The 60,948-nt window shown below is 32.6% G+C and overlaps 1 protein-coding gene and 1 long non-coding RNA gene across 2 annotated transcripts; one reads left to right on the forward strand and one right to left on the reverse strand.

Annotated features, from left to right (window-relative positions):
- Positions 1 to 42,428: 42,428 nt before the first annotated feature.
- On the reverse strand, positions 42,429 to 48,086 carry LOC143052591 (uncharacterized). The gene is made up of 3 exons (XR_012971162.1): positions 47,598 to 48,086; positions 46,672 to 47,283; positions 42,429 to 43,762 (listed from the first exon to the last, which is right to left on the reverse strand). It is a non-coding gene; the product is annotated as an uncharacterized LOC143052591 (long non-coding RNA).
- A 1,059-nt stretch (positions 48,087 to 49,145) lies between these two features.
- LOC143052592 (plancitoxin-1-like) lies at positions 49,146 to 59,417 on the forward strand. The gene is made up of 7 exons (XM_076225651.1): positions 49,146 to 49,341; positions 49,935 to 50,109; positions 51,519 to 51,597; positions 55,944 to 56,105; positions 56,458 to 56,789; positions 57,576 to 57,704; positions 59,174 to 59,417. The coding sequence occupies exons 1-7, from the start codon at positions 49,256 to 49,258 to the stop codon at positions 59,270 to 59,272; spliced, it is 1,062 nt and encodes a 353-aa protein (XP_076081766.1). The 5' UTR covers positions 49,146 to 49,255; the 3' UTR covers positions 59,273 to 59,417.
- Positions 59,418 to 60,948: the final 1,531 nt, after the last annotated feature.

The raw sequence follows: 60,948 nt of genomic DNA on the forward strand, positions 1-60,948 counted from the left end.
TTAAAATAAGGGGTTGGAAGTCTTAATATTCTAACACATTATGATAACATGGATAAGTGAAAAAATAATTAAAAAAAAGGAAAAAAAGGTGGGTCTACCCCATGTGTTTTTTTTATATGCTACCATTTTCTTCAAAATAGTAAAACGTCTTTATGCAAAACCAATTATGCATTTTGTCTAGTAAACTTCAATAATAAAATGATTTATTTACTCTTATGACCACCAACATAGTTGCGAATGTTAGAGGTTGACAGTTATGATAAAGAACTATTTGCAACATAAATCATTTCTTATTTGAAAAAAAACCCTGTACATTTCTTTTATTTTAATTTTAAACGGAGATATTTGTTTGTCTGAATCTTGAATACGTAAACGAAAACATAGAGAAAGCATACGATACGACAAGAATAAATTTATAAATAATTTCAGCATTCATAATTGATTGAACACATTCATCGATGCACTCGAATAATGATGCACATTTCATTTGAAATCAACAATTGCCACCAACCACATTCTATCGTAAGAAAAGAAACACGTTCTGAAACTTTTAAACGCCTTATTTTATGCTGTCCACTCAGTTACACCCTTTAATGCATTTATTGTTGTATAGATATATATTGTTCTATTATTGTCCATCAGGGAAATAAATACGATACAAAGCAGATGTTATCTGAGAGCGAGCATCTCAAAGATTTTCCCAATTCAATATATTTTCACACCTTCTGCAGGAACAGAAAATTAATGCCCATCCAAATCCGAATGATATTTTGTCTTAATGAATCACAAAATGCATTCTACGTTTATGTATGCCAGGCCTTAAACTATTCAAAACTGCACAATTTACTCTGTACACAGAGTAGATTTTGAGGTGTAAATACAGCCGATTTTGTCTATTTGTTATGCTGAACCTTAAATTTGTTCGTCAATATCCTGGTTATCTCTATATAGTGATTTAAACAGTGTCACTAAGTGTAACATATCAAGTGAACCTGAACTGTGTGCTTAATAGTATTCAACAATCTTTTGCAGAGTGGAAGCAAAGTGCAGAACAAATCCAATATACTCCTTTGAACTACGTTTGTTTTGAACACTATAAGAGTTAAAATCTTAATCTATCTACAATGAATTGACGTTGTTTATCGTCTTAATCACGTGTAATAGTGTTCTCTTATTCTTCGTTCTAAATTTTTGCTCTTACTGTTTGATCTAGTGTTGATGGTGTCCATTTGTCGTGACTCAGTACTTATACATCCCGTCATTGTGTTATAGTTATGGCAAAATCAATACCTCAAACACATTAAACGAACGGATAAAAACTGTCATAAACCTGACTCAGTACAGGTATGTTCTTATGTCATATAAGTACTAAGTCAGGTATATAACATATGGTACATTTGTATTCTTGTCTTTCGTTTTTGCTAATGTGCTTTGTTTTGTATGCCTTTTTTTTTTTGGTTATATACTTGTTTGTTTTATAGGGATTGCAATTATAATAAAATGTTGAAAGCTGTACCCTATTTTTGACATTTCAACCTACTTTGGCTTTGTATTTTGTTCACATATTGTTGTGAATAATATGGACTCGTTTAATGTGTTTGAGGTTTTGATTTTGCCATTTGCTTAGAAACTTTCTGTTTCGAATTTTCCTCAGAGTTCGGTAATAAATTGAATCAAAAGAAGTCATTTAGCCGCTGTCTGATCAAAACGAGTTGTAGTTAATTGTTATATATTACGTAAAATTGAAGCATCATTGACATTTATTTATTTATTGTATCAACACAATATCAGCCGTGGGTAACACAAAACTTAGAAGATATTGTATGATTATCAATGAGACAACTATTATTTATAAACCAAATGACAAAATAATTAATAACAACATTTAATCGTATTGCCTTCAACAATGTGGAAAGCACTGTCAGCTATTAAAGCCCCTGAAACGACAAATGTTTATCAAACATTTAAACATGTTAAACGAGAAAACTAATGGTCTAATTTATGTACAAGTAAATGAGAAAAATATGTTGCACATGAATAACCAAACACCACAGACTTCTGAAATTGGACATGGACATACAGAAAGTGGTCCTAGTTTGAATTATACAAAATTAAAAACAGACATGTTTTTAACTGTACTGCTCTCTTCGATAGGATTATTTTGATTTGTTTTACTAATCCGTATACTGGGATAAGAATCTTTCTTGCTATTTTGGAACCTGGTAACACATTAGAATAGTCATCATCTTGAATTTCCAACACCTTGATAGACAAGTTTCTCTAAAGAGATTGAGACAAGTAACTCAAAATGTAAAAAAATAAAATTAAACACGTGAGCAACACGATGGGTTGCCATATTAGGAACAGGGTCTGCTTATCATTCCAGAGCATCTGAAATCTATCATTTTTTAGTAAGGTTCGTGTTGCTTAGTCTTTGGTTTGTTGTGTGCTTGTGTACTATTATTTATCTGTTTGTCTTTTTATTTTTAGCTATGGCGTTGTCAGTTTATTTTCGATCTATGAGTTTGCTTGTCCCTCTAGTATCCTTCACCTCTCTTGTATAAGCCTGGTACCTTCGATAACTATTTACATCACTGAGTATATGACACTGCTGGTGCACGTTTCGTCCCTGAGGGTATCACCAGCCCAGTAGTCAGCACTTCGATGTTGACATGAATATCAATTATATGGTCATTTTTATAAATTTCCAGTTTATTAACAAAAATATGCATTTTTCGGAATACTAAGGGTTTTCTTATCCCAGGCATAGGGTTCCGTAGCCATACTTGGCACAATAATTTGGAATTTTGGGTCCTCAATGCATTTCAACTTTGTACTTGTTTGATTTTATAACTCTTTTGATCGGAACGTCACTGATAAGTCTGATGTAGACTGCGTCTGGCGAATTAAATTATGCTACTGTTGGTGGACGTTTCATCCCCGAGGGTATAACAACCCAGAAGTCAGCACTTCGGTGTTGACATGAGTATCTATTATATGGTCTTTTTTTATGAATTTCCTGTTTACAAAAGTATGAAGTTTTCGAAAAACTAAGGATTTTCTTATCTCAGGCATAGATTACCTTAGTTGTAATTGGCACAACGTTTTGGAATTTTGGGTCATCAATGCTCTCCAACTTTTTATTTGTTTGGCTTTAAAACTATTGTGATTCGATAGTCACTGACTAGTCTTATGTAGACGAAACGCGCGTCTGGCGTATTGATTATAACCATGGTGCCTTTGATAACTATTTTAAAACTTCCGTTATTCCTCTAATATTTCTTTTGTTGTAACCTTCCATTTGCATTTGACAACAGTTTTGCCAACAGCCAACAATTTGTCGTAACTATCCAAATGTTTCCATTTAATAATAATTTCATTTTAAATGTTACACGTCTTCCGATTGGTTGAAGATTTTTATAATGTCTACTAGCGCCTTTAAGTGGCACTAGTTGTCAAATTCATGGTCACCGATTTGACTCAAATTCTCATATTTCATTTATAACAATGTAAAACATTTATCCAAACTATCAAAAGTCTAAAATAAACAGTTTACAGATCATGGGGTAGATAATATATATGTTCGTTTCGTGTGTATTTCAGTCCAGACGCCATCTAATTAACTATCGATTTGACCTCAGATGACCATATAAGCGATGTAAACATCAATAAAGATATGAATAGATTAAACCAACACGTGCAATTAGAATTTTATAGGTCTGTTTGATTTTATTTTATAGATTAAAAATAGATGTTTCTCATTGTTTTTAACCGTATAAGAATAATTTTATGTGCATCGAATTAGTAATCAAATGATTTACCGTAGTTTAACTTTCATTGTTTACATTCTTTTTCTTTAAAATAACCAGTAAACGTACAATACATGCGTTGTCAATCTCTAGCTAGGGGTTAAATTGAAGTTCACATGAATACGGATTTAAAGAGGTTGACTCATTCACTTGCAAGTAAATGACTAATTATCAATGTTTTTTTTAGCGTAATTTGACAAAATTGAACCTTTTTGGCTGCAAAAAGCGAATTGTTATTTAACTATTTCACTTTCATTCTTGATTGAACAGAAAAAAAATCAAACTTTAGATTTTTTATATATCTCGTAGCTAGTGCCCCTTTAAATGCCAAATAAGTGTTAATTTATCAAAGAGCCGTTTCCGCAACATCACATGGAATTAATAGCACACACACATACACACACACCCAACCCCAACAAATAACAACAAACTCTAAATCGTTGAGTCAATTCATTATAAAATAAATATTTTTCACAAAATTTTAATAACGCTAAATGTTTGAACGAATTTCTGCAATCGTACACTCGAGGTTAATAAGATGTTGTGTTCTTAGTTATATAGTTGATTACTTAATTTTCTTGCTGGAATGGAGTGCTCATTATCTGTATCTATTTTCGCAAAAAAAAAACCTGGTAATGTGTCGTATATCAAATGTACCCAATCTGTTGTATATTTATGCTATGAAATAGATTTCTGGCTTATAAAACGAGCCAGTATCTGTAGAGTATTATGAAATTGTACAAGGGACTATTGGCCAAAAGTAATTTATAATTTTATGTTTGTTGCATCTGTCTTTCTGTTAATATTTATAGTAAAAGCAGCCATCAATATCCGGACTTTTAAGGAACAAGGATCAACTTGTACATGGTGCAATGTATTATTTTTATTCTTTAATGAAACACTTAATACAAGTCGAAATCATACAGATTCTTGATAACGCAGAAACATACAATAGATTGAAAACGTTTATATAACAAAATAAAAATCTATCAAAGTTCGATATCTTTGCATGCTATAACACAGTGGAATTTAATACAGATAATAACCTACATCAGAGCAGATATTGATTTCGCATAGTAAGGCTAATGTCTGTGTCATTTGATCTCTTCAGGGGGAGGGGGATCATTCGCAATTAGACCACATCTTCTTACTTAAATATGTCTAGACATGCGTGAACCCAACAACACAAAGCCATAATAAAATCGTTTTCAACTTTTAAAACAATATAATTGAACCCTTAAATCATTTTCGATTTTTGTGTGGTCTTTTAAATGATAGAATACCCGACTTTCTGTTAAAATACCATGATCTTTATTTGTATAAATACTTTATGAATTAATTCATGAGCAGAACATTCTGTGTAAACTAATTTTATATTTATCATGTTTTTATATAATGCTTGCATTAATTCTGTTATACTGGAACCTGTAAATTCGTTTACTTTTATATTATTTTGATAAAATATTGTTGAAAATGGTTGAACAAATTTCATATGTAGGTAGAGCTGTGAATAAATTGATGACATTGCAGATAGAAATACCGACTTCTTCAAAACGATCAGTAGTGAATCCAGGGTTGGTGGAAAGGTCCGACGTACGTTGTTGTTCCTAATTGTTACAAAGTTATCGAATAATAAATATTCGTTTTGATACAACGCAAATAAATAAAAAATGTGTGCGCATACTCCTCAATCTGAAACCATCGATGAGTGACACTATTGCAGATCTCTGAATTGCTTTTACAGAGGTCGCTGTACCATTCTAATTGTTTCTAAAAATTCTTCTGTTGGTTTTATTCATACTTTTGTTCATGCTCTTTTTAAATTTATGTTCTCGTTGATTTACTTTTTTTAAAGTCCTGTATCCCCCCAAAAAATGAAAAGTGTTATTTTGGAATAACATATACCTAAAATGTGTCAACGTATATATGAGTGTTATAACATTCAAATACATGTCAGTTTGAATACCTAGTATAAAAATAACTGTAATGAAATAAAATGTCATAATTATCTCCCTTGGTGAGATTTTAATTTTTTGATTGTACAGTAATATGTCTAATTCTAAAACTAAGTTTTACCATTTATTCTAACATTTGTTGGTTTTTGCTCGTGATAATTGTGCGATTAAGGCATTTTTCATTTATCAAGATAAAAGGGATGTAAAACTATTATACATTTAATGGTAATATAAATCCGGGTTTTTATGTTTTCTCTCGTAGTAAACAACTATATATAGATCTCCTCCAATATTGAAAGTGGAGATTTCAATCACCGTCTCTGTACGTGTCACTAGTTTGACTGATACGAAAATACGTAACATCAAACTAAAAACTTATACTTGTGGACGCAAGTATCGGGTGACATATATTATTTCAGATGGAGGTCTGAGATCTGGTGGTCTTTGATCTTCATTTTGGTGTCGAAAAATTAAAATATAAAAATGTATTCAACATACTTATACTTATCTGTCGATATAATAAAGCTTTTGGGCATATGAGTTATCACAGAAAACGCTGTACATGACTGGTATAACAGATACACACGTTGAATATTATTCGATGCATATTAAACATTTTTCATCATATGTTTTATTTGATATTATACTGAGTGCATATGAATATGCAACAATTTGTTTTTTAAAAATATCATTTTAATACAAAATAATATTTTCTTTGTGGTAATTGTTAATGACAGTTAATGAGTTTATATAAAGATAAAAGTAAAACTAAAATGTTCAATCACCACGATTCGAATGCAATACGTTCATGCAACATTACGCTACAATTCACTAACTCACAGTCTCAATAACAAATGTGTCCGCCGCGTGCTGCAACGCAATTTCGGCAACGACGTGGCAATGACCTGACAAGACGTCAGATACGGTGTTGTGGACTGTTTTGTCCATTCTTTCCGCAATGCAATTTAAAGTTTGCGCAGCGTAACTGGTGGTGGCTGTCGTCGTCTTACGGCTTATATAATTTGATCCAATAAGTGTTCAATTGATCTCAAATCCTGCGAAAAGACTGGCCATGGTAATGTCTGAACATGGTTGTAATTCATGAGCGATGTTGTGAGTCGTGCGGAGTGAGCACGAGTATTATCTTGTTGAAATAGCCATAAATGATATAACAGTCGGCCATGAAACTTCACCAATATAGCGTTGGGCGTTTAAATTGCCATTGATAGTGATGAGTGGAGTTTTATGGTTGAACGATATTTCTCCCCATACCATGACACAACCACTATCCTAACGATCTGTCTCTTGAAAACATAAATTTGTATAACGTTCTCCTCTTCGCCGCCACACACGAGTTCATCCATCACTACGGCGAAGATGGAATCTTGATGTGTCCGTCCATAAGACAGTTGTCAATTGTCTATTTGACCATCTCTGGCGCTATTGTGTCCTTCTAAGAAGATTTTGGCGTCGTACTTCCGTTAGCATATTACAGCACTGCCGCCGTGTTCTTAGTTAACTACTGCACAAACGGCGTCTTAATGGATTGCTCCAATTTGTTCCCATCGTCGCCTACAGTCTCTAGTGCTGATTGGACAGCCGTACGGGAACGAACTCGAAGGTGCCGAAGACGAATTTATCGGTCCTGTTGGGCAGTAGTTGCTTTCTGTCTCCCTGGACATGGTCTATCATTCAGTTTGATTTAATCTTAGGATGAGTGAGGTAATTTTTTATGCCGAACACTGCATTCTGCGGGCAATTTCACGATTTTGGAATGCCCCAAACTTCATGTTTCTGGTAGTCTGAGAGTCTTTTGCATCTATGCCTTAGTTTATTGCAGTGGCTAACAACAAAGAATGGGAAATTTATAAACTTCCGCAAAGCTTTTCAGAACAAAGATGCGCAAATCACTCGAGCGTAAAATAACGGTCCACTCGACTCTCCCCCTTCTGTTACCAAGCACATAACTTTTTTTCCTAAAATCATTCAAGCGTAAAGTAGTCGAAAGAAGTCTGACAATTTCTTTTCATATCGATATAGGTAATCATTTTTCGAAATTTGCAAGTGTTGCGTTTTCATAGTCGCTCAGTATATTTCAAAAAAAATATGCAATTTGTAACCTGGCCCTTATCTAAAACACTTATATTTTGTTTTCAATTGACATTCTGCCTTTACATCACTGTTTTATTTCTGCCAATCACAAAACTGCATGAAAGCAGAGGTTACGAATAACTCAAGATTTTAATATTCCTAGGCATAAGAAATGAATCGCTTTAACATAAATTAAGATTTTGAACGCAGAGTCAAACAAGTTTAGATTTAAAACACTGCAAAGCTAGAAAAATATAAGAGCAGATATTATTTTAAAATTCTAATAAATGTTTTCATATCTATTATAGTGGAGGTCTATCATATGTTTAGTGTATAAGGAACATAAATGGTTTTAACTATCCAATGGTGGATTAAACAAAAACGGAGAGATTGTATTACAAATTTTCTATATTATTATGATAGGCAGAGATTTGGAAAACCAGGAAATCAAATTCCCACGAAAATTAAAGTTTTCTGCAATCCATGTAAATTGATACCCATTAAAATAAATGAATCCACAGTAAAAAGATTTTTGCTAGATTTGGCAATTTTTCAAGTTCTTTTTGGTCTTAAGGTTAGTCAACTGTCATCTTACACATCCGTGGCTTTTAAATATTAAGACTTGAGCTTTCCCAATGAAGGTAAATAGAAGAAGAACGCTTCGGAAGCAAGATATTTGTAATGCGTTGTCTTATTTCCTTTTTTATATTTCACTTATAGTTTAACATTTTTAGTATACAATAAACCCGCTCCTTTTTTTAACGTTTGATTTTTAAATGTCTAAAATTCATAACCATTTATATTGTCAGATAAAAGCAATAGATTTATCAAATGTGTAAAAATGATTACAACATGATGGATAGGATTATCTTTTTAGATGAACACGAATTCATTGGGATGTTCCTCCTTGAGAGTAACTCGTTGTAACATTTAATGGGGATTAAAATTATCAAATTATCTTTATGATTGTTTAAGTTGTAATTTCATAAGACAATATAATTAATCCGCGTTTGAATACACATTTTGCACTTAAGTTTTGACGGGGTTTCTGATATAGAGAATAATGTGAAAGAAACAAAGAAAAGAAAGAAATGGACTAAAATAAAGAAGTGAATTTTCAAGTTGTATTAAAGTATCAATACAAATCAAAGAAAGAACATTGTTTAATTATTTCCCTTTTAAAGTTGAATTGTGTTATTGCATAGCTACATTGTTAAGTTCATTTGTAATCTTCTGGGTTTTTCCACTTTTACTCGTAGATATTATGCACGAATTTATCTCCATAAGATAAATGTAAAATAATTATGCTTCTTAATTTCTGGTGTTGCAATAAGAAAACTTTGGAATAAAAAGATTTGCAGTATAATTTAGTAGTAGAGACTTAAACCGCCGGGTCTTCAACAATTAAATCAGGCAATAATAACCCCCTAATAACCTGTTAAACTCGAAGAGCAATTCCCAAAACATATTTCAACTCTGAAGCAGGAGACTTCTAAATCGTGTTCAATGAAATGTTCATCTTCAGTCAACCAACAAAATGTATCATACATTGGTCCATATATGGTCCGTACATTGGTAGCGCAATAGTGCATTGTTCTATTAGGAACCGACTAATGGTTACAACGTCTTAATTCCTCATAAATGTTTTTAAAAAAATTAGTAATTAAAATGTATATACAGTGATAACTGATCAATTCGGATATGAAGCGGATGGTGTTACTGAGATATGTTTGTAACAAAAACTAGAGGCTCTAAAGACTAAAGAGCCTGTGTCGCTCACCTTGGTCTATGTGCAAGCAGAATATTAAACAAAGGACACAAATTATAGACGAAAATAGAATTCATGATAAAATTGTGTTTTGATGGTGATGATGTGTTTGTCAATCTCAATTTATTGAACATTCTATATTCATTTTATGTTTACAATTTTCTCTATCTACAATAGACTTGGCTCAAAAACACTTAGTAAAAGTTTACAAAAATTTACATAATTTACAAAAATTGTTTAAAATTTACTATAAGACCAATAATTACTTCACCGTTTTAGTAAAGTTGACTTATTTGTAGATCTCACTTTGCTTTACAAATTTGCTGTTTACAGCTTGTCTTTATCTCAGATAATAAGCCAAAACTGCTATATTTTCTTTAAGTTACCAATTCAGGGGCAGCAACCCAACAACAGGTTGCCTGATTTGTCTAACAAATTCAGGGCAGTTAGATCTTGACTTTATGAACAATTTTAGTTCTGTCAGATCTGGTTTCAGATATATTGGCCAAAAACTGTATTTTACCCAAATGCCAATTTTTTTTTAGCTATGGCGGACATCGTGGTTGGTTGACCGGGTCATTGGACACATTTTTTAAACTAGATACCCCAATGATGATTGTGACCAACTTGGTTAAATTTGTGCAAGTATTTTATAAGTAGATTTTTTTATATAGAATACTAACATTTTTAGAAAAATGGTTTAAAATTGCCTTTAAATGGCAGTAACTTCTTAAGAGGTCAACTGAAAATTTTGGTCATGCTGACTAACTTGTATATCGTACTTTGCTGAACATAATTGCTGTTAACTGTTTATCCCTATCTGGGACAACATCCCTAATGCGCCTCGAAATGAGGAACTCAAAGGTCACGTGTAAAGAAAAAATCTCTGTGTAGTGATATTGGACATGTTTCTATTTTTAACAAATGACTGAACTTAATTATTTGTGGTGATTAAGAAAGTAGAGGAACATAGAATAAATGTGTAAAAACTATGGAGCTATTGAATGTGTTCAAAGTATTAAATTTTCAAAGAACTTATTGTGTTAAAAGGGGATATTTTACCACAAGGAGCCGCATCACAAAAGGATGTTCGGGGTTTGCTAATTTACGGAAAAAGTAATCTCACTTCGTACCCCGAAAATTTAACAACATATGTGAAAATGTCACAGCTTCGAAACGAGCTATCATACATATCCAAGTTTACGATATGGACTGAGCTACAGGAAAAACGTTACCATTACCGCCTATGTAAAAACAATTAAAGATATTGAGCCATCTATAATATTATTCAAAATGATAACCAAAAACTGCAAAATTTCCTTAAAATTACTTATTCAGGGGTAGCAACCCATTAAAAGGTAGTCTGATTTGTCTGATAATTTCAGGGCAGATAGAACTTGACCTGATAAACAATTTAACCCCCTGTCGTCTGATTTGCAGTTAATGCTTTGGTTTCAGAGATATAAGCATGATAAGCCAAATCTACATTTTACCCCTATGTTCTATTTTTAGACATGGCAGCCGTCTTGGTTGGTTGGCCAGGTCATTGGATACATTTTTCAAACTAGAAACCCCAATGATGATTCACAGCGAAATATTGTTCTAGTCTTTCTGTATAAGAAGTCCACTGTTCAATTCCATCATCAAAATTTTCGATTTTACCGATATATCCAGCCATTTTTCTTTTTAACTCGTCGCCAATTTGTTATGTATTACTAAGTATAACATTATTGAGGTAGAAGGCATCTGTTTAGATTAGCATTTTATTCTACACTAAAATAATCAAGCAAGTTACATATTATATATCGCGACAACTGTGGTAGGTAACGGTATAGGCGGTGCCATATGGTTTTCATCACTTTAGAGATTACAGTTCATTTGATAACAATTCGTTGTAACTTTAATAGTTTATATTGTCAGTTTCAATTAGACATAACAATCTTAGGATGAGTGAGGTAATTTTTTATGCCGAACACGATTTTCACGATTTTGGAATGCCCCAAACTTCATGTTTCTGGTAGTCTGAGAGTCTTTGCATCTATGCCTTAGTTTATTGCAGTGGCTAACAACAAAGAATGGGAAATTTATAAACTTCACCAAAGCTTTTCAAAATAAAGATGTGCAAATCACTCGAGCGTAAAATAACGGTGCACTCGACTCTCCCCCTTCTGTTACCAAGCACGTAACTTTTTTTCCTAAAATCATTCAAGCGTAAAGTTGTCGAAAGAAGTCTGACAATTTCTTTTCAAATCGATATAGGTAATCATTTTTCGAAATTTGCAAGTGTTGCGTTTTCATAGTCACTCAGTATATTTAAAAAAATATATGCAATTTGTAACCTAGCCCTAATCTAAAACACTTATATTTTGTTTTCAATTGACATTCTGCCTTTACATCACTGTTTTATTTCTGCCAATCACAAAACTGCATGAAAGCAGAGGTTACGAATAACTCAAGATTTTAATATTCCTAGGCATAAGAAATGAATCGCTTTAACATAAATTAAGATTTTGAACGCAGAGTCAAACAAGTTTAGATTTAAAACAATGCAAAGCTAGAAAAATATAAGAGCAGATATTATTTTAAAATTCTAATAAATGTTTTCATATCTATTATAGTGGAGGTCTATCATATGTTTAGTGTATAAGGAACATAAATGGTTTTAACTATCCAATGGTGGATTAAACAAAAACGGAGAGATTGTATTACAAATTTTTTATATTATTATGATAGGCAGAGATTTGGAAAACCAGGAAATCAAATTCCCACGAAAATGAAAGTTTTCTGCAATCCATGTAAATTGATACCCATAAAAATAAATGAATCCACAGTAAAAAGATTTTTGCTAGATTTGGCAATTTTTCAAGTTCTTTTTGGTCTTAAGGTTAGTCAACTGTCATCTTACACATCCGTGGCTTTTAAATATTAAGACTTGAGCTTTCCCAATGAAGGTAAATAGAAGAAGAACGCTTCGGAAGCAAGATATTTGTAATGCGTTGTCTTATTTCCTTTTTTATATTTCACTTATAGTTTAACATTTTTAGTATACAATAAACCCGCTCCTTTTTTTAACGTTTGATTTTTAAATGTCTAAAATTTATAACCATTTATATTGTCAGATAAAAGCAATAGATTTATCAAATGTGTAAAAATGATTACAACATGATGGATAGGATTATCTTTTTAGATGAACACGAATTCATTGGGATGTTCCTCCTTGAGAGTAACTCGTTGTAACATTAAATGGGGATTAAAATTATCAAATTATCTTTATGATTGTTTAAGTTTTAATTTCATAAGACAATAGAATTAATCCGCGTTTGAATAAACATTTTGCACTTAAGTTTTGACGGGGTTTCTGATATAGAGAATAATGTGAAAGAAACAAAGAAAAGAAAGAAATGGACTAAAATAAAGAAGTGAATTTTCAAGTTGTATTAAAGTATCAATACAAATCAAAGAAAAGAACATTGTTTAATTATTTCCCTTTTAAAGTTGAATTGTGTTATTGCATAGCTACATTGTTAAGTTCATTTGTAATCTTCTGGGTTTTTCCACTTTTACTCGTAGATATTATGCACGAATTTATCTCCATAAGATAAATGTAAAATAATTATGCTTCTTAATTTCTGGTGTTGCAATAAGAAAACTTTGGAATAAAAAGATTTGCAGTATAATTTAGTAGTAGAGACTTAAACCGCCGGGTCTTCAACAATTAAATCAGGCAATAATAACCCCCTAATAACCTGTTAAACTCGAAGAGCAATTCCCAAAACATATTTCAACTCTGAAGCAGGAGACTTCTAAATCGTGTTCAATGAAATGTTCATCTTCAGTCAACCAACAAAATGTATCATACATTGGTCCATATATGGTCCGTACATTGGTAGCGCAATAGTGCATTGTTCTATTAGGAACCGACTAATGGTTACAACGTCTTAATTCCTCATAAATGTTTTTAAAAAAATTAGTAATTAAAATGTATATACAGTGATAACTGGTCAATTCGGATATGAAGCGGATGGTGTTACTGAGATATGTTTGTAACAAAAACTAGAGGCTCTAAAGACTAAAGAGCCTGTGTCGCTCACCTTGGTCTATGTGCAAGCAGAATATTAAACAAAGGACACAAATTATAGACGAGAATAGAATTCATGATAAAATTGTGTTTTGGTGGTGATGATGTGTTTGTCAATCTCAATTTATTGAACATTCTATATTCATTTTATGTTTACAATTTTCTCTATCTACAATAAACTTGGCTCAAAAACACTTAGTAAAAGTTTACAAAAATTTACATAATTTACAAAAATTGTTTAAAATTTACTATAAGACCAATAATTACTTCACCGTTTTAGTAAAGTTGACTTATTTGTAGATCTCACTTTGCTTTACATATTTGCTGTTTACAGCTTGTCTTTATCTCAGATAATAAGCCAAAACTGCTATATTTTCTTTAAGTTACCAATTCAGGGGCAGCAACCCAACAACAGGTTGCCTGATTTGTCTAACAAATTCAGGGCAGTTAGATCTTGACTTTATGAACAATTTTAGTTCTGTCAGATCTGGTTTCAGATATATTGGCCAAAAACTGTATTTTACCCAAATGCCAATTTTTTTTTAGCTATGGCGGACATCTTGGTTGGTTGACCGGGTCATTGGACACATTTTTTAAACTAGATACCCCAATGATGATTGTGACCAACTTGGTTAAATTTGTGCAAGTATTTTATAAGAAGATTTTTTTATATAGAATACTAACATTTTTAGAAAAATGGTTTAACATTGCCTTTAAATGGCAGTAACTTCATAAGAGGTCAACTGAAAATTTTGGTCATGCTGACTAACTTGTATATCGTACTTTGCTGAACATAATTGCTGTTAACAGTTTATCCCTATCTGGGACAACATCCCTAATGCGCCTCGAAATGAGGAACTCAAAGGTCACGTGTAAAGAAAAAATCTCTGTGTAGTGATATTGGACATGTTTCTATTTTTAACAAATGACTGAACTTAATTATTTGTGGTGATTAGGAAAGTAGAGGAACATAGAATAAATGTGTAAAAACTATGGAGCTATTGAATGTGTTCAAAGTATTAAATTTTCAAAGGGGATATTTTACCACAAGGAGCCGCATCACAAAAGGATGTTCGGGGTTTGCTAATTTACGGAAAAAGTAATCTCACTTCGTACCCCGAAAATTTAACAACATATGTGAAAATGTCACAGCTTCGAAACGAGCTATCATACATATCCAAGTTTACGATATGGACTGAGCTACAGGATAAACGTTACCATTACCGCCTATGTAAAAACAATTAAAGATATTGAGCCATCTATAATATTATTCAAAATGATAACCAAAAACTGCAAAATTTCCTTAAAATTACTTATTCAGGGGTAGCAACCCATTAAAAGGTAGTCTGATTTGTCTGATAATTTCAGGGCAGATAGAACTTGACCTGATAAACAATTTAACCCCCTGTCGTCTGATTTGCAGTTAATGCTTTGGTTTCAGAGATATAAGCATGATAAGCCAAATCTACATTTTACCCCTATGTTCTATTTTTAGACATGGCAGCCGTCTTGGTTGGTTGGCCAGGTCATTGGATACATTTTTCAAACTAGAAACCCCAATGATGATTGTGGCCAAGTTATGTTAAATTCAACCCAGTAGTTTCAGAGGAGAAGATTTTTGTAAAAGAATACTAATATTTTAGAAATGGTTTAAAATTGACTATAAAGGGCAATAACTCCTTAAGGGATCAACTGACAATTTTGGTCATGTTGAATGATTCGTAGATCTTACTTTGCTGAACATTATTGCTGTTAACAGTTTAAATCTATCTATAATTTTATTCAAAAATAATATCCAAAAACTGCAAAATTTCCTTAAAATTACTTATTCAGGGGCAGCCACCCAACACCGGGTTGCCTGATTTGTTTGAAAATTTCAGGGCAGATAGATCTTGACCTTAAAAACCACTTTACCCTTTCTCCAGCTTTGCTCTAAATGTTTTGGTTTCAGAGATATAAGACAAAATCTACATTTTACCCCTATGTTCTATTTGAAGCCATGAAAATTTCAGGGCAGATAGATCTTGACCTTAGAAGCAACTTTACCCTTGTCAGCTTTGCTCTAAATGTTTTGGTTTCAGAGATATAAAACAAAATCTACATTTTACCCCTATGTTCTATTTTAAGCCATGGCGGCCATCTTGGTTGGCTGGCCGTGGCATCAGACACATTTTTAAACTTGATACTCCAATGACGATTGTGGCCAAGTTTAATTAAATTTGGCCCAGTAGTTTCAGAGAAGAAGATTTTTGTTAAAGTTTACGAACGACGGACGACGGACGACGGACGCCAAGTGATGAGAAAAGCTCACTTGGCACTTTGGGCCAGGTGAGCTAAAAAGTACTTTTCGCTGAAACTCAATATAATAAAGCAAGTGGTAGTTGGTGATACCCGAAGATTGTGTCTTACAATGGGATTCTGTATGTGTGTTAAATAGTGTAAATTATCATCATATCGTTTCGGTAATCAGTTACTATTTGGGATGAAGTTCTTTGCTTGTTCCTTGTATACAAGTGGCGAAAAAAATATATGGTCTTTAAAGATTTTCAAACAAAATACAATAGGAAACCTAAACCACAAAAAAACTGTTTTTGCCACAGTGTGAAAAAGTATCAATCCACAATTTTTCTACATAAGACATTGCGTGTACCAAGTCAGGTATATGACACTTGTTGTCAATACGTTTGGTGTGTTTTAGCTTCTCATGTTGCCATTTGATTATATGTATTTTCAGTTTTGAATTTTCCTCAGAGTTCAGTATTTTTGTAATTTTACTTTTTAGGCTATACTGTAGTGATCACTTTGATACGTCTATTTCAAAAATACAAATCATAAAATATTTTTTAAACCCTATATGTTCAAACTGATTTTGTTGATACAGGGTTTTGGTTATGGAATAATTCAAATAAAAGCAGTCCCAATACAACTAGTTTTCCCGAGAAATATTAAATGATTTTTGAAGCAATCTATAAATAAAATGAAGCCTTTCCATGACATTATCGATAAATAATTACAAGAGCGTTAACGTCTTGTTAAAAATCATTACTGTTATTTTGAAAATGAAAAAAATTAAAGCATTTCGTCTTAAACGTGTAGGACAAGAGCATTATTTAGGACTGAAAACAACCAGAATCCATATTCATTCATTAATGCATATGGAGGTCTCCCTTGAACATATATTGAATGTGTATCTGTGTTGCGAAGGGATTGATGCAACTCTGTCACTTCACCTTACTATTACTTTATATAGTGTCATTCTTATGTTCATTGATATACGTCTTAGAACCAAACTCAGTTGTAAAATTAATTGGTATAGAAGAATTGATCCCCAGTATCTAATCGTTACAACTTTAAATAGATTTGCATTTATTGTTACTTATGAATTGCAAAAGATGCTTATCTGGTCTACAGACCCAGTCTTTTTCAGTTTGCCAGCTATTTTGTCCTTATTTCTATCTTCAGAAAGATATTTCTCACATTTACAACAAAAATATATTTTTTATCACCATTTATTTTGTTAGCAATATTCGACTAGCACTTCCCTCAAAACTTTAAAAATAAATGTGCATAGAATTGATTGATATCAGCTAAGGCAATCTTGACTTTGCCTACAATATCACGTTGTGACTATGAGGATTTTTTTTAGTAATACGTTGTTTTCTGCTTATTCTAGGTGTAATTTTCTTTTTGCCTACGTCTAGAAAAATAGGATCTTCTTCGTTTACAGTTGACAATGCCGTATTTACAACGGGATTATTCATGTTATTTATTGCCTTTTTGGTCATGTTTTTATGCAATTTATCTTTTCCACTTGGATATGTCTTGTTTTCCCAATTTTTTGTTGAGATTTATACACTTTATTGTCCTCGCATTCTTTGACCTTTCAAGCGACTGTTTTTTCTTCTGAACTGTCTTTCGTCCAATTTCCCAAAGTCTTCTACTGGAAATTTTCTTCCCACTTTCAATACGTCTCACAGCCATAAGTTTGTACTGCCAAATCATACGCTCCTGTACAATCTTTTTCTCAATGTATGATATTCTGCGTTCAGCTTTTACAATATCTTTATGTCTTTCCTGTTCAGCGGTTGTAACTCTTGGCATACATAACTTCCGGTCCTCTGCGTGTTTCTTTTATATTGCTTTAATACGTGTTTTCTTCTCCTCTCTTGACTTTTCCGCTCTTTTTTCGATATTCTCTATGTTTTGGGCAATTATTTTTGATTCCTTTTTAATGTGTTCTTCCATCTGTCTAGTGCCCTTATTAGAAAGAGAAGAACTCAGTCTTTTCCTTTCCTCAATTTTTCGTTCTCTTAACATCAATTTTTTCTTGTTTCATAAATTTTGATATTTTCTCTTTTTCGATATTTTGAACAAAAAATTTCCATCAGTTCTTCGTCTTTTTTCATTCTCTCCTTCTCTTGCTCTTTCCAAGCTTTTTCTTTTCTTTCAGCAGTTTCTCTCTAAGTAGTTCCTCATGTCTGATATTCCAGGCTATACACGCTTGATAAATTTGTCGTTCCTTATCCGTCTGTTTTTTTCGCTCTTCAATTTTCTTACGGTACAAAATGTCAACAGCATTACCCATGGCAACCTTTCTATCAAGTAACAGTGTTGATAGCTGTACCCCTATTATTGACATGTTTACCTATTGTGTATTTGTATTTTGTTCAGATATTGTTGTTAATATAAATAATAATTATACGTCTGTGTAATACAATTGAGAGGTTTAGCTAGCTATACAGCTAGGTTCAATCCATCATTTTCTGCACAATAAAATGCTGGTACCGAGTAAGGGATATGACAGTGGTTTTTCATCCAATTCGTGGGTTTGGGCTTTGTCATATGATTAGGTACTTTCCGTTGGTTTTTTTTTTTTTGGTATCCCCCAACAATTGAAACAATGATAATTTATTCATGAAATCATATAGTAGTTGTGTGGACAACAGGGGTTAATTGGTAAAAGCATTGACATTCATTTGTTCATTTATTTATTCTATTCAATCAATATTCAGCCGAGGATTACATAAATTTGACTTTTATATTTTCTGAAAGCCTTTAAATTTTTTATTTTTATAATTCGAACGAAATGCATCGATTGAAATTCAGTAAATCCCTTTCTTGTTCTTATGTTAATTAACACAATATCTCTTATGCCAAATTAGACTGAGTTTTCTGTTAAAATTAGTGAGCGATGCTGGAGGGGGCACAAAATGATCGTTTAAAATTTACGTATTTTGCTTTACCGTTGAAATTTATGTTCCTTAAAGTACGATTTCTTCTTAATCAACTACATATGGTTCAATGGGTTCAATCAATTTATTTTTGATTATACACTAAACACGAGTCGAAATCATACTTGACACATTTGTTGCTGATCAGACATAATTAAAAACAGAACTCTGAAGTGTTTAAAACTGAACATATCTCTTAAATAAAATTGTTTTGATTAAAACAATATTTAACTAGTCCGTATTCCTATTTCACTAACTATTCTGGTACCCGGCACCATTAAGATATTCTTTATCATGAGCTATAAATAACTGCATGTACAGTTAGGTCAGGTATCAATGAATCATTCACTCAATTATTCAAACCAGTAGTTATATTTATAGCACACAATAAAATCAGCCAATCAGTCATATCGATTCATTAGTACGTTGAAATTATGAGAAACATAATTCAATATTAACGCCTTTTACACTTGATTCATGTATCTTTTGTTGTTACATTATATTTCCCTTTGCATTTGTTTGCCAGTAAAAAAGGTTTTCACAACACTATTCAACTAATTGTTTTCAAAATACCTATAGTAAGGGAGCTACCATTTGATTTTTATGGGGGGGGCTAGGATGAAATTTGAAAAAAATAGGCAGGACAGGAATTTTGAGTAAAAAAAAAGGCAGGATGTGACACTTGCAAAAAAAAAAAGTCAGGACGGCAATTTAGGTAAAAAAAAGTCAGGATAAACTAAAAAAAAAAAAAGGCAGGACCGATTAGAGTGAAAAATAAAAATGCAGGACAGAGATTACAGCTAAAAAAAAATGCAGGACAAAATTTTTCATCCTAGCCCCCCCATAAAAATCAAATGGTAGCTCCCTAAGAAGATAATTTATCAGCAAAAATAGATTTTAATAAAAATAAATTACAATTTAAGACACAATTTCCAAATATTTAGACTCTGATTGTAAAATTCATATTGTATAAGATAAAATAATGTGACTTGAGATTGCTTTAAAATTTGTGAATGAAAAGTATATATCAAATTGATTAAACTTTCAATTCTTCAATAACTCATTACCACAGGTAAACAAACTCTTTATAAAAAAATAACAGAATTACTTCCCGTGAAATGTATTAATTTAGAATATTGGTTTTCATCGGAGTTATTTACTCTAATTAGTTATCAAAGGTACCAGGATTATAATTTAGTACGCCAGACGTGCGTTTCGTCTACATAAGACTCATCAGTGACGCTCATATCAAAATAGTTATAACCCAAACAAATACAAAGTTGAAGAGCATTGACGATCCAAAATTCCAAATAAGTTGTGCCAAATACGGCTAAGGTAATCTATGCCTGGGATAAGAAAATCCTTAGTTTTTCGAAAAATTCAAAAGTTTTGTAAACAGGAAATTTATAAAAATGACCACATAATTGATATTCATGTCAACACCGAAGTGCTGACTACTGGGCTGGTGATACCCTCGGGGACGAAACGTCCACCAGCAGAGGCATCGACCCAGTGGTGTAAATAGTTATCAAAGGTACCAGGATTATAATTTAGTACGCCAGACGCGCGTTTCGTCTACATAAGACTCATCAGTGACGCTCATATCAAAATAGTTATAACCCAAACAAATACAAAGTTGAAGAGCATTGACGATCCAAAATTCCAAATAAGTTGTGCCAAATACGGCTAAGGTAATCTATGCCTGGGATAAGAAAATCCTTAGTTTTTCGAAAAATTCAAAAGTTTTGTAAACAGGAAATTTATAAAAATGACCACATAATTGATATTCATGTCAACACCGAAGTGCTGACTACTGGGCTGGTGATACCCTCGGGGACGAAACGTCCACCAGCAGAGGCATCGACCCAGTGGTGTAAATAGTTATCAAAGGTACCAGGATTATAATTTAGTACGCCAGACGCGCGTTTCGTCTACATAAGACTCATCAGTGACGCTCATATCAAAATAGTTATAACCCAAACAAATACAAAGTTGAAGAGCATTGACGATCCAAAATTCCAAATAAGTTGTGCCAAATACGGCTAAGGTAATCTATGCCTGGGATAAGAAAATCCTTAGTTTTTCGAAAAATTCAAAAGTTTTGTAAACAGGAAATTTATAAAAATGACCACATAATTGATATTCATGTCAACACCGAAGTGCTGACTACTGGGCTGGTGATACCCTCGGGGACGAAACGTCCACCAGCAGAGGCATCGACCCAGTGGTGTAAATAGTTATCAAAGGTACCAGGATTATAATTTAGTACGCCAGACGCGCGTTTCGTCTACATAAGACTCATCAGTGACGCTCATATCAAAATAGTTATAACCCAAACAAATACAAAGTTGAAGAGCATTGACGATCCAAAATTCCAAATAAGTTGTGCCAAATACGGCTAAGGTAATCTATGCCTGGGATAAGAAAATCCTTAGTTTTTCGAAAAATTCAAAAGTTTTGTAAACAGGAAATTTATAAAAATGACCACATAATTGATATTCATGTCAACACCGAAGTGCTGACTACTGGGCTGGTGATACCCTCGGGGACGAAACGTCCACCAGCAGAGGCATCGACCCAGTGGTGTAAATAGTTATCAAAGGTACCAGGATTATAATTTAGTACGCCAGACGCGCGTTTCGTCTACATAAGACTCATCAGTGACGCTCATATCAAAATAGTTATAACCCAAACAAATACAAAGTTGAAGAGCATTGACGATCCAAAATTCCAAATAAGTTGTGCCAAATACGGCTAAGGTAATCTATGCCTGGGATAAGAAAATCCTTAGTTTTTCGAAAAATTCAAAAGTTTTGTAAACAGGAAATTTATAAAAATGACCACATAATTGATATTCATGTCAACACCGAAGTGCTGACTACTGGGCTGGTGATACCCTCGGGGACGAAACGTCCACCAGCAGAGGCATCGACCCAGTGGTGTAAATAGTTATCAAAGGTACCAGGATTATAATTTAGTACGCCAGACGCGCGTTTCGTCTACATAAGACTCATCAGTGACGCTCATATCAAAATAGTTATAACCCAAACAAATACAAAGTTGAAGAGCATTGACGATCCAAAATTCCAAATAAGTTGTGCCAAATACGGCTAAGGTAATCTATGCCTGGGATAAGAAAATCCTTAGTTTTTCGAAAAATTCAAAAGTTTTGTAAACAGGAAATTTATAAAAATGACCACATAATTGATATTCATGTCAACACCGAAGTGCTGACTACTGGGCTGGTGATACCCTCGGGGACGAAACGTCCACCAGCAGAGGCATCGACCCAGTGGTGTAAATAGTTATCAAAGGTACCAGGATTATAATTTAGTACGCCAGACGCGCGTTTCGTCTACATAAGACTCTAATCTATGGATTATTCGATGCATTGAGCTCGTTCTCGTTGTGTTGCTTAAACAGTGCACAAAATACATATTTATTTATTATCAGGATAATATAAATGTAAATTCAATACATAATATATGGTAATATACTCCCTGGGTTTCAATATTTCTATTCATTATGTATACCTATATATACAGTTCCAACGCTGAAGTTAAGTGGAGATTGACGGAACTGTGGCTAAAAAAGTTCACCGATTATCAAGGTTGTTGATATGGTCATGAACATGTTGCAACATGCGGTGACATCTCAGGTAATGCGCAATCTGAGTTTACAGTTATTTTGGGCATAGGCACGTCTTATGCTTGACTACTGAGCCACGGTAATTTCAAATCTTCGTTTTTCGTCAGAGAATGTAATTTCAACAAATTTAAAGTCACCATGTATTATTGCCACGGGAAATTGGAGTCCTATGATACAATGAGATAGGAGAAAATATGTAAACCAGGTACGAAATTCATTAACATGTTTTAATCTAAACCATTTTTACTGTTTTTCTGCATTTCCGCTTATGAAACGATTTTCAGATATATAGTGGTTTAAGTTTTTTGCCAACAAGTAGCAAACAATACCATTTTTTCTGTTATACTCCAAAACGTTGCACTTACTATCAAAAGTATTTCCGGATAACGTCTTGTAATACATTGTAATATAAAGGTGTTATTACTATATAGATATTAACAAAGATGATTTGATGTCCATGTTAATGAGTTACCGGCTACAACATTTACGAAGTAAACCCTCAAAATTATTTTTGCAAATAAATCCGATCAAGCTGGTGTTAGGGACCGTCATAAACAAGCAGTGAAGTCAGAGTTCATTATTATTTATTTTTTTGGCTCCGTATTGAAGACCTTATGATGACTTTAATATGAAAAACAGCAATAAACGCGTTGTTCCATTGCTCTTTGTTTGTTTTGTTTGTGCGTGTTAAACATAAATCATTTACTCGGTTCCTGATTAGAGAACTTGCCCTTTAGTGACTTATTTTTGCGTTTTTGTCCTTTATCTGAAAAAATATAATAAATAGATAGAAACTCTGACAATAAGTATTATATGTAAGAAATGATCAACATGTAGGTTAAATTGCTGGAATATGATATGTTTGTATAGTTACAAGCCTCTAAATAATGGATTGTTATGACAAAAATCTGGAAATGTTTTCGTCAGTTTGAATTTTTTTTTAATATATAAAAAAATCTTTTTCGTTCTCAAACAATTAAGAATAACATATCTCTGAACTTGTTTTTCAAAGGTAAACGTGGTGTGAATAAATTCTATGAGCAAATAATTGTTTGCAGAATAGGTAGATTTTTATTTTTGACAACATGGTATTCCTCCTGTTCGGATTTGGTCCGAAATTGTTATTCGATTCACTCAATTTGCAGATGAACGTTTTTACAATATTAGTTTCTTACTTTTTATATTATCTAATATAATTGAGTTCTTCCTTATTTATATTTACCCTTGTTGAATAGTATTTGAATAATCTTTATGATGCATTTTTAAGTTTGAATGGTTGAAAGTTGTAAACTAATGGCAAGAAAGGAGTATATTAAACATAAATATTCGCATCAAGTAAAATACTAAATCACTTTACATGACTTATTCTTTGTTAACACTGTTTTAGTATATATGTCCAATTAATAAACGAAATCTATACACAATAAATGTATTTCACATTGCCTATATACCATGTATCTCCGTTTTCATTTTAAAGAAGTAATTAAACTTGAATCTTATATGGAAAAAAATATGTGTTGTTTTAATTTCTTTTCAAATTCCGTTAATTAAAACTGTTTTTAGACTGAAAAATATTTGCTGCATTTTATTCGAAATCTGTATTTAAAATACCTGAAATTCTTATGTGCAGTTCTAAACGAAATAAGTTCCATTTAAAGCCAAATTTTCAATACATAGATTTTATTAGACCTGCTCTTTCGGTCATAACAGTTTCGAGCAAAACTATTGCAATCAGACTTGGGAATCAACCATTCAAAAGACTGTATTTGATATTTCGAGCACAAATTTTGAACTCTGCATTCAGAGTCAAGTTTTATCTGCTTGAACATGTTTACTTCAGATATTATTTTTTTTTATTATAAGTGGCTTTAATGATTGCATTATATAGCTGATAAACATACATTTTAAGACTCACTAATATTTTTTCATAATTTTTTTATTACAAAAAATGACCTTGGTTATTTCGTGTCGATGTTTGGCTGCTCATTAGTATTTGTATTTTCTTTTCGGACAGTAATTATATAAAATAGGTAAAATCGCGAAATAATAACGAATTTCAGGTGTCATAGTGGCCCCTAAATATATCGCAAATCCCAATATTATCAACCAAAGCTACAAGAACTCAGAAATAAGGTCAATAGTTATAATGGTTAATGTAAGAATTAATTTCTTAATGACATGATTTTACATAAGATCGTCAATATATTTATTGCGAGAACAAGTTTTTGCAGTGGAACAAAGAGATAGCTCAAATACCTGTTTTGAAAAGGAAGAGAGTACGTAATAATTCCAGCTATAAGGTCAAAGTTAAATGTATTATCGTCTGATAATATTTCAGTCGGCGATTGTATGTAGAAAGCCGAATTTCTATTGAGTGGTCCCGCAGTTCATGTCGCTGCAATCGGAAAAAAGTTCGGCAGTACCGATTGCGGGAAGACATTAATTCAGTAGTATTATGTTTGTTAAGATTGTAATTAAATAACGGATTATAATTTCAAAAGTCTATGTACAATTGTTTCACAGTAAAACGAAGTCATTCATGTATGTTAACATTTTGTTCATGTATGAGAGGAAAGCAACGCAACAACAGAAACACCATTTTCACTAGCCAAAGGTTATGGTCCACTTCCCTCCTCTCCTCTTTGCAGATTAAGCTAACATTTTTGATAACAATGTTGCGCCATCTATCGGTAGATTAAAGTCATGCCCATTCCGAATACATTATTCTTGACGAATGGTGCACCTGAACTCTTCAATTTGGAGGTAAATCACGGTAGCGTCTAAATTCTACACACTTTGCAAAGCAGGAAACGAAAATATACGTTGACATTTATGGATATTTTGCAAGAAACGTACAAAGGAACTTCTACTAGTCGATTATACACATTCAAATTGAAACTAAATATAGTCGTATGGTTCGGGATGTAAAGAATTGTTGTACAATAAGCACGTGGCAATTGTTTACATTCACTTTCTATATTCATACGTGATCATGTAATAGGCACTTTTTGATTGGATACAGCGAGTTTCGACTGCAAACAAGGAAAATCATTACCTTGTGTCTCCGAACTTCTATCTCAATCCACCAAGGAAGGAGAGGAGGGAGGTGGATCGTTATCCTTGGCTAGCAAAGATGCAGAAAATCTTAAAGGCAACAAAAACAAACAACAATGCAACACATATAGGAACGAACAATAAAATAAATACTGCCATACTCCTGACCTGGTACAGGACATTTCACGAAAAAATTGTCGACTGAACCTAGTTTAGTAGCTAGCAGAGTCTTGCGCTTTATGACAATGTTAAATATACCGCTAAATGACAACATGAAATTGCAGGATTACAGTACATGCAAGAACATTCAGAGTAGAGAAATACATAAATAAATAATATAATTGTATATCATAAGCCAATGAGGAAATGATTGTTTCTTAAGTACAAAAAAGTGTATCGATTTAATTTCTTTCAACTTTTTAGTTAGGTCAAAATCATAAATAAAGGATTCTAATTACAAAAGCCAACGTACGATTGTTTTATGGTAAAGCTAAATCATTCAAGTATAAAAACATTTTGTTTATTTTAAAGTGTCATATGCCATTATAGGAACTAAGATCACAAAAAAATATATGACTAGTTGCGTTTATTAATGTTTAATAGAGATATGGGATAACTGACATCTGTGGGGGAAAAGTCCTTAATAATGTTAAAAAAAATGTTGACAGAATTTGTTATAGCAAATCTATTGTTAAAAGTATGTCTCTACAAATATGCTATTGGTGTTGCTTTAAGACATTCAATTGTACTATGTGTTCTTTTTGAAGGCCATATAATTGTATATCCCGTCATGATGAGGAAATTTTAATTTCGTATATAAAAAACGTATCGACTAAGTATCATTTAACTTTTTAGTTAGTTCAATTTCATAATTAAATACGTCATATTTTAGTTTGTAAACAAAAGAAATAAAAAAACCTAATTATCGCCCTTAATGAGTTTTAATTTATTTATTTTTTTATGTTTTTTTTTAGGAAAACTTCAAAACTGAATTGTTTGATTTAGCCTCGTTCTTTTCTATTTTTGTACCGTTTTCAATGATATACTATTATCTTCTTTATTTTAGTTTTGATAAAATGTTTGAAAAGTATTACCCGTGACATGGTAATATAATTCAAAGACTTGTTGAATCTATTCATAGTATTAACCTATATATAGTGTTCAAAATAAACTACTAATGGAGATTTAAATCACCATGTCTATGGTCTATGCATACTACTGGTGAGTCCACGATAAAAAGCACCCAAGCCTCTATTTGGAGATTGGGTGTGATACTGAGATGAGTCGCAGGTGATTTTAAAGTATGACACATGAGTCTACAATCACAATAACATCCTCCTGTAGATTGATTTGTTAGACACATAAACCACTTATCGGGATCCAGTACTTGCAACTATAGATGTAACGCGGTATGAATCTGGTATGGAGGACTAAATCTTACTGAGACCTGGTGATCTAAATTCTTCGTTTTATCGAAAATAAACTATCTTTAGCTCTAATGGTCAGTTCTTCGCGCAATCTAACTTCAACTTTTTTGCAATGGTCAAGCAGTTTATATTTGAAGGAATAAACTCATTTACTCGCCGTGTAAATATAGTAAAAGAGTAGGAGCGTGATATCCTGGTATTTATGATGAGTTGATATGCATTAGTGTTAAAGAAAGAACTTTCAACTCGTCATATTTATAGATTAACTGTTTATGAAACTTTTGAATTTTTAAGATAATAAGGCCTTTCTACCTCAGGAATAGATAATCTTAGCTTTATTTGGCAAAACTTTTAGGAATTTTGGTCCTCAATGCTCTTCAACTTCGTACTTTTTAGGCCTTTTTTATTGTTTTGGATTCGAGCCTCCAGATGAGTCTTTTGTAGACGAAACGTGCGTCTTTCTTAAAAATAAAATGTAATCCTGGTTTCTATGATGAGTTTATATTCAAAAGATTTTTTTTAAATGTTTTTGCATCTCTATAAAAATCATAGCTAAACTTTGGGTGTTTGGATAACAATGTCCTTGGTCCTCTTAATATTTTTCACAAACTGATAGAATATAACAGACAAAATTGCGTAAATTTGTCATTCTGTTTTGGACCATTTTCTTTAGCATTTGAGCTTTAGTATGGTCAGAAATACGTTATAGAATGTCACAGTCTAACAATAAATCTGTGATACTGACGACTTAAGGGATATAATAAATATGTGTGTCATAGGTTAAGGTCAAATGTATGTTAGATATCACTAATCAAACAAGTATAAATTTAATAATGATATGACCAAATGAAACCCATCAAAGATACCAAGCTTTGATTAAGCTACCAAATACGGTTTGTTAAGGTTACATTGTGTTAACCCAAGTAACAATACAGAGACAGTTGTACTCGGCCAATTTTATAAGTCTGGTGGCGCTATATGAACGTCTTAACAAAATGCATGATATTTTTTTAATCTACATGAACTATCCCACAGAGGTCGAATTATTCACTAGAAAGCGAACAACGATGTTTCTTGGCTGATTTTGACAAAATTGAACTTAACTGGATACTACAAGTGAACTATCATTTCAACTGTTTACTTTCATTAATGATTAAACATTAAAAGATAATGGTTTTTTTTATATATCGTATACCTAGTGCCCATTTTAACAATAAAGACATATTTCCAATGCAACGCCACTAGTCCATATAAAGATAGATTTAATATTCATGCTATTTTGTTTGTTTGTTTTGTTTGTTGTCATTAACTTAACAAAACTATACTCATTATTATATCTCTAAATCTTCCAATTTTTAGAAGTGCAGTGAATACATTCGACATATAGTATGAGAGATCTGAGTTTAACACACGTTCCTTATATACAAAAAAAAACATCCAAGCAACGTCAGCATATTAACTAAAACACTGTATTACCAAGCCTACAGACTAGGCATATACCAGGGGCGAGGATAAACTAGTTTCATATTTGGATTTATCGTTATTTGTGTGATAGATTCCATCTGCTCATCAACGTGTATGTTATTGTTGTGACTTCTAAGAGATTGTGTCCTAGGAATCACTTCAGAAACATTGTTATAGTGTTCCTCGAAGTTTTTACAAGGTTTTGGATTTTTGAGTAATTGATTTTGGCAATGGTCACAGCTAACATTGGTACCTGTAATGTTTCAAGAAAATGGTACTTCTCTGTATCATGCGTTTACTGTTAAATAAATACCTTAAAGTCATGTAATTGATCTCGTTTTTTGCATGGACTCAAAAGATATTTACTGCTGTACCTACAATAGCCTTTGCATTGCTTTGTAGACCACTAGTGTGTTTTGTAATAACTGTTATAAAGGCTTATTGTCAGTTTTTCTTTAGAAATATGTAAAAAATCTCATCAAAATTCTTGGCGTATATTAGATGTTTCGAATGCTCCTTTTGGCTCTTCGAGACTAACAAGGGAAGTTCAATGGAAAACAAATATATGAATTACGAATTTGAAGAGCTCAAAAACTAAATAGTCTATCCTAATCTTTGATTTTAAGATGATTTTGATAATTTTATTGTTACTAGTTTTGACATTTTAAATTAAGTTAGTTATTAAATACTGTAATTTTTAAATAATGATCATTTAAATTAAATAACTCGAATCCACAAAATTGAAATGCTATGATGTATAATTACTTGAAAATTTCATTACAAAATCAATTAGCTTAATGCTTGATGAAGATTTTTAGAAGTTTTTTTTAAAAAGTACAGAAAAGGAGAAACCTACTAGTAATCCACATAAGGTCAACTTTGTCTGAGAACGTTGGAATCTTAGTGTCAGGAAAAGCAGTCCCCCAACAGTGGTACTGACCCATTGTTTGAAAGTGATAAATAAAGGCAACAGTAGTATACCGCTGTTCAAACTCATAAATCCATGGACAAAAAACGAAATCGGGGTAACAAACCAAAACTGAGGGAAACGCATTAAATATAAGAGGAGAACAACGACACAACACTACAATGTAACACACACAGAAACGGACCAAGCATCAGACAAAATCCCACGAGAATAACAAAACTGTGCATCCAAAATATGTTATTATCAACGTAATTAGATGGAATTAAAGTCGAAGTTTTAATACATTGATGATACATACAGTAATTTTAATGAATTTATATAGAAAATCTTATGAAAAAAACCTGTATTCCCTTGACAACTTAGTACACAGGCAAAATTTGCTCACATGAATTTCACATGAATCTCACATGAAATTCACATGAAAAATTTTACGTGATGAGATTCACATGAAACTCACAAAAACTGATTTCACGTGAGTTTCACGTATTGAGCTCGTTTGAGGTGAAATTCATGTGAAATTCATGTGAGATTCACATGAATTTAAATTCACGTTGAATTGATGTGAGTTGAATTTGCCTGTGTAGACTACAAATTATTTTAAAATTATAAGTTTATATATTATATAAATCTAATACGGCTATTCCTCTAGCTAAACGTGAGAAAATAAAGGTAAAAAGACAATTTAAAACTGAAATCAGAATGAAAAAAAAAACTTGAATAAATTATGCTACTGATATGTCTGTACTGCTAGTCTTCATCATTTTATCTATCCTTCGTTGTACCTCTGATATTCTCTGGTCCACTAAAAGCATACTGGGGTAACTATTTACAGAGAGCTTTGCTCTTGGTTTTATTGGAACAGTTAGTTTTTGTCGCCTTTCACGACTGTCTTCGATGATGGAACGTTTGACAATCTCGATTTCGTTATTTTGCAACGAAACACCCGTTATATGTTCTACAGTGGTTGTTTTTGGATCCTCTTTTGTTTTAGGATTTCGAAAACCTTCTTCCACTTCAGCCATTTTTCCAAAGTGATGTCTTGTCTTAGTATTATTTTCAAGTTCTTTAATCTTAGTTTTTAGTGACACTTTTGTATTGACTGCCCCTGTCCTCATCTCTGGTGGTTTGACTTGAGTTTTGTCTAAAAGAAGTACCTGTTTAGTAGTTGGGAGGTTCGGTACAGAATGATTCGTTGACTCTTTATCTGTTTTCTCCTTGTTTTTACTCTCGCTTTCATTGTTTCCTATCCTTTGCGGCTTTTGAATTGTAGAAAATAGAAACTCGTAACGTTCTTTCTTATCCTTATTCTTTGAAATTTGACCTTCCGTCATTTTTGAATATTGATTGATAAATTGTGCATTTATAGGCTCCTCGTTATTTTTTTCACTCTTTGGTTCTATGTCTTTCCTTGTTGGGTTTTTGCTCTCTGGAGACTTGTTTTCGAAATGGACAGTTTTATTTGTTATACTATCGTTCGCGACTGAGAGAGGCTTAATGCCCATAATTTCCTCAACTTCCGGTTGTCCGAGTTCAAGACTTTTTGGAATCAGCGGATCAGATAATGTGATTATTTGTTTCTTTTCTTGTAAACGGTAGAATGAGTTGAAATTACCAGTAGGTGTTTGAGTTAGATTTGGTTTGATTTGTCCAGGTAGTGATGTGTCCTTACGATGTGAATTGCCTGTGTGGGCGGCATGGTTGTATTTTTGAATTGGTTTTTCGTTTATTTTCGTTGTTTTGTCTGCAATATCCTCTGGTTTTGTTGCTTGTGATTTTTGTTCAAATTCTCCATCGGGATTCTTTGTTTGCTTATTGGAAATGTTTGGATCTGAAGGATTGTTAAGTTTGTTATCTCTACGGAGATAGTTCTCATTATTCCTAGTTTTCTTTCTTGGTTTTTCTTTATCTTTACTAAACTCCGCATCGTTTGTTACTCTTTCGGCTTTGCTCAGAGAATAATTTCTACTGACATCCGTATTCGATTTTCTAAATGTGTTTAGAGTTGTTTGTTTTACAGCATAACTACTCTTTTGAGGAACATAAAAACGTTGAAACCGTTCGGAGTTAGAACGTCGCACTTTATCTTGTTTTACTTCGTTTTTAGTAATACGTTGTTTCGTGCTTATTCTAGGTGTAATTTTCTTTTTGCCTACGTCTAGTAAAATAGGATCTTCTTCGTTTACAGTTGACAATGTCATCTTGACAACGGGACTAGTTATTGCCTTTTTTGTCATGTTTTTATGCAATTTATCTTTCCCACTTGGATATGTCTTGTTTTCCCAGTCTATCTCAAATTTTTGTTGAGATTTATAAACTTTATTGCCCTCGCCTTCTTTAGACTTTTCAAGCGACTGTTTTTTCTTCTCAACTGTCTTTCGTCCAATTTCCCAAAGTCTTCTACTAGATACTTTCTTCCCATTTTCAATACGTCTCGCGGCCATAAGTTTGTGCTGCCAAATCATACGCTCCTGTACAATCTTTTTCTCAATGTATGATATTCTGCGTTCAGCTTTTACAATATCTCTATTTCTTTCCTGTTCAGCGGTTGTAACTCTGCGCATAAACAACTTCCGGTCCTCCGCGTGTTTCTTTTCTATTGTTTTAATTCGTGTTCTCGTCTCCTCTCTTGACTTTTCCGCTCTTTTTTCGATACTCTCTATGTTTTTGGCAATTATCTTTGATTCCATTTTAATGTGTTCTTCCATCTGTCTTGTGCTCCTATTAGAAAGTGAAGAACTCAGTCTTTTCCTTTCCTCAATTTTTCGTTCTCTTAACTTCAATTCTTTCTTGTTTGATATTTTCTCTTTTTCGATATTTTGAACAAACATTTCCATCAGTTCTTCGTCCTTTTTCATTCTCTCCTTCTCTTGTACTTTCCAAGCCTTTTCCTTTCTTTCAGCAATTTCTCTTTTATGTAGTTCCTCTTGTCTGATATTCCAGGCTATACAAGCTTGGTAAATTTGACGTTCCTTTTCCGTCTGTTTTTTGCGCTCTTCAATTTTTTTACGGTACAAAATGTCAACAGCATTACCCATGGCAGCTTTTCTATCCAGTCCATTTCTTTGTCATAACTATTGATATGCACTTGTTCTCGACATGTTCATCTATTGAAAAGAAATGATTCTACAAATATAATTATATCTGATTTTTGGGGGTTAGAAAACTACTCTCCATGCTGCACACATGTAACGGTTTATGGCATACAATTTACAAACTTATAATAAGTAATATCAGTAATCTGTAATTAACAGATCCGTATCAAGTAAAGATGTATATTACCAGAAGCTTAATGAGTTGTAAAAAATATCATATATATAATGTGTGGCTAAAACGTGTTTGCTACAAAAATGCGATGACTTTATATGCATATCACTTTTAAATCATTTTACAGGACTTAATGTATACATATAAGTAATATGTATTTCATAATAACGAATATTTAACCAAATAAGATCAGGAACCTTGATGTCTATAAAAAAAAACGAAATGCGTCTTATTCTCTTTGTCATCATTTCAAAATGTATAGGGCAGTAGATATATGAGGGTCCTGATGGGATCTGTTATGTCTTCATTCTTAATTTTTTTTAGACCTTTCTTCTATATTTGTTCTATAATTAATTTGCCCAATATTCTCAAGTCTTCATTTTTTAGCACCCTAGTATTGTTAATTAGCTTTTCGCCATTTTCTCTATTATTTAATCTGTGGTTTTTTTCTATGAATAAAAGCTGAGTTTACAAATGCTGCAGTTTGAATTACATACATTACATAAAGACAGCATTTGAGGAATTATGTTTTTGTTTTTTAGAGGGAGAAGGGGTCTCATGTGAAATTGATTGCTAAACAATAACACAATTAAAACAGATTACATTCACAGGCAAAATTTGCTCACATGAATTTCACATAAATCTCACATGAAATTCACATGAAAAATTTCACATGAGATTCACCTCAATCGAACTTACACATGAAACTCACGTGAAAATTGTCATGTGAATTTCACGTGAATTGAGATTCACATGAACATGGTGTGAAATTTTTCACATGAGTTTCACGTGAAATTTACCCCCCAAAAAATGGATATTTTTCATGATTTTAATTAAATATAAAAATTTAGATGTTTTTTGAAATACTCTATCTTAAAAATTAATGTGAATGTCACATGAAAAAAAATGACGTGATTTTCATGTGAAATCCATGTGAAACTCACAAAAACTGATTTCACGTGAGTTTCACATATAAGCTCGTTGGAGGTGAAATTGATGTGAATTTCACGTGAGATTCACTTGAATTTAAATTCACGTGAAATTGATGTGAGTGAAATTTGCCTGTGTACTTGAAACTAACATTTTTTTCTGTCTCAATATTAAGCAAGAATCGTGTCAAAATAGATTCCAATTAATTTACATTCTATACTTACACATCATTATTTCATGTTTAAATAGATTTAATATGAGCAATGTTATATCAGCTTTTAATATGCCTGGAATATGCGCAATTTGTGCTTGTTTTAATGCTTGCATTTCTAAGCTTATTAGAAAAGAGAGAATTTTATTTGTTTACATTTTTTTAATTTGATATTTCAACATTTAATCAATGTTATATTTTGATATCATTGTATAAAATGCTATATTTTAATATTTGAAATATATCTTTATAGATCTTTTACTTCAATGAAATATTTTTTTCTTACCATATTTCCACAAGTTCATAATCATCCCCTGTATGAGTATAATTGCATGTTATTATGCATATAGTATTATTGTCCGCCATCTTGTAAACAAAACTAATTTAAACAATAGTTGAACATAAATGCTTACTCACCCTAAACACCAAACGAAACTTTAAATTAAAATAATTGAGACGATATTTAAAATATGTTATTTAAAAAATTGTTAATGATACATAAATATTCGAGCTTACATTGCAGTATTTTCAAATACTGCTATTGTTATCTTTGAAATGATTTTGTTTTGTTCATAAAATAGAAGATTATTGGTAACAAGACACTTAATTTTATAATAACTGTGTATATGACTTTGATAAAATGTCGACAATTTGATGTTTGTATTAATTAAGACAAACGAATAATCTTGCCTTTATGCGATCATGAGTAAATAGTCTGAAGAATATATTTTTTTATGAAATAATTGTAACGGTTATTTTTAATTAAATCAGAAGGTTACTTTTATTAGCGTTAACGTCAATATGAGACTACATAATTGCGAGTGATTTGGCTGCATAAATTCATATATATGAGGGTCCAGAGGAGGTTTACAGAAACGAAAATATTGGGAAAAGTGAAGAATAAATGGCAAAATAAATGACAGAATATAGAGAATTATAAGTTGCTGATATATAAAGAACAAATAATGATGGGAAAAATAAATAAAAAATATAGAACAATGTCAAAAGATTAAAGTTTAAATGTTGTTGCATAGTTGCCACGTCAAACATTTGGTCGGTAATGCAGTTTTACCACCATTTTTTCTTAAAATGACCTGTACCAAGTCAGAAAAATAGCCATTGTGATATTATAATTCATTTCTGGATGTGTTACATTTTAATGTTGTGTTTCTGTTGTGTCTATAGTTCTCCTCTTATATTTGATTTTCCCTCAGTTTTAGTTTGGGTTTATTCTTAATTGATTTATGAATTTTGAACAGTAGTATACTACTGTTGCCTTTATTTGCGAGGCATACATATTCATATTTCGTACAATATTTGCACCTAAAGTTAAAATCATCAAGTAATTTGAAGCATTGGAGACTCATTGGTGGCCTTCGGCTGTTGTCGGCTCTTTGGTCGGGTTGTTGTTTCTTTGACACATTCCCCATTACCATTCTCAATTTTATTTGACAAATATAATTAAGTCTTAAAAATGTTCTATGATTTTATTTGATTGTAAATTTAATTGTTGCAGCTTCATGGTTTTGAGAATAGACATGATTTGTACCAACTAATTAAAACTAGACAAGAGACGTATAATGCAAGACGTTATATAATTAAGTTATATATTTCACAAATTGCAATATATATTTCTATTGTTGCCAAAAAAGGAAAGATATTTATCAAATGTTTAGTATCTTGTACTTCAGATTAATACAAACATCTTCAATGCCACGTTGTACCAACTTAAGTGAAGAGCTTTCCCTATATTCCTTCAATATAAGTACGTTTATTTAATTTATTATATTTCTTTACGACACTTTTAACATAACATAATTCATAATTTATTTCAGAAGTATGACCAAGAAAACCAAAAAATTAGATTAAAAAATGAAGTGTTTTAGGGGAAAAAACACGACAAAACATTTACCGTGACTGCTTATCCTGTTTGAATTATGTTATGCTGTCCAGACACGTGATGTATATTTTCGGCTATCCAAAGTTGAAGTGTCCATTATAACTTGTAGGAGTTCTTCTTAAGAAATGTTTCGTGTTCATGGAAATCATATCGAACGGTTTTCGCTTCCAGTTGGTCAGTACCAATAATTGAGGACGATAAAACACTAATTAAACAAAAACGTCTGCCAACAAGCTCGTGCTTCGGTATCATGATCAGCATCATTTAAATGAATTTAGGTCTGTATTTCTTTATTCATAACATTATTTCGGTATATCATATTAAGTCTCCAACTCCCTAAAGAAAAGATGGTCCCGGACAGCTTTGAAATATTTAGTATGTTACTATCAATATCGTAGATCCCAGCTAACCTTTATTCTATAATAATGTGTATCGTGATAAACATATTATTTGCAATCAAACTACTTCAGCCCGTCTACTGTTGCACCACAACTATCTGAGGTTAAAAAAATCACTAGTGTTTAATCGGTAATTTTACTATCTAAGGGTTAGTTTATTTGGTCTGAAGGTTTTCTATTTATTGAGTAGCGCGATGGCGTTAGAGCAGAGACGGTAAATACATGTATTATGCAAAACATACACAATCTCTACTTTTGAAGGTCCACATTGTTGTTGTATGTTCAATTCCAACCTTGTCGATATAAAGGAATATATGCTTTTGTTTCCGAAATGATATCTTCAACTTTCCAATTGTTTGCTAAAAAGTAAAAAACCAAAACTACAGAACCCCGCTGAAAATTCAAAACGGAAAGTCCCTCATCAATGACAAAATCAAATGATAAAACATATCAAACGAATGGACAACAACTGTCATATTTCTGACTTGGTACAGGCATTCTCAAATGTAGAAAATAGTGGATTGAACCTAGTTTTCGAGCACTAAACCTTTCACTTGACAGACGCAATAAACAATGCTTTTTCAGCTTCGCATATTTTGCCTTTTTTAATCATTTTTTTTGAGAGCCACTGGTCATTTGTAGACTGGTTAACAATAATTGAAGCCTGGTACATGTGTACCTATGATAAATTTAGTTAACGCACAATTGTATTTGAAAACAAATGTGGGCTTTTTCAGTTTGGGTGTTAAATAAACAAAAACCAAAAGACACAACTAGAAGTGAAAATACACAAAAGACACGTGACTGTGGCATATATCTAGCTCCACCTCATCTAAGTCTAGAAAAGATGATAAGTTTTGCATATGTATCTTTGACTATATATAAAATATATTATTCTACACCTAACTAGTAATAAACTTTTACTGAACTGTGTTTGCATTATATTTTTTTGCCAAATGTTTGATTCCTTGGCCTCGATATGTTCAATAGTAACACAAATGGGTCAACATGGTTAAACTACCTATTTGTTCTTCTTCAAATTCAACACAAGAATATATTATAGTTTATTAAAATTGGTATGAATGTCTGTTAGAAAATTAGGATTGATTGATTGGTGTCAAAGACCACTTCTTTACAGGACACGACAAAAGAGCCGCTGGAGACTAGGACCCAGTTAACCCCGTGCTATTTTGTGGAGGTTATTTTTTTAATGGTGGAGGAAGCCGGAGTACCCGGAGATATCCAACAAACGTCGGTAGGAAAATTCACAATCCCAGCAAATTAAGAATTGGAGTCGAACACAACTGCAATGTGCCAGATTCGAACTCAAAACTTCAGTATTGACAAACTAGTGATAAACTCTATATGATCATATGCGGTACATCTTTAATATCATTGTATATAATGCATATTAAGTTAAACAATGATAAAATTATTTTTTGATCAATGTAAAAAAAAAATAGAAGATACCAAGTGAGGAAATATGTTGTATACTACCCAGCTTTCAATACAGTTTACTAATTAAAGATACATGTACGTATTATCGTAAAAAAATCTTATTGTGGTTGCCATCCCTTAACGTTAATCCTACAGCTCTTGTATTGCTCCTTTTCGTCTATGTCCATCAGAGAGAGAGTAAAAGACTTAATTGAGACAATATATGTCTGAAAACTCTGTTATTAGATACAGGAAGATATGGTGTGAGTGCCAATGAGACAACTCTCCATCCAAATAACAATTTATAAAAGTAAACCATTATAGGTCAATGTACGGTCTTCAACACGAGATCCTTGGCTCACCCCTAACAACAAGCTATAAAGGGCCCCAAAATTACAAGTGTAAAACCATTCAAACGAGAAAACCAACGGTCTAATCTATATAAAAAATACGAGAAACGAAAAACACGTATAAATTACCAGGGGTTAAAAAATCCACTAGCCCGACTTCCGGGACTACAGCATTTAGGCCTCGGGCAACCAAATCTTGTAACCCAATATGCCCGACGGACTAGTAACAAAATATTCTTGGAGTTTCCAAAATAGAAAGTAGAAAATCCCCTAATCACTATTCTATCTTAGCCAATCAGATTCGACTACGTCCTCCGGGATTCCCAGAATTTGAACTGATTTTGTAAAAGTTTTAAAATAGAACAAATAACTCTGGGTGGATCCCGTACTTTCAATATCGATTTGTCAGTACAGGAGGAATTGTACACTGCTTATGCAACTAGAGAAATATAATGTAACCTGATTGTACCAGTATTCTCCTTCTAAATAATTTATTGCAATATAAATGTGAATCCCTTTTGGCATCAGAAACCTGATTTTTGTCAGATTTAAATGTGTAATATGTGCACATGTTATGGATGTCATTTTGTTTTTGTTTACATACTTTAAAGCCTCAAGAACCAAGACCTAAACATGAACAGTCTTCAGAAAACTTAAACTTGATGCAATAATATTTCATCAATCATGTTTATCTTCATTTATATTCAAATTAATTTGATTTTTGAAGAAATAAAATTTATAACAAATACAATTTCCGTTTAGAGACTGCTCAGTTTTTTTTTTTTATCTATTTATAGCCCACAATTAGCTTAGATAATAAATAAATGTAAATACGGATATTACTGCACTTCATTTATAAAACAATTATAAAAGACACAAACTCTTGAAGGTGATATTTATTCATATAAATATTTGAGGTCATTTGATTTATTTTAATAAATAGAACTTTAAAACTGAAAACAAATATGAGCATTACACATAACCAGCTGATAATTCTTTTACACAAACGTGATGATGTATCTCAAAAATCACTCCAATCCTCTTTTATATAACCATGTATAGCAGTGGTCAAGCCTTGTGCCATCTCGGGATTTGGTCAACTCATTATTACAGAATATTCAATTATCGATTAATTGAATATATCTGCTAATGGGTTATTATTTGCTGACATAAGTTTTGGGTATCCAATTTGCTAAAATCTACAATACAACGGATAAAAATTGTTAAGTTTATAGAATTCATTGTATATTGCAGCAAACTCTGAATTTTTCAGGCATACTCGGGCGAGCAGGTCAATTTTGTTGGGCTAGAAGTTCTTCCAACAGGGCTAGTAAAATCCTGCTACCAATTAGCCCTGGGCTAGTGAGCTATAACAAAAAATTTTAACCCCTGATTACATAAACAAACGACAACTACTGTACATCAGATTCCTGACTTTGGACAGGTGCAAATATTTGCAGCGGGATTTAACGTTTGAATGGTACCAAACCTTTTCCCTTTTTCAGAAACAATAGCATTACATCACAAAATAGAAAAACACACGATAAAATATCATTTGGCAGGCTTAATTGTATATTATAGTTTAATTATAAAAATTACATTCCTCTAACAAACATTGATATAAATCAAAAGATATGAGGGGTACATAAAAAAATGCATCAAATCATCATAATTTGTTTATTGGTAATTACTATATGTACGTATAAAATGTTTAACGATAATCTCTAGGGTCTAGAAACGTAAGTTCAGTTTAATTTGATACTGTAACATTTTGTCGTATATCTTCTGAATTATCTTGTATACTTCCACTATGTAAAGACTTCTCAGTTGCTGTAACACTTAAATTACCATAATCCTTTTCCTTTCTCTTTCTTGATTTTGCTCCATCCGTTTTAACCTTACCTATCAGACCTCGTTTTGGTATTTTAGGAAGCGTTAAGGCAGTGGCACGTGGTATGTTTCGATTACTAACAGTTTCCATGACTCTTGCTTGGTCCTTCACATTCTTAACGATGTTTTGATGATGTGATACTTCTTGGTCACGTGACTGTTCAAATGTATCTGATGTTCTGGTTTCACCGTCTAAGCATTGGACGGATCTCTTGAAAACTTCCTTCTTTAGTCCTTCTATCTTTTGAACATGTAAAAGCCATGCTCTTCTTTCGTTATATTTGCGTTTTTCAATTTCTTGAAAACGTTTCTGTGACGCTTCAAACTCCTCTTCTCTTTTGTGTTCCAACTCTTGCATGCGATGAAGAAATGCTTCCTGTTCTCGTTGTTTCGTCTGTTCAAGGTGACTAACTCTGTTTTTCAATTTTTCAACGTTCTTCTGTTTTTGTTTCTCGATTTCAAGAATTCTTTGTTGTAAAGCATCATTTTCCATTTGGAATTCTTTATCCTTTCTTTGTAGCATTCGACAAAAAGCAAAATTGTTAGCTCTTCGTCTTTTCTCAAATTCAACCATTCTTCTTTTAAGCATTAGATTATCAGTCTTTTTCTTTTTCTCTATTTTTCTAATCTGTGTTTGAATTTCGTCCCTATAACTTTGTTCTAGTTCCCTTTCGTCATTTTTTCTTGTCAACTTCCGTTCTAATAGCCTCTGCCATTGAATTTCTTCCATTCGGATATGAGTCGTGATTGGTTCAAGATTACGTATGGTCCCCACTGTCCGACTAGGTTCTTGTTCAAATGGTTCATGCTTCCAAGTGTAAGGCAACAATATTGTATTATCAGTGTCAGTATTTTCTAGATCATCATGTTTTGAAGGAATAATTTCCTTTGTCTCAGTAAGTTGACTTTTTATGAGTTTGCTCCGTTCATTGCTTGGGTCTTTCTCTTGTTCGTCATAGGCTGCTACTACAGAGCTACTATATATCGATTCCTTTCCGTCTGGATTATCTTTCTCGTTTATGTATTCCTTAATTTCTTCATCTTTGACTTTCACATTTTCGTCGTTTCTTCCCGCCATTTGATGAGCTGCTTTGGCAGAGCCACTATCTACAAAATTGTTTCTGTCTTGATTTTTCTTTCCATTTACGTTATCCATCAACTCCTCATTTCCCTCATTGGTATTTTCGTTATTTCGTCTTTTCTGTTGGTGTCCAGATTTATGTTCCTCTTCACTCGCGATTGTTGAATTAGTTCTATTATATTGGTTGGTAATATCGTCGCTTAAATTTTCCTTGTCACGTATTTTTTCTTTCTTTCCATTTTCCACGTTTCTTGTTTCTCTTTGATCGCCCATTTTGTTTACATATTGACTTTCATATTATTCGGTTAATATAATGTGTATTCTCTGGAAAATAATAAGTTATTTGTCAATAATTTCGATACATTCTTTAAGATATGATTCGTTTTATTTAACAATATAAAAAAGAAGATGTGGTATGATTGCCAATGAGACAACTATCCACAAAAGACCAAAATGACACAGACATTAACAACTATAGGTCACCGTACGGCCTTAAACAATGAGCAAAGCCCATACCGCATAGTCAGCTATAAAAGGACCCGATAAGACAATGTAAAACAATTCAGACGAGAAAACTAACGGCCTTATTTATGTAAAACAAAAATGAACGAAAAACAAATGTGTAACACATAAACAAACGACAACCACTGAATTACAGGCAATTGGTTCTCTTTAATGGTTTGTTTTCAAATCAATTTGTCTGATACTACTTGTTGTTTTCGGGGGAGGGGATTGTATCGACACTTTTTAGCATATTATAAGCACGCATCTAGATCAGGTTGTCCTAAATATACATGAAATATTTGCCACTGGGCAGAAAGTCAACAGAATATAACATGTTATTTAGGTAGCCGAATAACTTGTATCGTACCAGATTTCAAAAGAAAGAGATTATTCAAAGTGTATTTTCTTTATTCCAAAACACATTTGATTAATTTCAAATTTTTAATTCGAATGCATTCTGAATTAAATATTAAGTTTATGAATTTTGATTATCCAAAACAACACCAACAAAGACGGATAGATAATTAAACTTGGGACACAAGTAGAAAAAAATATAGTTTCATCATAAATAACAGGTACTTACCTCTTAAATCAAGTCCATATCTATATAGTCTTTGATTTGATTCGTTGATAGTGAAAATATACAACACAAAGCTAGAGTGATTAAATTTTGTCATACGTTGAGAAACATAAGCAACATAATTCCATGTATAATTGAAATGCATGAATAATGAATTACAGTATTGATCTTTCAAAAAATAGGGTATAATTACAAAAACCAATAACTTTCCTTAGTCAAAAAGACAATTATAGTAAAATTAAAAAACACAGATGTTTTCTGCAATTAAAGCAATTTGAAACTAAATATTTTGTATTTGTCGAAAGTAGTTTTTAAACAAAAAGCACTTATAATTGACTAGATATTTCAAAAGTACATTCGAGACCTTTTTATTTTTTTAGCATTTCGCTTTTGTTTATGTTACCATTCTATTCAGCTTTGCAAGAGAGTTGCATGATGGCAACTGGCAAGTATTACACGATTATGGACGAGAATTCATTCAAAACTAAATCGAAAAGATAATTTTTCGCAAAGAAGGTCGAGCAAGATGAGAAGCCACCAAAAAAAGGTTACGATGACCTATAGTTCCTATTCTTATATATCATTTGGTCACAGATGTAGTGCTTTTTATATATATATGGTATTTACAGAAATCTGTTTTGCGACAGCCTATAGATTTGTTGATCTTTATTCCTGATTTACAGAAATCTGTTTTGCTTTAGAATTATATCTTCATTAAATCTGTATTCCTGAATATTAACATCAATACAATCTAACGAATTAATCTACTATCTAATTAAAACACGATTCTATTTTAATTTGGATAAGAAACTATGTGATGCCTCGGAAAGGGAGGCCTTCAAACATTAGCAATAGAAAAATAAAAATGTACCTACAAAGCTCTATTGGTCAAATTTCTTCGTATAGGGAGTTTGTCACAATTCAGAACAACATATACATATATAGAGAGAGAACCGTTGTACAAATGTAACACACACTTTGATGAACTCGCAGATGACCTTACACAGGGCAAAATGCCGACTCTAACTAAAACATCGATACTCTTGTATTTCAATAGCAATTCCCTATCCCTCATTTCGGGTGACCCAGTTTGTAGAAATCATGATTTATTGTTAACGTATGAATTGCCGTCCAAAGTATGTATGAAATATTTGCTGCTGAACATAAAACGAAAAATAATTTAGTCGATCATCCACCATGTATCTAAAATTAAAAACGCAAAGAAGAAGACAATACCTTACCTCATAATTTAATTAGTTATAAAAAATAATTAGAAATAATTTGATATTGCATTACATACAAAATCGAAGAACCATGACATTTTCTGAGGACAGATTCATCCGTAACACAATTTTTTTTTTGAAACGTAGTGGTTTTTTTATTTTTTCGATCAGAGATATTCACTACTAGACCGTAGTTAAAGGGCGATAATTTTCTCCATACACAATGTTTTATCAAGGTTTGATGGTACTTTTCATATTATGAGGGGTCATTTTGTCATTTTTCATTTTGACCTTGATTACACTTATATGTCTTTGCCATGTTGCGTGTCCGTCTTTGTTTTTCCTTTCTTTTGCTGAAAGTTTCCGTTGAAAGGCATCCTTTTCCTCCCTCATTTTTCTCTCTATTTGCAAAATCCTTTGTTCAGAATTATATCTATTTTCCTGTTGTTTTTGTTCAATGTCATGAATTTTTCTATATAAACTGTGCCTTTCTGCCACTTTTCGACTTTCGATTTGTTCCAGTTTTTTTCGCGTAATGTCCCTGAAATATGTAATATAAGGTTATTTGATTATTAGTTACGGTATATCTTTATGTATAGGAGTATACACAATTTGAATACTTTATCTGAAAGTTTTGTGCGAATGTCGCAAAACGTTAAGGGGACTTTTGCCGAGTTCCCCTATATGCACTTCATCTCTAGCCAATCAACATTACATATTTCCAGTCGATTCACTATGTGATAACCGATGATGTAGTATGATTGCCTATGAGACAACTCTTCACAAGAGACCAGGTGACATAGAAATTAAAACAAATTTATGTCAACGTACAATATTCAACAATGTGCAAAACCCATAACTTATCGTCAGTTATAAAATGCGCCCAAATGACAAATGTAAACCAATTGAAACGAGAAAACTAACGGCCTGGCTTCACGGTCATAAAACTTTCGAGCATGATTTTTGTACTCAGACTCGAAAATCAACCAATCAAATTGCTGGATTTCATGTTTCGAGCATGATTTTTGTGCTCCGAGCACTGAGCAAAGTTTTATGCCTTCAACCCCTGATCTATGTACAAAATAATGAACGAAAAAACAAATATGATATATATCAACAAACGACAACCACTGAATTACAGGCTACTGACTTCGGACATGCACATACAAAACTTAAGTCATCAGATGACTATAAAGTAGAAATTCATCTTACAAAAACACAGACCGGACGTGGCAGGGTACTTATACATCCCCACAAGAGAAACTACGCTAAGTACAAATCTGTGAGTGCCCAGTAATTGACCGTTAGTTCAACGCCAATAACAACTTATAGAAAAAAATCATGACTCTGAGATAGAGACTTTATTTATAAAAGTAAGACAACGAATGTCACATGTGGAGCAGGATTTTTTTTTTTTGTGTATGTGGTTCGTGTCGTTCAGTCTTTAGGGGACGACCATTTGATATTCTGGGGGGGGGGAGGGGGCCAGGAGGATTTTGAAAATAGATAACTCAGCCTTGATAATCACAAAAATAAATGGTTTGTTCTGTGGTAGTTTGAAAATAAATTACCTGACTTGCAATGTATAGAAAATAAATAACTCAGCAGGTCTAATCGAAAGTATGAGATGGCACCAGATTCTTCATAAATTCATCTTTTTTCCCAAAAAAAATCGGGAAACACTTCCCAAATTTTTTAATAAAAAAAGTATAAATATTATTTAAATATACTTGAAATGTCTGAAAATTGGTTTCATTTAACTTGAGGTATATTGTCTCAGGAAACCTTACCTCACCTTTATTTTAACAGGGCCGTAACTACATGTAGGAAATTTCAAAACCAAACGCTTGTCTCTATATCAAATTGTGTTCACGGCCTTGCAAGAAGAAAGTTCTGTTTTCCCTCAGACTTATCGCCCTGATTTTTCGGGATCAATGTTTCTTATTTATTTGTCTTTTGTTCATTGATTGCCCTTCTGTATTCTGTAAGTGTTGCATTCCTTTTGTAATCTAGTAATTTTGTTATGAACTTGATCATGAGTTTTTAAAAAAAACCAGCAGCCACAGGCCTAACTATGTGAATTCCATTTTTGCTTTATCATGCACATTGATCTTTTGATGTTGTCCCTAGAAACTTCAGTCTTGCACTGAATTTATACATTTTGCTTTGAGACCAAAATATTGTCAAAAAATTATTAAAACAAAACTTCATTTTCAGATTATGAAAGGGTCTTCGGAACACCCAGAAAGCATGATTTTGCATCATTTGTTCTATAGCTTCGTGGGCCTTCAGTGGCTCCAAAACCCTTCAAAAAAAATTTGGCCTCGCTCCGCTCGGCGTAGTATGTGTTTGACAATACATTTAAAAGTTCCTACTTATAACTAAACTTCAATACTATGTATGTATGCAATACATGTATATGCAGTTGGGAATTTAAAAAATTCATTTCTGCAAAGGGGGATGGTTAATCTAATTAAATGGTACATAATGACTTTGACTATACTATATGTATTATTTATAATAAACAAATCATTTAAAAAATTGTATGTTTTGGAATATCAAAAATATGGTTGTGAAAATGAATAATCAGTCCCTTGCTTTAATGAAAATGAAAAATCTTGCTTTAATAGTGCAGAAAATGAATAATCTGTCCTCTTAGTTTACAAAAATAAATAACCGATCAAAAACAAATCCTCCTGCCCCCCCCCCCCCCCCCCCCCCAGAATATCAAATGGTCATCCCCTTAGTTGTATATATTGGGTTTTGTAGACTGCCTTTTTTTCATTTGCTACCCTGAACGTTATGCACGGAACAAGTAATGCCAATCGTCTGACAAAATCTATATACCAGTGATATATAATCCGTCAAAGGAATAGCATTTGAACCTTTGTTGCATTCAAAACGATCTGGATGGGGTTTACAGAAAAGAGAATAATGGGCAAAAGATACAGAATAAATAGGGGGGATAAAGAATGGAGAAAAATGGAGTGATCAAATATTAAGAATAGAGAATGATAAGAAAAATGAGAAAGAATAGAGAAAGAGGTCGAAAACAATTCAAACTAAAGTCATGAGAGACCCCAAATCCAGACCCCAAAACAAAAGTAAGAAAAATACTTTGATGTGTGACATGTTTGTTTGTTTTTTTTTTTGTTTTTTTTAAGTACACAAATAATGCCGTTAGTTTTCTTGTTTGAATTCTTTTACATTTGTCATTTCGGGGCCTTTTATAGCTCACTATGCGGTATCGACTTTGCTCAATGAAGGCCGTACGGTGACTAAAGTTGTTATTTTCTGTATCATTTTGTCTTTTACGGAGAGTTGTCTCATTGGCAATCGTACCAAATCTTCTTTTTTTTATATTTTGTAAGTTCAGCGAATGATTTAAAAGCATTTTTTCCTAATGCCCGATTGTATCTAATCATAATATATAATAATATTAATTCTGACCTTTTTTTCTGCTTTACATTTTCAATATCTTCCAGTCTTTGATAGAAGCTGCCTCTGTTGTGATATTCGTGCTGCAATGCAATCGCAGGCAATTTGTCCGTTTTCCTGTCGTTGATATCCGTAAGTGGTCGGTAATAGTCGGAACGAGAAGTGTTTGATTCTAAACATGCTAACGGGGGTAACGTCTGTGCGCTTTGTCTATCTAACACGTTTTGTCTCTTAATCTTCTCCATTTTCTTTATCCTTCGTTGGACAACCTCCTTTTTCAAGTGATGTATTTTGTGAACTTCGTTAGCTACTTTGTGATACTCTATAAGATCGTCCGTTGAAAACGAGTCTCTCTCGGTACTAACACTTGATTCTGACGAATGGTGGGAATCGGCAACATGATGCTTTAGCCTTTCAAGTCTACCTTTCCATGCACACATAGAAGACTCGCATCGTACATATTTGCTCTCTATTATGTTTCTCAAATCAGTATTATCACTGTACGTAGCCTGTGCTCCACAGGTAGGGCAAGTTTTGTTTCCTCGTTTAGTCCATTCTTTGACGCATGACAAGCAAAATAAATGTCCGTTACAACATTGCTGTGGTTGATTCAAAATTAATCGACTGAAAATAAACAAAATGTTCAAAAGTAAGGCTATTTTTTTAAAACAAAAATACAAAAGTGTATACGCTGAAATATCTCGACTGCCTTACTACAATGTAATACTGCGGATATATATTTGACATACAAACATGTACATTTTCCAATAAATTGTCGTTATTATATATTTACTCAAACAAACGGATACAATTTTTTACAAGTATTATCTCGCCAAGACTCGTTTCGTTAATTACATGACTCAATAAAAATATTTGCTAGTCTCTTCCTTTCGTTTTTATATAATCGTGTTTATAGTAGGTCTAATTAGAGATCTTACCAAATAGAACATTTATACTCTAATCTTTCTCTTTTAGAAAGGTCAAGGAATATCTCGTTATCATGTCCTCCAACTTCAACCAATTTTTCATCCATTTATATCATGAACTCTGAGCGAATTATATCACATTGGTTCTAAAACAAATCGGTCCTAACTATAACATTATGTTTGTTTAATCATCGCAGAACAGTAAGTCCAATAGTCCTTCTCTCATGGCGAAACACATTATTGTTCCATCATCATGGGCCGGGGGTTTCTGTGCATGAACATAAACTTAATGCACTTGTTTGACCTTAAGACGAATTAAAAATCTAATATTAATCAAAGAATTAACTGATTTAGTTCAGAAATTCGTCTATCGAAACATAAAACTGAATCCAGATGAAGTTTGTCGTCAAATCGAAACACAAAACTAATTCAAACGAAACAAAACACTAGAATATTCGTGAATCCTAATTTTTCAAAATATTTAGAACACAAACAATGACAGATTGAAAACTCCTCTTTAATAGTTTTAAACAATAATAGAACAATCTTTTGAATATATACATTAAATACTTTAAGGGTTCAAAATATAACAAATAACTATCAATTTAAGTTTAAAAAGGTGTAAAACGTAATTTGATAGTTTATGCACCGTTTCATCTCGGTACCTCTTATTATTATAAACAAATTAAACATAACGTGTTTAACGGTATACTAATTCAAAAAAGGTATATTTGGTGTTTCCCCCCTATGACACGTCTGATACGGTGCTTTTTTTCCGCTATTTGTTTTTTGTCCGATAATTTTGCTTTTTGTCCGCTTTTGTTTTTGTCCGTTGCTTTTTGTTCGACACTGTTGCTTTTTGTTTTTTCCGACACGTTTGCTTTTTGTTCGACTCTTTTGCTTTTTTGTCCGACACTTTTGCTCTGCGTCATTATTATCGACTTTGATTGATGTTTGCTTAACGTCCAGAAGCAAATATTTCATGCATATTCCGGGCGAGAAAAGACTACCGAACCAACTATAAAATTATTTACTACAAAATTGGTTGAGCGATGGCGAAGACCGCGAAATACGCTTATGAAAAGGAGTTTATGTTGTACAGGGGCAGAAAATGTGCTTTACAACATCCCACCTATAATTACAAAAATGTTAAAGTATTGAGCGTGGCAAATAAATTGTTAGACTAACGTGGCTGCGTATTTACACATCCAACACAACAAAACGGACGACACCATAAAAGGGGGAGGGGGGGGCGTTCCAGTCATAATGCAGTGATTCCCTATATATCAATCAATTTTTCCAATAAAAGGGGGAGGAGACGTTTGAGATGATTTCATTGGCTCAGTGTATCTTGGAGATTTGAAAAATAATAGCTAGGATCAGCTCAAATTTAATTAGTGAGAAAACTTCCCTTATCTTTAGTCGACCAACTCTACTCTTTATAATTTGACAGAGGTAAGTTCAGACTAAATCTATAAACGAGTGAAAAACCTTTTTCCCATTTACACAAGGAAATGATTTATTTGTAATTTCGTCAATGACTAAAAACGAGGAAGTAATATTAAAACATCACATCTGAATTAGTTCCTGTATAAAATGGATATCAATGTACTTTAAAGTCAGGTGATAATGGTATTCTGATCGATGACTTTAGTGTACATTTAATAAGGATGTTTGTGTTTGTGTTTCTGTGTATGTTTGTTCATACTGTTTTCTGTATGCAGTGCAGATCGCAGACTAATAAACCAGTAGATTGGTAAGACTTAAGTCACATGATAACATTTAAAATTTAATATTTTCTTACATCTTTAGGAACTTTACAGTTCTCATTCTTTTTTAACATGTTTAAACCCTTTCGTGATGTCTAATTGACAAAATCAATTTGTTTGTTTGTTTGTTTGTGTGCTTTTTTTCTTCTCCTATACACGAATAGGTAATACAGATCATATTTTTCAACCTAGGTAATCTATGTCCGAGTGTAGAAAAACCTGAATAGTCTGGTAACCCTTCATTAAAATCACATGTACAATCAAGCTCAACATATCGGTATAATACAAAGACGCATTAACGTGTTAACGACGAGTGCAACATTTGGAGCAGGATCCGATTACTCTTTGCGAAGAAACTGAGAATATCCCAGTTTCTGGTAGGGTTACATGTAGTGTTTCTCAGTTATGTATGTTGTGTTTTGTACACAGTAGTTGTCTTTTGATAGTTTTAGTTTTTGCCCTGACATTGTCAGTTCGTTTTGGACTAATGAGTTTTATTATCCCTCTGGTATATAACGCCTCTCTTTTCTAGTACTTAATATGCATTTATCACAATTAAAGTAGTTATACATATTTTAAGGTTCATAGTGTACAAGATACCTAAGCTTGGAAGTCATACCGATCCCAATTTCCAAGCTGGGACGGGATTTTACTACATGGACAATAATAATCCTGAACTGAAACCTTCTGACAGAGGATTAGATGTGAAGAGTGATGCTTTGTTTCATACACTCGACCAAATCTACAATAACAAGGTAAGTTCGATGTAATATGGTAGATTCTGCATTATGTCGTATCTTTCAAATCATATAGGGGGAGCGTTAAGATCTCACTAAACATATTTTTAGAGCCCTTTATACCTTGCTTTTCGGTGTGAGTCAAGGCTTCGTGATGAAGAGCGTACTTTAACCTATAATGGTTTACTTTTACAAATTGTGACTTGGATAGAGAGTAGTTTCATGGATACTCATACATACATCTTATTATATCTATTAACCCGCCGATTTTTGCGCCTGTCCCCAATCAGCCTGACAGGGGCCTCTGATCTTTGTTAGTTTTGTTTTTTTTTTTTTTAAATTCTATTTCATCTAGGCAGCAACCATTTGATTTTCTGGTGGGGGGGGGGGGATTTTTTGGAAAAAAAAGTTTGTTTCCAGTTTTCGGAGAAAAAAATAATTTGTTTCTGATCCTGAGGAAAAAAAAGTTTGTTTCACCGTCAGCTGCCACTATATGTATTGCTAAAATTGAAAGAAAAAAAAATGTTTTCGACTTCTCGCCAAAAATATAGATTGTTTTTCGCCGGAGGCGTTAAAAAAAGTTTGTCCAGAAAAAAAATCCAAAGCCCCCCCCCCCCCCCCCCCGAAAATCAAATGGTTGCTGCCTTATATGTTTATGGGTTTAGCATTTTCAATGAAATAGTACATATTATTGTTTAGGGACCAGCTGAAGTCCCCATCCAGGTGCGGGACTTTCTTTCTGTGTTGAAGAGCCATTGGTGGCCTTCGATTTTTTCTTTTGTCGATTGACACATTCCCCATTTCCATTCTCTATTTTATATAAAACTATTTTTAGAACAGCTAGTGACTAATTTGAATGTCAAATAAAAGTAACGCTTTAAAAATTCCATGTCAAGGATTAAAAAAAAACGTCACAGTGAAGTGAAAAAGCCATGTTTACAAGTACCAAAGTACTGACGATAGAGCTGATGATACTCTCAGGGATTAATTTGATCGTTTTATAAATCTCGCATTCAATATTGCAGATGATTTACAATAGATGTTCAGTATTTTAAAGTATGTATTCTATTCTTGAGTGTGTATATAGTATTACTAATAAATTGTAAAAACATGTTTTGTTTTTTTATTTTAACAACTAAAGTTTTGATCGAGTTATCGATATAAGAGTATAAAATTTTGGCCAGTAATTTCGTTGGTCTGACAAGTTCTTTCATTTTACAGTGGCGGATCCAGGGGAGGGTTCCGGGGGTTGGAACCCCCTTTTTGAACGATTAATGCATTTGAATGGGGACATATAGTTGGACCCCCCCCCCCTTTATTGTCCTGGGTTGTGACCCCCGCCCCGCCCTTTTAAAATGGCTGGATCCGCCCCTGATTTCATGATACGCAAAGAAATACACGAGTTTGAGTGGTTTGTCTTATTTCAGACAGAAATTGGCTATTTTATGTATAGCGATCACACACCAGACAATAGAACAGGCGCTGACCCACGAGGACATGCGAAAGGTAAACGATTATCATAACTTATGTTCTTAATTTGTTTAATCTAAACTAATCCTTAATAGGAAATTGTCTTGTTCCAAAACCTTCTTTTATGTAAATTTTATCACACAATTCAGTATGATGTTGATGTATACAGGTTAATAACAACTACTGAAAAGTCTGAACATAGACTGAATAACATTAACGGTACCAATTGTTCTGCTCCAGATACGAATTTCGACAATAATTGTCTCTTCGGTGATACTCGATGACATAACATTTGAAAATCCAAAGCTTATTACAAACATTTAAATATCTGATTGGACTGCAAACGATTTTTTTTAACAGAACTGAACTAACCGAATTGAATAGCCCAAAAAAAAAGATCTGCCATATTCCTGACTTGGTACAGACATTTTTCCAACAGACATAATAAGTTTATGTGACAATAATTGGAATCCAGCAACTAAATCCGTGTAAACATCCATCACAGATATACAACACAACTTACTCAAATATGCAAATGACCATACAAATTATTCTTACAGTGACGCCAACAAAAAAGAGATAGTAAATAATAAATTTTGAATTTGATAATGATGTCAACAAAAAAAGTGTTTATGCCAGATGATTAAAACTGAAGGTGACAAACGTTAAAATTAATTGAAGTAAATAAATGGTGATTGTCAGCATATAATAAGTTCAAAAGCAAATTAAAAGATATATTTTAATCTAAATATCATCAATGCATGCACAAGGTCTAAAAATGTGTTAAAACAAATGGTATATCAATATACAATACATGTAAACAGCTATAATTTTCATTCTGAATTTTTCAATCATGCAAACATTACTTAGATAAAATAATACAAATGATAGGTCAGTTAACATTATAAAAAGGTCAATAACATTGATAAATATTAATCAAATAATAAGCATATTTATAGTACATGGCAAGCTAAGGAAACATTCAAAAATAATAATATGTACAAAGTAAGGATTTATAGAAAATATATGTTATAACTTTATATAAATGGTTTTAAATGCTGTAATTTTTTGGTATTTCTATACAATATTGTTAAGTTCTTCATTGCGGTTTGAATGATTGTCGCTGCTGCTCCAATCATTGTCGTTAATGATAGAATTATTGCCGTTAATGGTCGGATCATTGTCGTCGCTGCTCGAATCATTATCGTCGCTGCTCGAATCATTGTCGTTGCTGCTCGAATCATTGTCAGTAAGAAAACGAAATTGCAATGCTTTATTTTCTAGATCTTTGCTGTTAAATTTGCATTTACAAGAAAAACAATTGATGATAATTGAGAAGAAAACTAATACAACCAGTGCATAGATTAAAGGCACGAAGCAAACAACTAAAACACAAACTACATTTACCCATCTTTTTTGTTTTTGTATAAATCCTGTAAGTGCTTGACGCAGTTGGGTTCAGTCTTGCTAACATTTTCTGTCTCATTTGTTTCTTCGATACTTGACATCATATCTTTTATCAAAACCGTACATTTTTCAACATCTTCTTTTTGATCACTACTGTTTAATTTCATGGCAACTGCAGGTGTTACAGTGAGCAAAATAAGGGGCGCCCGTGAGTTGGCCCCTAAAAATATGTATACTAGTTCAGTGATAATGGACGTCATACTAAAGTCCGAAGTATACACAAGAAACTAAAATAAAAAATCATACAAGACTAACAAAGGCCAGAGACTCATGACTTGGGACAGGCGCAAAAAAACGTGTTTGCATCCAAATAAAAAAAAATGCCAATATCACGTCAGTTCATCATTGAGATAATTTATCATTGAGCACAATCATGTTACTAGGACTAATCCACACATATGAATTAGCTTGAATTACATAAATGTTATATCTACATTTATTAAATCTAACCAAAAAAGATCCAATGTATCATTTTACCCAGATCAAAGCAGTGCTTAAACGTTTTACCTGATTTAAAGCAGCCAAAAAATTAATCAATACTTAATTAATCTTAAACATATTAATATATTAACTAACGATCTTCCGAACTTTCAAATAGAAAGTGATGCCAATCAGATAAAATCCTTGTTTATAAAGGCAGCTTATAACTCAGTTTCCACGAATAGTGTTGTATTTATGGGGGGGGGGGGGAAAGAATGAACAATGAACAATTGAGATTGACGAAAAAGTAAAATTAGAAAGCTACTGAAAATAGATTTAAGTTCCGATTTCCTTCAAAGTCCAATGTATAAAAGAACGTATTAAAGACCAATTTATATGAAACTGTTTTATGGAAACATATGTACGAGGACTCTAAAAAAAATGTGCAAGTTATACTTTTCATAGAAATTTGGTTGCAGTATCAACAACAAACATAGAATTAAGATTGAAAGAATTTAATTTGCATTGAATGTACTGGCCGGACCAGTAGGTATACCTAAGTGTCTAATTCGCAAAAACGGCGAAAATATAAAGAAAACAACTTGTTTGGAAACTTATTGGTAAACTTCAATAACACAAAAAGCAAATTTTACAATGTGTATGAAAAGAACGTATTAAGTGTGAATGCAAATGTTATATAAAGCAACCAAATAAAAACGAAAGTAGAATTAACAGTTTAAATCTCGGATAAAAATAACCTACAGTTCGTATGCCTTCATAAATCACTTATCCAAGTTAACGGAAATAAAAAAATGTAAGTAATAAATATATATTTGATTTTTTATAGAAGTTTCTCTATATTTATTAAACAGGTGTTTAAATAACGGAATTAAACCCATTAACTGCTGGTATTAAACTGTAACAAGAATGTGTCCGAAGTACATGGATGTCCCATACGCGCTTTCATTTTCTATGTTCAGTGGACAGTGAACATGGGATAAAATCTCTAATTTGGCATTTAAATTAGAAAGATCATATCATAGGGGACATGTTTATTAAGTTTCAAATTGATTGGACTTCAACTTCACCAAAAACTACCTCGACTAAAAACTTAAACCTAAAGCGGGACAGACGGACAAACGGACGGACGGACGGACGAACGGACGCACAGACCAGAAAACATCATGCCCATAAATGGGGCAGGGGTGGCTCATGAGGGGTGTTAGATTTGGTTCATTCTTTGTTTTTTTCATATCTGATTAGATAAGTCATTTATGATTTATCTGTTTTTTTGGCATATTGTTCATCTAGTTGTCATGGTAGCATTCATGCGCTTAGTTACAGTGGTCAAAATGATAGAGTTTAAGGCTAAAAATAGTAGATTCTTATTTTTATTCTCAAAGGCACAATCTTCGTATATATTGTTATGTATTGCATATTATTAAATATCTTTTATGATTTCTAAAAACTTGTAATGAAAATATTATTAAAATGTTCACTGTTGCGATAGTAACCAACAAGTTATGACAGATTTTAGCATCTTCTCAACATTTGAAAAAAATCAACAATTTTTGCAATTTTTTTTATATATATATCATGTGTCTGCCATATATATTCCAACTCCTGGCTTAAAAACACCAATATATTCAAACCTAGAAGCGCTAAGCAACACTTTCTTACAAATAATCTCAAGCGGTTTCTGATTCGACGTCTATTTGTCTTCCATATGTAGGTCTCGAATGTTTTCATTGCAGAAACTACTGCTAGTAATTATTTTTCAATTTGAGCGTAATTTTTCTCGGTCGATGTTAATGCTCTCGGCGTATAATATACCGGTTTTTCCTCCTGCTACAAGCAAGCACCAAGTCCTGCTTTCGAAGCATCAAACTGTAATATGAGTTCTTTCTTTTTATCAAAATAATATCAAACTGTTCTTGTTTGGAATTAATGGAGTACATACGATCCAGATCATCATTATTTATAAAGCAACCCCTGCCAACATTATAAACCTTCCAAACTTTAATTCCATCAAGGAGAAATTATAGGTTGTTTTTGCTGGTATTGCCTCTCCATCTGTGGCTCTTAAGTTTTAGGTTATCAGAATTTACGGCTACCATGGAACATTGAACAAGAAACTGGAAGTTGGCGCTGATCTCACAGCATTTCTATAAGTTGAGGTTGCTCCTTATACAACATTTGTTTACAGTTTGTCTTTATATGTTTTATGTAAAACCGTGTGTTGATCCTCCTGAACAAGACGTTATTGCAAACTACACCACAAAATCGGGAGAATGTTGTTCATGCTTATCAAAAGTCATCTTTAGTTAATAAACAAACATAATGAAACATGCATCATAAATATATGAAGAAATGATACATTCGTAGATATTTCATGCATTATTAATTTTTCTAAATTCTTAATATATATCAATAATGTATATTGTTGCAGCACTCTAAGGAAAATGTACATCTGGTTACGGTATTTATTTTTTCAGGAGTTTTGGGATTTGAACAGTCAGGTGGATTTTGGATGATACATAGCGCACCACGATTCCCGCCATTGAGGTCTGATGGCTACAAATGGCAAGAAAAGGCCTCGAAAAATGGACAAACTTTCCTGTGTATATCTTTAGACTACGGGGTCGTTAATCGTACAGGTAAGCAGTATATAGATGTTATAACTATTGTCTCCAGATATCATCACACGTGTTGTCTCAATATATCGTAAGACGGAATGTTTAGTTTTAGTTTAAACATATTCATTTATAGTGGATTGGGAAACAAGTTATTCCAACTAATAGTAATCCCTTTCCACTTTGCGTTGCGAGTGCTGCCTTGTGTTTTTGACTTTTTGTTATGAATCCATTAAGTTTTATTAATTTTTGTTCAAATTAATTGTGTTTAGTTTATTGTTTAGTCATCATTATTGTTTTCAGACGTCTATATTCCAATATATGCTCTCAAAAAAAAAATACAAACTATTATTTTTTAATTATATTATATTCACAGGAACGGTGTTCCGATACATCTTTCCTTACATATACGATGTTGGCTTCCCTGCAATGTTCAACAAAGATTATCCAATGTTAAGACGTTTTAGTGTAGATAAGGGTACAAGGCAGCTTCATGTCCAAAAGTCGCCATGGTATGACGTCATAAAACTGCCAACAAAAGATGGCGTGGTTTTCTGGAGTTTTTCTAAATATGGAAAGTTCGGGAAAGATTTATATGATGGCTTATTGTCAAATGAACTTCGACAGGACTTACTAGTGCAGTCATGGATAGAGACACAAAAAACGGCGGGAGATAAACTGCCTTCAAATTGCTCTATTCAGTACAAGGTATGTGCAGTAATGTGTAGATAGTAAGATGAAGTGCCTTCAAACGAACATATACATTACACAATTAGTGCATTCACTTATATTGACTTAAATATCTTAAGATATGCTGCGTTTCAACTGTTCTATACAGTAAAAGGCATAAGTGCAGCATGGATATAGAATTTCCGAAACAGTATAATATGTTCTGACTTCTTGCTGTTCTAAGTAAAGTTATGGATAGAGACTCGATAAACACCTCGAGATCAGCTGCCTTCTAACTGTCCTATACAATTTATGCAGTACAATTTAACTGCAGTAATGTATACAGACACATAAAACACCTCATGCATGAATCGAGACAAAAAACAAAACCACATGGAGACAAACGGCATTCTAATTGGTGTATACAGCCCAAGGTATGTGAAGTCGTGAATAGAGAGTCAGATATTTGGTGGAATATGCATACAAAAAAACAATAATTATAGAATGATAATTACCATGATTCCTAAGTATATTATGTAAGATTAATAGAACGTTGTATTACCCAGTCATCACATATACATCAATCGGCAGATGTGAAATAGATCAGACACATATCAACATACTGTCCAGAGTAAACACTTAAATCAAAATTGAAGACTAAATTCTCAGAATTAGTCGGTTTACGGTTTAACATGTATATTATATGAAGGAAGCTCGATAGATTACTTTGTTGTTGCTTAGGTTTTTCAAGTCTTTTTTTTTCTTTCAAATTCACAATTGTTGAACATGTTGAAACGAAATGCAATGAATTTTGTACATTCACAGGTTTACAATGTCAATACAATGAAGTTTCCAGATAAAAACATAGAATTTTCAACATCTAAAGACCACTCTAAATGGGTTGTCTCTAAAGACAAGGGGAACTGGTTGTGTATCGGTGATATAAATAGACAGGTTAGTATTTGGTTCATTAAAAAGTCAATCTGTATGTATCGATTTGAAAAAAGGTTAAAACTGACAGTTTTGCTGTTTGCACTGAAACCTGGAACGGACTCAGAACACGGACTTTGTTCTGAAAGCCGGTTTGGTCTTATATTTATGCATTATATGTATACATATTTATTCATTTAAGATAAAAAAAAAATATGAAATTGGCAGACACAATAAAGCGATCAACCTGGGACTGGTAGTATATTTTGTGTCGTAAATTTTACGGACGCCATCACGAATTGGTTGACTGTTATGGAATAACAGTTTCCGAGATAATATCGGATATGTTCTTTATGTCGTAATAACAACCCTTCCCTTTTCACGAATGAGACGTACCGAATGAGACTACTTACCGTTTTTGTAATAAAATGAGCAACATGAAGGGTGCCACATGTGGAGCAGGATCTGCTTACCCTTCCGGAGCACATGAAATTACCCCAGGTTTGGTGGGGTTCGTGTTGCTTAGTCTTTAGTTATCTATGTTGAGTCTTGTTTACTATTATTTGTCTGCTTGTTGGTTTCACTTATAGCCATGGCGTTGTCAGTTTATTTTGTATCTATGAATTTGACTGTCCCTCTGGTATCTTTCGCCTCTCTTCAATCATGAACATAATCCATACCTTAGTCTATAAAATGATGTCATTCAAAATGAGGAAATACAACGAAACAATCTGGTTTAAACAAAACAATACAACGTTAAAAAACATATGATAAACAGCAACCAAGAACAATAACTGAATTACAGGCTCCTGATCATGACTTGGGACCAGAATATATATAATGTGGTGCCGGCATTAATAATATTATGTTAGTGAGTTTTCAATCCCAAAAATTGGAAAATAGGCGTAAGAGCACATACTTTAAAGTCCAGAATATCAATAGAACATGAAGGCTCTTTTAATGAAACATTTAAAAGGTCACGACTCTGAAATTAAAACAATTTATTGAAGTGGTTCACTCAGGAAATAACCCATAACATATTGCTCCATATGAAAATAGTTCAACATTTTGAAAGTTTTAATTCAGTATTTAGTATTGTTTACCTAATTCTTTATTGTTCTTTGTACCTTTGCCCCCCATTATTCTCTAATATTTACTCAGTTTTCTCTATTCAATACTTGTTGCCATTTATTTTCTATTCTGGTAACCCAATCCTGACGCTCTTTTTTACTTATTGCATTGTCTGTTTATTCAGACTTACGAGTTTGAATATCATTTGATATCGGTCGCCTATATTTTACAAATAGATATAACCATTCACTGTATGCAATTAAGTTGAAATAACAGGTTTTATTTTATTTGAAAAAAAATGTATAAAATATAAGTTTCAATTGATAAAGCAATACTTCTGTATTCTTATTATAGCCTGTTTTCCTCCAGAATGTGTCTTTTGTATGCAGCTGTATATCTTCACTTTAGTGTTTTCATTTTAGAAGCCACAGAAATATAGAGCTGGTGGGCAAGTTTGTTTTGAGAATAAATCTGCGTGGAATAGTTTCAAAAAGATTGTCAAAGAATTTGCAGCATGTTAAGCATGTGGGAAGTTATGAAAGATCGAATTTCTGAATCACCTTTAACTTAACAAAGAACTGATAGTATGAAGAATTTTTTTTATTTTGTACAGGATTTATTTTGTAATAAAGTATGTGTCTACAATAAAGTTTGATAATTGCGTGTCTTCATGACAATCATTTTAATACCATGAACAAGATTCCTACATTCAAAGTACATAGGAATGTATCTGTATATTTACATCCATTTTCAAGCATCGTAATTTAAGAGTTCCTAACAAACAACTATTGGAATTAACATTTAAAGATTATACTGATCATTCTCTCTGTCTTTTTGTGGTTAATATTCAATAACACTTGAACTATTTAAAGCAGGAAGATAAAACAAGGGAAAAAAACTTCCCGGTAAATGTATTGTTAATAATTTGTTCAGATCATATCTGCTATTGGCTATGTTTATATTGAGCGACAATTGTGTATACTCAGCTAATTGACAAAGGTCAAGGGTGAGTTATTATAAAAAGTAAAATAACAAAGTTAATTCATTTAAATATCAAAATCAAAAAATCACTCATCAAACTATTAGGAAACAACTGTCATATGCCTGACTTGGTACAGACATTTCCTCGTGTAGGAAATGGTGGATTAAACTGGGTTTTAGAACTAGCGAAAACTCTTACTTGTATGATAATGACATACACTTCCATATTGTTGACAACAAAGTTTTTAAAACAAAACAAACAGACATCATAGTTAGAAATATAACATTTGGGGCGCACACCAGTCAAGTTCGAGTTATCAAAGACCAGCGTGAAGCTTAAACAAATGAGAATAATGCCACATTACAGCAATTAAAAACAACCATATTACAAAAGATTCATGAATTGGGAAAGACACGTAAGGAAGACGATTTTTTGTTTGTTTCTATCTACTTTCAACGGTGACACATGTATTCCCTCTTTATATCTCATATTGTCTTTGAATCAATGGTTAAGCTAGGTTGATTGCAAAACTACGCATAACATACCGTATAACGGGTTATTTTCGCCAGTGTAAAATTTCGCGATTTTCATCGAATAAGGTATACGAAATAATTTTGCGGTTATTTTATTTTGGCGGATTCAAAACTTTTATCGATACTTTTGCATTAGCGCTTTTAAATTGGCGGTTTTGTTCTATCCGAGAAAATAAACATTTACACCCCGCGAAAATAACCCGCTCTTTCATTGTATCAACACAAATTAAACGATGCTTAAAGCTTTATGACACAATCTATATTTTATTGTTCGTAAACAATAGCAAAAAAGAGTAACTTATAAAATGCTGAACACATCGTCAGGAAACCACGAACTTGGATAACAATTATGGAACGTAATAAGATCAACACATGGTTGTAATCAATAATAAGGAAACAGAAGTTTAACTGAAACAACTAATGAATATGGCTGTTGTTGTCAAATAGTCAGCTTCTATGTATGTTTGCCTTTGTTTTTGTTGCACGTGTTGTTGTTGTTCCGTTGTCCTCTCTCAATCGACTTATGACATCTGAACAGCGGTATACTACTGTTGCCTTTATTTACAAATAGAGCAAAGAACAAATCGAGGTAATAAGCATTATCTGAGTGAATTTCATTCCAACAAATAAACTCATCATATATATATATAAGGATTGAAATTTTATATTTACGCAAGACGTG

The sequence above is a fragment of the Mytilus galloprovincialis genome, chromosome 11 (assembly GCF_965363235.1).
Source record: "Mytilus galloprovincialis chromosome 11, xbMytGall1.hap1.1, whole genome shotgun sequence".
Classification (NCBI taxonomy): domain Eukaryota; kingdom Metazoa; phylum Mollusca; class Bivalvia; order Mytilida; family Mytilidae; genus Mytilus; species Mytilus galloprovincialis.

What these genes read in the sequence shown, in the direction of transcription:
- LOC143052592 (XM_076225651.1), top strand. Translation starts at nt 49,256, where the DNA reads ATGTTTGTGTTTGTGTTTCTGTGTATGTTTGTTCATACTGTTTTCTGT. An exon ending in CCCACGAGGACATGCGAAAG is followed by an intron (nt 51,598 to 55,943) that starts GTAAACGATTAT and finishes TTATTTTTTCAG; the next exon opens with GAGTTTTGGGATTTGAACAG. An exon ending in CGGGGTCGTTAATCGTACAG is followed by an intron (nt 56,106 to 56,457) that starts GTAAGCAGTATA and finishes TTATATTCACAG; the next exon opens with GAACGGTGTTCCGATACATC.